Source organism: Loxodonta africana, chromosome 12 (genome assembly GCF_030014295.1).
Source record: "Loxodonta africana isolate mLoxAfr1 chromosome 12, mLoxAfr1.hap2, whole genome shotgun sequence".
Lineage (NCBI taxonomy): Eukaryota > Metazoa > Chordata > Mammalia > Proboscidea > Elephantidae > Loxodonta > Loxodonta africana.
The window spans coordinates 19,905,056-19,977,144 of NC_087353.1; positions in this window are offsets into that span (position 1 = coordinate 19,905,056).

The following is a 72,089-nucleotide window of genomic DNA, read 5'->3' on the forward strand; positions in this document are numbered from 1 at the left end:
CAAGGAGAGGCTGGTGGGTTTGAACTGCCAACCTTTCGGTTAGCAGCCGAGCTCTTAACCACTGTGCCACCAGGGCTGCAGCAAGGGTTTACTGCCCCTTAGTATGCACTGTGTGGGACCCCGGGATGCAGAGACGGATGGGACACAGCCCCCTCCAGCTGCTCATAGACTCTGTGAGAAGGTTCCAGCACAGTGATGCTGGCGAGGAGAAAGAGCAGAGGGAAGAGGCTGAGACACCAGCCCTGCCCTGCCTTGCCTGCCTTCAGGGACTCGGCGGGGCTCCCTGCAGGGTTTTTGCCTTTCGCATTAGGCCCACATCAATAGAACAAGTAATTTCAGGTTTGGCTGAGAAGAATGTGCTCAATCAGCCAGCGTCTACCATTTCCCTGTGATGACTGTATTTGCTTTCACAGCAGATGCCCTGAATCAGGGGCCAGCTCTGTGAGCTCCCACTCCGGGGGTCAGGGGCCAACCTTTCCTTTCTCCCACAGGAGTTCAGCTGTCAGAACCAGTGAATCAGTCCCCATGGTGGGCCCTGTCACCCTCAACCTGCACGTCCTGTGAGGATGGAGGCTGGGCAAGTTACCTCTGCACTGGCTTCCCTCTGCAGAGTGGCGATCAATCAGGATGATGATGGTGAAGAAGAAGACAATGCCTTGGAGGTGCACAGCCCTTGAGAGTTTACACAGCTTGTTCACAACTGATACCTCATGTTATCTTCTCAGCCACCTTGGGGGGTTCAAAGATTAGCCCTGTTTTCCAGTGAGGCTCAGAGAGGGTCAAGAAATGCATCACCATGAAAAAAATTGCAAGTGGATGGTGGTGATGGTTGCGCAACATGGTGACTGTAATTCGTGTCACTGAATTGTACACGTGAAAATGGTTGAAGTGTCAACTGTTTTGTGATATTTATTTCCCCACAATAAAAATTTTAAAAAGAGAGAGAGAGAAATGCATCACCCCATTGGTCAGCAATACAAACAACAATCCAAGCCCAATATGACTGTTACCAGTCCAGAGTTCACCTGTCTACAGTGGAATTTAGGGATTTTGTGGTTCGATGATGTTCACTTTGTATTCTATATAATGGGAACAAAAGAGCGATAGTGGAAGTTGCCAACTGTGAAGGGCTGTCTGTATTGGATAAAGGGTCAGTGTTGGCATGATTGGTGTTCCTGAGTGGTGTAAACAGCTAATACACTTGGCTGTTAACCAAGAGGTTGGAGGTTTGAGTCCACCCAGAGGCACCTGAGAAGAAAGGCCTGGTGATCTACTTCCAAAAACTCAGCCATTGAAAACCCTATGGTGCACAGGTCTGCTCTGACACATGGGGCCACCATGAGTCAGAATCAACCCAAGAGCAACTGTTTTTTTTGGTTGGCGTGATTATTTCTTGCCTTCAGTCAACTCGCTCCATCTCTGCCTCAGAGGGGCAAATTTGGATCCTATGAGTCATCCTTTGAACACAAGGAAATGGGGCATATGAACAAAATGATGGGTCAAGTCACATTGGTTAAAAAGGGATGAAAATGAGTGATTCCTTCTGAAATACAATCAAGCTAGTTTCAAGTAGAAGCCAATATCGCAGAGGGGGGCTGATCGAAGTTAATGGTGGGAAACACTGATTGAGACTGTCTTGGGAATGAGGCCGGGATGAAACGAGTGTTAACAAGCATGTGGCTGACGGAGGGGGGACTGGTGCTGGGCCCTGCCTGCATTATCCTAGAGGGCTGGGGTCAGCAGAGCTGATGACTGTGTTTGCACAGAGAGCATGACAAAGATCTGGAGCCATTTCAGAAATTCTTTCTGCTTCCAAGAATTAAGCTAAGTATGACTAAGAGAGTTGTATTCAGTCAAGCCTGAGATAAATCCCACGGGTAGAGTGAGCAGTAAAGGTGTTGTTAAAGGTTCAGGAATAAAGAGCCCTGGGAGAAATGAGAGTTAAGCTAACCTAAAGGTAAGTGGTTCAAACCCACCAGCCCCTCCGTGGAAGAAAGATGTGGCAGTCTGCTTCTGTAGAGATTAAACCAACCAAATCAAACCCAACTCATAGTGACCCTATAGGACAGAGTAGAACTGCCCTATAGTGTTTCCAAAGATTACAGCCTTGGAAATCCTATGGGGCAGTCCTACTCTGTCCTATAGGGTCACGATGAGTCGGAACTGACACCATGACAAGGTGTTTGGTTTTGTTTGGGCAAACGGGCTTCCTAGTGTGACCGACCAGGACCCTTCTCTGTCTTCTGAGGAACAATCTCTCACTCTCTCACAGTCCGTAAGTTCTGTTCTGGTCTGACCCCACCTTTCTCCCTGCTGAGGAACCATCCCCTCTGTACTTCAGAGGTGGTATGCAACCAGGTCTAGCCAACTAGAGCCCACGGTCCCTTGGGTCAGGGGTGGTGGTTGTTGTCATTAATTACCGTTGAGTCGATTCTGACTCATGGTGACCCCAAGTGGGCAGAGTAGAACTGCTCCACAGGGTTTCCAAGGCTGTGACCTTTTGGAAGCAGATCACCAGGCTTGTCTTCTGAGGTGCCTCTGGGTGGGTTTGAGCACCTAACCATTTGCTCCACCCAGGGACACCTTTGTCAGGGGTAGACAGGGACCCAATTCAGATGGCCCTCCCCTTGGCTGGGGCTACTGGGAACAAGGCATGTTTCTTCCCTGGAGTTGTTGAGAGATTTGAATGAGAGGCTGGAGATGGCAGCAGACACACTTGCTACCACATAGGTTGCCTGCCTAAGAATAAACGCAACTCCAGAAAAACAGACCAAGTGAAACCAACCCAGTGATGTCATTTGAGACCCTGGATCCAGCTATGTCTGAATCTGTCTGTCCTCCAGACTTCCTAGTGTCACCAGCCAATAAATTCTCTTTTCTAGATGAAGCTGAGTTTCTGTCATTAGCAACCAAAAGCATTCCAACTAAAAATACGCTAGGTATTTTAACTTCTTTAAATCCAGTGCTAAATTATGTATTGCTGTCTTAAATATAATCATTAGTGATTAGCAATAATTTATCCTCAGGTCTTTTAATAAAATGTTCTGTTTCATAGAAACCCCTAATTGGATGGAAAAGCATTTAATAAAGGTTGCCTTGGTTAAACATGCCTAGGGGAAGCCTGGCTTGTAGATAAGGCGGCTTAGGCCAACACCTCCTCCCTCATAGTGATCGAAGATCTAGTTCCTGTGAGTAAATAATCTTTCCTTTGGGTGGCTGGCCTCATAAGCCCCAACCTATGAATTGATGTTGGCAAACAAGGTAGCAAGAACCATCTAAGCGCCTACAATGCACCCAGCAACATGCGGGCTCACTGGCCTAGATAGTCCCAATCCACAGGGGGTGAGAGAAGGCAGTGCAGCGACATCTCAACCTCTCCCAGGGGTCAGGGACCCTGCCGGGCCCCTCAGTTTCATTAGGTCTTTTCATCTGCAAAAGCTAGGCTATCGAGGGGGTTTTATTATTCCCGACTTGTTTCCGGGACCCCGAGGCTCAGACTCCATGAATATCTTCAGCTAGTCAGTTGCAAGGCAAAAGAACAGTTAACAAGCTTAGCTGTTAACTGAAAGGCTGAAGGTTTGAGTCCACCCAGAGGTGCCTCGGAAGGAAGGCCTGATGATCTACTTCTGAAAAATCAGCGATTGACAACCCTATGGAGCACAGTTCTACTCTGACACACATGGGGTTGCCATGAGTTGGAACGGACTCAAAGGCAACTGGTTTTGGTCAGTTGCAAAGTAGGGATTTGAACCCTAGTCTCCCTGCCTTGCTTCATGGTGCCATGTGCATAATCGATGGAAGGTTAAAGGGGCACCATCATCTCTTCTGATCCTCATGACTTCCCTGGAGGGAGCAGAAAGGAGATTACTGTCTTTAGCCCAGAGACGGGCAAACAGGAAGAGGGAGTCAGGTGCCATGTTTGGGAGGCTTAGGAAGTCCCTGGGACTCAAGTCTCCCTAAGCCCCTAAGCTTGACATGACCTGGCCACCCAGGAAATGTATCAGGAAGTGGTAGGTAGAGAGACAGGGCCAGGTGAGGAAAGGCTGCCTGGATGGAGACACGCTGCACCCCCCTCCCCCAGGCGCGGGCACACACAATGTGCTTTCAAAGCAGCTGAGTGGCTGGCATGAATGCTTAGCCCATTAGGAAAAAGTAATAACTGGGCTGCCGCTCCCCTGGCCTTTCCTGCTGTCATCATCATGGAGCACTAATGACACCTTCCCGAGCTGCCCCTTTGGATAGGAAAACAGTGTCTTCCCAGCTGCTGCACTGCGAGCGCAGAGCACGGGAATGCTTTCAGTAGGGGGAGGCTGTGACCTCTGGGACATTCGGATGCTCATTAGGCAGGCATCCATGCAAAATGGGCTGCCAGGCTGGGGTAGCCCCTCCCTCCCTAGGAGTTGTCAGGCAGTAAGGACTCTGCATTCAAGGCTCATTTGTACCCCAAGTAAACTAGCCAAGGGGGCGGGACACTTTAAGGGAGGCAGAGACCTCTCTCTCTGATGAAGTGGGGCTAAAATGACCTCTCTACAGACTTGCTCCTCAAACAGCAGCCCAGTCTCGCAGCAGCACCAATGGGAAGTCATTAGAAATGCAGAGTCCCAGACTCCACCCCAGACCTGAATCAGAAAGTGCATTTCAACCAGTGCTACACGTTGGGAAGCCACCCACCATAGGGCCTGTGAGAATCCGGTGAGACTACCAGTGTGAAACCACTCTGTAAACCATGGGTGTCCTGGGTATCTGGGAGGAGTGATGATTAGCAATTATCTTAGAAGCAACCCTCTGAGGGTTCATTTTATAGATGAGCTAGCTGAGGCCCAGAGAGGTTAAATGATATGCCCCAGATCCCACAGCAGAGGGGGTAGCTGAAAATCCTTTGGACTCCCAGGCCAGGGCTCTTCCCACCACCCCAAGTCAGCCCCCTCCTCGGGAACAGACTGGGGACCACCATCCAGTGAGCTTTCCCTGCACTCCAGACCCTTGGCTAAGGATTTTACATGCATGGGCTAAGCTCAGCTGCACAACACTGTGGACAGGTGTCATCGTCAGCCCCCATTTTACAGATGGGAAAATGAGTTCAGAGATGTCAAATGACCTGCCCAGCTGGGAAGTGGCTGAGTGAGAGTCAAACCCAGGCCTGGCTGATTCCAAGTCTTGATGGGATGTTCCATGGAAAAAACATGTGGGGGCACGGTTGATTTCCTTCCTCAGTCCCTGACTGGTGGACTGTCTTGAGATTAAGCCTGTGAGTGAAGGGTCAGAGCAAGAAGAGGCAGCAACTGGGCTCAGAGAGGGGAGGACCACGCTAGGCTTTGAAAATGGCACAACCTCTCAGGCCTCTTGACAGCTGCCAACAGCATCCTGGGAGCTGGAGGCTGCCAGGCAGAGGGAGAAAAGCCAGAGTGAAGTCTCTCTCAGCCTCCTTCCTCCCCCCTACCCCACTTCTCTTCTCTTTCCTCTTCCTTCCTCTCCCCTCCTTCTAGAAACATTTCCTTTGTATTCACTGTGTGCCCAGCTCTGTGCCAAGTGCCCTGGGTACAGAGATGATTTCTGCCTTGAGGTCCCCTCTTGATGCCATGGCACACAGTCACTGTGACTGTCTTAGTCATCTAGAGCTGCTATAACAGAGATGCCACAAGGTGCTTGTCGTCTGTCTTCTCTTGCTCTAGGAGCTTCTCCATGCGAGAACCTCAGGTCCACAGGACATGCTCTGCTCCCAGCACTGCTGTCTCAGTGGTATGAGGTCCCCACTCTCTGCTTGTTTCCTTTTCCTTTTATCTCTTGTAAGATAAAAGGTGGTGCAGGCCATATCCCAGGGAAACTCCCTTTACATTGCATCAGGGATGTGACCTTAGTAAGGGTGTTACAATCCCACCCTAATCTTCTTTAACGTAATGTTACAATCACAAAATGGAGGACAACCACACAATACTGGGAATCACGGCCTAACCAAGTTGACACATATTTTTGGGGACACAATTCAACAGTAACACTATGAGAGGCTCCGGCATCTGAAGGTTGCTGTGGAGAAGGAGAGGGATTCTGGTCTGGGGGAAAGAGCCCTGACCGCAAACCAGGCAAGGACCGGGGTACATCAGAGCTGCCCACACTAGTCAGATCAGCAACTAGTTAGACCTCTGTCTAACCCCAAAGATGGTTTTTCCACTAAAGAGGAAAAACCAGTAATGTTGGCTAGACAAATAGTGTTTAAAATCCAAATTAAGGTATAAATTAAAAATATGTATATATTTTCCCTAGCTTTTAATTTCCAGAGTGGATACCCACTGAATGCTGGGTCCTTTCATGAACCCTGGTGGCATGGTGGCTAAGAGCTTGGCTGCTAACCAAAAGGTCAGCAGTTCAAATCCACCAACCACTCCTTGGAAAACCTGTGGGGCAGTTCAATTCGACTCGACAGCAGCGGGTTTGGTTTTGGGTTCCATGTGCCAGAGAATGTGGCCAGGCGCTCACATAAACGGGGCTTCATTCAATTCTCACAACCTAGAGGTAGGGGGAGGTGGGGGGTAGGTATCGATACTCTGATTAACAAAGAAGGAGATCAGACACAGAAAGGTTGACTTGGGCAAGTTTACCAATATTAGATGAGAGTCCAGATCTGGGCCTGGGCCTGTCTGACCCCAGAGCTTAGTGGCCCCACTGTCCCACCCTGTCCCCCCAGGGCCCTTGGGCAGTGTTAGCTTCCTGCAGTCCGCTCACAGTAAGTGCCCTTCATCAAAGACGAGAGAGTGAACAAGGATGCTTGAATGTTCCATCATCTCTTCCTGAGGTGCCCTGGGGGCCTGTCCAATTTGATTTCATTGAATTCTATTCTCTTTGCCTTACAGTGCGCATTAAAAAGAGTTTTTTTTTAAGTTAATTTTGCTGGTTTTGGAATGTGAGTGTTTTTATCAGGCAGATTCTGGACGGCCCATTTTCCTGAAGACGCCATCTAACCCTGGTCCCCAGGAGCCAGCAGCTGGGCCCTCTCCCTGATGTCCATCTCTTTCCTTTCTAAAGTCCTCCCTGCTGCTGCCTGCTGTTGCTTAGTTCCAAGGCTGAATCCCCCTTTGCTCCCCTGCCCCAGCTCCTGTGGCATTGCCAGGAGGCCCTGGGCTGAGCCACCATCCCTTCCCACCTGGAGGCCTGCTCCCAGCCCCCGACCTGGCCCTGTTCTGGGGTTTCCCCTAGCCACAGCTCCACCTGTACAAGGAAGGCCTTATCATCTTCACAGCCAGGGACCCGGAGTGGAGCCCAAGCTTGTTTGTCTTTGGGCTACCCCACTAGGCATCCCCAACCTCTGAAGGTTGGGGAACCTTTAAACCTTGGAAGATGGGCTCGAAATCCAGGTGGGCTGCTCCCAAGCCTGAATTCACGGCTGTCATCTGTGCCTTTGGAATACACAGCCGGGTGACATTACGTACGGCCCTGAAATTTGTAAGGCTTCTAAAAACCATTTCAACTGTAACCCAGAAGCTTCTGAAATATTAAAATCTCTTTAGTTCCTTAAGCTTCTCCAGGGCTGCAGAATCCAGTGACCTCCTCTGATTTTGCAAGTTATGTTTAGACCAGGGTTTTTTACCTCCCCTTTGCAGGGTGAGCCAGGGCTGGGTGAAGTTGCCTCTCCCCGCAGAGGTGTAGCAAGGAGGCAGGGGGACATTTGACCCAGGTGCAAGTACAAAGGGGCGCCGAGTTCGGCCAGTGAATCATACTACTCCTCTCCTTCCCCCATCAACAAGGGGTAGGGAGGCAGGTCACAAACTTAAAGATTGCCCCTGGGCGCCCCTTACCCTCACTAGGCCTCTCTCCCCCATCTCCATCACCTGCCCTTCCTCCTCGGCCTACTGCCCTGTCCCCAATGCCCACTGAGGACTCACCAGGCCCTCTGCTTATCCACCCTCACTGCTCACACAGGCTGCAACCCCCTGACCAGGCAGTAACGACAGTAGCAGTGACTCCCACAGCAGGCAGAGCTCTGATTCCTCTGGACCTTCATTACTGGACCTTCATTTTGCCCAGGGTCCCCTGACCAGGGATTTCTGCCTTGAGATTTTACAAGTTACAGAAAATAAGTGTTTCAGCTAGCTATTGCCGTGTAAGAAATCACCCCCCAAAACTTAGTGGCTTAAAACAAAAACCATCATTGTATTATCTCTCATGGTTTTGATGGCTCATAAATTTGGGAAGGTTCAGCTGGAGGGTTCTAACTCGAGTTATCTCATGTGGTTGCAGTCAGACAGTGCCTAGATCAGAATAGCAGGTGGCTGAAGAGCTGGGGGCTGACCAGGCATTTCTCTCTTTTTATCTAGTTTCAGTGCCTCTCCATGTAGTCTCTCCTCATAGGCTAGATTGGATTTCCGTACAAGATGGCAGCCTCAGGGCCGTCCAACTGCTTATATGGTGGCTGAAGGCTGAAGAGCAAACATTCCAGCAGGCAAAGCAGAGGTTATATAGCCTTTTTATGACTTAACCTTAGAAGTCACATGGTATCATTTGTGCCATACTGCATTGGTGGGAATAGTCAGAAAAGCCTCCCAGTTTCAAGCGGAAGAGGCAGAGACCCCACCTCTTGATGGGAGGAGCGTCAAAGTCACATTGTAAGAGGACTGTGTAGAATGGGAAATATTATTGTGGATATCTTTGTAAAGACAATTGGCCACACCAAATAATACTTAGGTGTGTGCTGTGGGCCTCAGAATGTATATGGCTTAGCTTCTATCAGCTTCTTAAAAAGGATTTAACACTTAACAAATATTTGTGGAAGGAAGGAAAGTGGGGAGGAAGGCAGGAAGAAGAAAGAACGAAGAAATCTATAAGGTCAAAAGGAACATGTAACAAACATTTTCGTGTTTGTGGGATGAGCCCACCCTCTCCCATAGCCCTTCATGGGGTCTCCAGACGATCTTACCAAGCTCAGCCTCATCATGGACACAGCGTTCCCCTGGAATCTCCTCACTTAAGCTTCTAAACCCAACTAGGTCATCCTGGCCTCTAAGAAGCTTTCCTTGACACTCTGGTCAGTGCCCTAAAAGCCCTCTCTCTGTCTTTCCCTGTCACAGACCTTACTCTGCTTTTCTGGAATCCCTAATTTAGGAACATTTTGAGGGCAAGGACCGTGACTTCTGGCATCTCTGCAACCAGCCCCAATGTCCAGCATGGGACCAAGCTCCTTGTAGATCTCCTCCTCTTTTGTCCCCTTCCATGGCTGAGACCTTCCTGGGAGCCATCTCTGAGATTCCAGGACATGCCCTGAGGACCTGGGGGATGCAGAGATGGAGCACTGACCAGTCCAGTGGGCAGGGTCATGGCATGTGACAGGAGTGATGGCTAGTGGCACGCAGAGAGGCCTTGGAACATCACAGCCCTGGGAGGAAAAGAACCTCGCAGGTCCTCTATCACTGCACTGGGGTGAGGTGACCTTGGGTGACCTTGGTCATGACACTGACTTCAGGTTCTCTGTTTTCCCAACTGCAAAGTATGGCATTAGATGGAATATCTCTAAGGATCCTGCCAGCTCTGACCCTCAAAGACTCTCTGGTTTCTTATTTAACCATGGCTGAGAAATAAACAGAACATAAGCCTTTGCCCAGCCAAGAAACCAAAAAAACAAACTCATTGCCATCAAGTTGATTCTGACTCATAACGACCCTATAGGGCAGAGTAGAACTGCCCCACAGGGTTTCCAAACTTGGCTGGTGGATTTGAACTGCCGACCTTTTGGTTAGCAACCAGGACTCAACCACTGCACCAAAAGGGCTCTGCACAGCCAAGATAGAGAGTGAAAATCCAGGCCCCAAGGGTCTACTTGTAGGAGAGCCCCTTAGGCATTTGAACTCCCAGAAACAGAAGACAATGTTAAAAACATTTACTATATCATTATCATGAAGCATTGTGAGATCACAAATTTAATTCTCTGTGCTTAAATGAACAAAGAAAACACAGTTTCCTTATTTCCTACAAGTGATCTAATTGTCTTTCTGAGCAAAAACCCTGCTGGGTTAGGGAAATAAATTTTAAACTTTCCAATGAACAAAATTTCCATCTCATCTAAACACTCCTTTTCAGGTAAATGCTTGTCATTTTAGAGTTCTACCTTGGACCCTTCTCCTCCCCAAGATGGCAGATGGCTACGTGGGGGAGCTCATGGCTCATTGTGGAGTCCTTGGGGGGTGCATATATTTAATGTGCTAGGCTGCTTCTAATCGAAAGTTTGGAGGTTCGAGTCCACCCAGAGGCACCTCAGAAGAAAGACTGGGCAATCTGCTTCTGAAAAATCAGCCATTGAAAACCCTATGGAGCGCAGTTCTACTCTGACACACATGGGGTCACCATGAGTCAGGATTGACTTGATGGCAACTGGTAATGCTCTTTGTACTTTTTCTTCTGCATCTGTGCTGTCTCTGTGAGAATGTTGTCCTGAGTGGGCCTCAGCTAGCATTTCCTGCTGGGAGCTGAGGCTCCTGAATTTCTGCTGTGTTTCCCCTAAGCTTGGTCAGGCTCTCCCGTCCTCCTTGCTGCCCTGGTCCTCTCTCAGCCATCCCTAGCACCACACAGCTCATAGGGTCTAGTGGGACTCCTGACTGGGGTGCCTCAACCTGCTGTCCTCAGCCACTGGGTCACTTTCCCCTGCCTTGATGATCCTCCCAGGAAGCTCACCAGCACCAGCATCAGCACCAGCACCAGCACCTACCACCTGATGGGCCCTTGGGAACTTCTGGATACCCCCGAAGAATCACAGGAGCCAGGGTAGGCTCTGACTAAACTTGGGCCTTCCCTCTGCCACACCATGGCCTGTTGCTGCTTTGCTCTGATACTGCCACCCTGCATTGTTGTTGTGGGCCTATTGGTGGGGTGCCTTGTGAACCACCTCCCCCAGAGGCCCACTTAGCAGCTCTGTTATTGACCTTACCTCTAACCCAAACAGAGGTTGCTCTGCTTCTCCTGTCTCATCTCTTTCTCTTTTTCTCCTTTTTCCTGAGTAGGTACCCACTCTTCCCTGGTCCCCCGGGGCTATTATGGTGGAATATGATTTATTAGGGAGAGTAATGAAAAAACACTCTAATATTTTCAAAATATTATCCCCATTTACCCAAATAATGCATGTTTGTCATAGAAAAAGGAACCCTGGTGGTACAGAGGTAAAGAGCTATAGCTGGTCACCAAAAGGTTGGCAGTTCAAATCCACTAGCCACTCCTTGGAAATTCTATGGAGTTCTGCTCTGTCCTAAAGGGTCACTATGGGTTGGAATTGACTTGACAGCAATGGATTTGGGTTATCAAAGAAAAATTAGAAAACAGGAGTGAGCAAAATTTAAGAAGACTTAAAAAAAAATCAGCAGTAATCCCACTACCCAGAGAAAACCCGCTGTCACTGTCTGAGTGTAAAACTCTAGATAAATTTTCTAGGCACTCATCTATATAAATATCTAATCACTTTAAGGTGAAAGTGTCTGTTTTCCGTGTCAACAAATATATATCCACATTATTATTCTTTAAGCCAAAAACCAAACTCGTTGCCGTCAAGCCCATTCTGACTCATAACAACCCTATTGGAGAGAGTAGAACTGCCCCATAGGGCTTCCAGGGATTGGCTGGTGGGTTCAAACTGCCGACCTTTTGGTTGGCAGCCGTAGCAGGCTATGGCTCTTAACCACTGCACCACCATTATCTGCACCACCATTATTCTCACTACCATGGTGAGATAATCCCATTTTTTAACTAATCTCCTGTTGTCGGGTTGGACTCTTTGGTAGTTTCCTAATTTTCACTAGCTTAAAAAGTGTGTAATAAACATCATTTCTTTATCTTATCTTTCAGTTCACAGGAGCTGGTTTTCCTTTAGGATAAATTTCTGGAAATTTCCCTTAGAATAAATTCCTTACTCAAAGGGCACCTTTGTTTCCCCTTATACGTATTATCATGTAGTCCTCCAAGGAGTTTCTCCCTCCCCACCGCTACAGTTTAGGAGACTGAGGGTTGGTGAGTGAGTGCTGGGTGAGGGCCACTTCAAAATTCCAAAGTCAGGAGTTACCTGGCCACTTGACTATTTCAGCACCAAAGTCAACTAAGGAGAGTGTTGGTCAATTTCATCCAAAACAGTTAAGATTTTAAAGGTTTCCAAGCTTGCAAGAATAGCTACTCAAACGCTCTGGAGTCTTCTGGGGGCTGAGGTTTTGTGGGTGTCAAAGTGTGCCAACCCCCAGAAGGCTGCTAATGAGTGAGGAAGAACGTAAGCAGGCAGGTGCAGGAGGCCAGGGGACTTTGCCTGAAACAGGACATCCAGTTCCACCAGCTTCCTGAGCATTGTGCAAGAGAGGTTGGCACCTGTTTCTGCCTTGGGGCCCAGGCGTTGGAGAGAATGGAAGAAATCTCAGACAAAATAGGCTGTGAGTCAGAATCGACTCGATTGCACTGGGTTTGGTTTTTTTTTTGTGCAGTGTGAGTTCCAGCACAAGATGGCTTTCCCTGACAGGCCACTTAACCTCTGGCCTCGACACCCTCCTGGGGTAAGCATCACTGGGGCTGGGGAACAGAGAAGATGGAGAGAATGAGAAGGCAAATAAACGAGGTGCGTTTGGTGGGTGTCTTGCCCTGATGCTAGGCGGCTTTCTCTTTCCTCTCACTCTCAAGCCTCTGCAACACTGTTCAAGCTCTTTCACCATGGAGCTTTTTTTTTTTTTTTTTTTAAACTTTTTGTTGAAGTATAACATAACCAAACTAAACCAAACCCACTGCCATCGAGTCAATTTCGGCCCATAGCTACCCTAAGGACAGAGTAGAACTGCCCCATAGGGCTTCCAAGGCTGTAAATCTTTACGGAAGCAGACTGCCACATCTTTCCCCTGCAGAGTGGCTGGTGGGTTCGAATCGCCGACCTTTCTATTAGTAGCTGGGTGCTTAACCACTGTGCAACCATGGCTCCTTGAAGTATGACATACTTACAGAAAACCCCATGAATCATGAGTACACAAGTAACCACTCTCCTCGCATCTAGTGTATTAGCTTAGTTTTGTCTTTTTTTTTTTTTAAGTTAAATGGAATTACGGAGTATATATTTTTTCTATGTATGTATCTATTCTGTCTGGCTTTCTTTCACTTATTATTGTGTGTGTGAGCATCACCCATACTGTTGGGTATAGTTGAAGTTCACCCATTCTCATTGCTGTCTAGTATTCCATTGTATGACTACGCTATTGTTTATTTATCTGTTTTGCTGTTAATGGGGAATACTGACTTACACAGTGCTGGAAGATGAGCCCCCTAGGTTGGAAACATCGCAACAGCCACAACAGTAGACTCAAACATACAGATGATGGATCGTGAGGATGGCCAGGACCAGGCAACATTTCATGCAGTTGAATGGGATCGCCATGAGCTAGAGCCAACACAATGGCAACTAACGACAACAACTGTTGATAGACATTTGAGTTGTTTTGCCTTTTGAGAATGCAAATAGTGCTGCTGAAAACATTCCAGTACATATTTTTAGCACATGAACGTACACATTTCTGTTTGGTATAAACATAGGAGCTTGGTGGGGCATTGTTGTTGTTCATTGCCGACGAGTGGATCCTGACTCATGGCAACCCCATGTGTTACAGAGTGGAACTACTCCATAAGGTGTTTCTGGCCATAATCTCAACAGAAGCAGGTTGCCAGACCTTTTCTTCCATGGTACCACTGTGTGGGCTTGAACTGCCAACGGTTAAGTTAGCGGTTAAGTGCAAACCATTTGCACCACCTAGGAACCTTTGCACGGCATAACCCATTGCTGTCAAGTTGGTTCTGATTCATGGCAACCCCATGTGTGAAAGAATAGAACTGAGTTGTATACAATTTTCGTGGCTTGTAATCTTTTTTTTTCCTTTTAATTGTGCTTTAGATGAAGGTTTACAGAGAGAACGAGTTTCTCATTAAACAATTAATACACATATTGTTTCATGACATTGGTTGCCAACCTCATGACATGTCAACTGTCTCCCCTTCTTGACCTCGGGTTTCCCATTACCAGTTTTTCTGTCCTCTTCTGCCTTCTTATCCTTGTCCCTGGGCTGATGTGCCCATTTAGTCTTGTTTTATTTTATGGGCCTGTCCAATCTTTGGCTGAAAGATGACCTCAGGAGTGACTTCATTACTGAGGTAAAAGTGTGTTTGGGGACCATACTCGCCGGGTTTCTCCTGTCTATCAGATCAGTAAGTCTGGTCTTTTTTTATGAGTTAGAATTTTGTTCTACATTTTTCTCCAGCTCTGTCCAGGACCCTCTACCGTGATCCTTGTGAGAGCAGTCGGTGGTGGTAGCCGGGCACCATCTAGTTGTGGTAGCTGTGGTGCATTAGTCCTTTGGACTAATCTTCCCTCGTGTCTTTGATTTTCTTCATTCTCCCTTGCTCCAGATGGGGTGGGATCACTGGGATATCTTAGAGGGCCACTCACAAGCTTTGAAGACCCCAGATGCTATTCATCAAAGTAGGATATAGAACAGTTTCCTTATAAACTATATTATGCCAATTGAGCTAGATGTCCCCTGAGATCCTGGCCCCCAGCCCTCAATGGCTTTTAATCTTTATGGAAGCAGACTGCCAAGCCTTTCTTCTGTGGCATCAGGTTCAAACTGCCAACCTTTTGGTTAGCAGCCGAGAGCAAATGGTTTGCGCTACCGAGAGACCTGCTAGGGCATAAGGTAGGCATATATTTAGTTTTTCTTCATATAGTTTTCCTAAGTGATTATACCAATTCTATGAGTCAAAGTTCAATTAAAGATGCAGAACCATTAACAGGTATATATGTGTATAAAGGGACTCATTACAGTGATTTAACCTTAAACAGTTGTGGGAGCTGGTTAAACAGTGTCTGTGTTGTCTTCATGTCTGATGCTGGAGCTGAAAGTGTGTAGGGCAGGCAATAGTGGAGATGGAGGTAAAATGGAGAAAGCAAGGACAGGCTAGAACCCATGAGCTTGGGCTAGAATCCTGAGGCAGGACTAGAACCTGTGTCAGTTTCTCCAGCCTCCATCTTTGATGATGTGAATGAGCTGCAGGGGAAAGCAGCATCCTTTGTCATGGAGCTAAGGAAGCACCTGGCCTAGGGGTGCTGAAGGAACAGCTTCAGGCAAAGGTGGGGCAGCTGTAGGCTCAGCTCCTGCCCATCACCAACGAGGGGAGCCAGCAGATCTGTGACAATGTACGTGAGCAGTACCCACACCTGGTGACCTGCCACTGGACTTCCAAGCCTGAGGACGTAGGTTCTGTCTTGGTCCCATCACTAACTCCTGTATGACCTTGACCGAATCTCTCACTCTTCCAAGACTCGGTTTCCCCACAAGTAAAGGAAGTGCAAACAGTGCCTGCTCCCTCACAGGTTTCTTGGGAGAATTAAATAGGGCTATGAGTAGAAAGAAGTCCCTGGGTGGTGCCCACAGTTAATGTGTTTCCTGCTGACCCAAAAGTTGGAGGTTTGCATCTACTCTGAGGTGCTCTGAAGAAAGGCCTGGTGCTCTGCTTCCCAAAAAGCAGCATTGAAAACCCCATGACGGAGTTCTACTCTGACATATATGAGGTTGCCATGAGTTGGAACCAACTTGATGGTAACTGGTTTATAGTGGGTGAAAAACCATTTAGCAGACTTCTAAGTGCTGTTCAAGTGGGGTGACATGATGGTAGGGGCCCTTATGGAGGGTCCCAATGCTCTAGTTTCTGAGAAACTGTCACCTCATGGCGCCCTCTGTATCAGTGCGCAGACTGGGGGAGAGCTCAGGGCACAGACTGCAGGGACGGAGGGACCCTGGAATCATAAAGGCCTCACGAAGAATCAACCGCCCACCCAGTACAGAGAATTTGGTCCACACATGACTGAGGCTCTGGTCCTCAGAGTCTGTGCAGCTCAGCTGGTCACTGTGTGACAACATGAGAGTCAGCCTCTCTTCGCTCACTGATTATATTCTTTCAGGACCAGCAAGCACTTCTACCAACATCTCAACCCCCAGTATGGCTGTCAAGGTGGAAGCTGGCTAATATCAGCCATAGGTGAGCCAGTGACGGAAGGGATGCCATGAGTCCTGCCTGAGAGAAATGCTCTTCCACATTCTGACAGAGTTCCATGTGCCTCCCATCTGGGCCCTGAGTATCACAGACAGCTAATATAATGCAGAAAACAGCAAAACCCTACGGGTCATAAGGACTTTTTTCTTTGAAGATTCAAAAGTCACTTATGGCTCTTGAAGGATCCAAAACAAAACAAAAGAAACCAAACCCGTTGCCGTCGAGTCTATTCTGACTCATGGCAACTCCATGTATTAGAGTAGAACAGCTCCATAGGGTTTTCTTGACCAAAATCTTTATGGAAGCAGATTGACAGGCCTTTCTTCTGTGCTGCTATTGAGTGGATTCGAACCACCAACCGTTTGCTTAGTAGCCAAGAGCAAACCATTTGCATCACCCAGAGACCTTGCAGGATCAAGGGAGATTAACCCCTGTCATCCTTCTGGGACTGTGGCAGAAGCCCCAGCAGTTGTGGGAGAGCAAGCAGACCAGCCACTGGGCCAAGCTCCGAGACCATGCTTGTTTCACCATCCTCCACCTCGACCCATAGAAGCTGGGGAGAAATCCCCACTATTCAACTCCAGGGCTGGGGGCCTCTGTGTAAACAGGGCTCCCTGCTGTCAAGGGTCCTGGGAATAAACAACCTTTTCCGGGGTGGGAGGTAGGTGGAGAATTTACTTTCTGAGGTGATGAGGGAGTGGAGATTTTGACTGGAGATTAATAATTGTTAGAATGGGCATGATGGGGGCACCTGACTTCCCTTTAACCTTTTTACCAGTTCTGACACCAGCCGTTCTCCCATGGCACCCTCTACTTCTCTGCTAGGTTTGATAATTCGTTGCAATGACCACACAGAGCTCACAGACTGTACTCACAGTTATAGGGCTTGTTAGGAAAGTGATAGGTTACAATTCAGGATCGGTTCTTCAGTCAGGGGAAGCCTCCTGCCCAAAGGCACTCAGTTCTCTTGCTCCATTTCTCTACAGCTGCTTCTCGTTGTCTCCCACTGTCTCCAGTGTTATAGCTCTTTCTGTCTCCTGGGTCCAGGAGGTTCTCAGCACAGGGGCCCCAGGACCAAAGGACATCCTCTACTCCTATCTCTTCTTGGTGGTAGTGAGGTCCCCCCATCCGCATCTGGGCTCATTTTAAGCCCAGCAGGATGACAAAACTGACTAATCCCCTCGTTAGGGTTCTATACATCTTATTTGCATGGTCCTACCTGCACAAGGGTGCCATACACCTTATTTGCATTATTAGCAAGCTATCCAATCCCCTTGACGAGCCATAAGCACCTCATTTGCATAGTCTCACCCTGTCATTTGGTAGGAGTTACAAGACTTTGTCTAGAAAGGCCATGTAAAAATGGTCCATTGTACCATAATAATTAACAGTTGTCACAATCAAAACAGAAACTGTAGGAGAGAAAGTCTGGAATGCCCAAGGCTCAGTTTCTCTGTGTCTCCCCAGCGAACCCAACAGTGTGACCTTTCAGTGAGGGGCGGTTCCTCCCTCCCTGGGCCCAATCCTAGATCTGAGAAGGCTCTGGGGCTATATCCTGGGGACACAGCTCTCTGTGGTCCTTTGGAGCAGACAGTAGTTCCAAACATATCTACACACTAGAATCACCTGTAGAGCTTCAAAAAATACACCCCCCCTCCCCCGCCCCTAGAGATGGCAATATGATTGGTCTGGGGTGTGGCCTGGGCGTTGGAATTTTTCAAAGATCCCCAGGTCATGGTCCCTCAGAGAAGCAGAACCATATATGTACATATGTATGTATATTAAGAAGTTCGTTATAGAGATCTGATATTATGCAATCGTGGAAGCTGGTTAAGCAGTCGTCGTAAGGCTGTTGTGTCTGATGCTGGAGCTTAAATTTCACAGGATGAGCAGGTGAGAAGGGAAGGCGGATGAGAGGTAGAAGAGAGCAAGAATAAGCTGGAACCCTCGGGCATGAGCTGGAGCCCATGAGGATGGCCTGAAACCTGAATCAGTTCTTGTTGCCTCTAACATTGTGGCATTTACAGAAGCTGAGCCCTTCATCACGACCTAGCCCAAGAGTCAGAGATGCTGAAAGAAGACCTAGGGCAAGGTGGAGCAGTTGCAGGCACAATAAGGATTTTCAGAGATCCAAAACCAAACCCGTTGCCATCAAGTCAATTCCGACTCATAACAAACCCCGTAGGACAGAGTAGAGCTGCCCCATAGACTTTCGAAGGAGTGCCTGGTGGATTCAAAGTGCTGACCTTTTGATTAACAGCTGAGCTCTTAGCCACTATACCACCAGGGCTCCATCAGAAGACCAGGGCCCTCCAATCTCACATAGGAATCTCTCTGTGGTCCCCAACTATACACATTGGGAAATGTAGTTTGTCTTAGTTGAGCTGACACATTACAAGGCCATCACACGTACAGACAAGTTGGAGAGCTGATAGACCTTCTGCCATGAGCCTACAGGAGCCAGAGATATACACTTGTGGGTGCTCTCCAAACCAAAAGCCAAACCAAACTTGCTGCCGTTGAGTCAACTCCAGCTTACAGTGACCCTATAAGACAGAGTAGAACTTCCCCATAGGGTCTCTAAGGAGTGGTTGGTGGATTCGAACTGCTGACCTTTTGATTAGCAGATGAACTCTTAATCACTGTGCCACCAGGGCTTCCCCAGGTTGCTGTATCTCCACCTCAATCCATCCTGCATTCGTTTGTTCATTCATTGATTCAGCAACATATTAGTTGAGCCGGGACCTGGGGACACAGGTGGAGGAACACACAGTTACTATCTCTAAGGCGCTCATAGTCTTGTGAGAAAACCCTCTGGCCAGTAAGGGGAGATTATGGAGTCAGCCTGACTCCAAAGCTGGTGCTCACTGGGGCACTGCATGAGGAGCCTCACCCTACACTCTGGCCCCTCCCCTCGCCCCAGGGCCAGTCCAACCAGGAGACACTCAAGGAAAGGTCCTTCCCTCTGTCTTAGGCTGAGTTCTCCAGAGAAGCAAAATCAGTAAAACATGTAAATATCTATATAGAGAGATTTATATCAAGGAAATGACTCATGTGGTTGTAGAGGCTGGAACATCCCAAGTCCATGGGTCAGGCTGGAGGCCTCTCCAGATTCACATAGCTGCTGGGGTTGGTGAGCCCAAGATTGGTAGATCAGGCAGCAGGGCTCTTGCTCATAGGCTCCAAAGACCGACGAACAAGATGGCAGGTAGCCTGCCACCCAGCTCGAGTGCTGAGAACCAGAGATCAGGAGCCTGCTACAGGATTCAGAGCAAGCAAAAGCCTGTGATCCTTGCCAGAGAGTCCATCTATGTTGAATAAAGGCCACACCCCCAAAGAAACTCCCTTTCAACTGATTGGCTACTCACGGCAGATCCCATCATGGAGGTGGTCTCATGGAATCATCATATGACTGCCAAACTACATCATAGCTGCCAGTCCACTGAGAATCACAGTCCAGCCAAGTTGACACACAACCTTAAATGATCACACTTTCCGACAATTTCCCACCTGATGATGGGACCAGGTGTAGAATGAGGGTTTCTTCCAGACCATGGAAGTTAGGTCTCCACCTAACTTCTTGCTCCCTGCCAGGGATCTTCAGTTGTACCAGGAGTTTCAGCCATCACATATAGGTGGGTTGGGGAAGGCAAAGACCAGACAATGTACTCTTTACAGCTGCTTTCTGGTCAGAGTGTAGATTCAGGGTCCTTTGAGAACCTCAGCCCTTCCTACCATGCTTCATGTCAGGGAATAACATCCCATCCCGTTTGCTACCACTTTGTTTGCCAAGAGTATGTGGATAGGTGTTGGCTTAAACCCTGTCATGACAATGGAAACCTTAAAAGCAATCCCATGATTGGTGTGGGCACTGGTGATTCAGTGGTGAAATTCTCGGCTTCCATGTGGGAGACCCGGGTTCCATTGACTAGTGTGCTTTATGCGTGGTCACCACCTGTCTGTGAATGGACGCTTGTGCGTTGCTATGATGCTGAATAGCTTTAAGTGGAGCTTCCTTAAGACTAAGACTGACTAGAAAGAAAGCCCTGCTTCTGAAAATCAGCCGATAAATCACGATGTATCACAACAGTCAGATCTACAACCAATCATGAGGATGGTGCAGGACCAGGCAGCATTTTGTTTCATTGCTCCACAGTAGAGGGGACTTAAGCCTCTGCTGGGAGGTTGGAAATTAAACGGTCTTTACGTCTCCTGGAATCCATCCTGCGATTCTAGATTCTGCTACTCACAAGTCCACAAGCGATGAGTTGTAAGACATGACTTCATGCCTATGGTAGGCAGGATAGCCCCTCAAAGACATCACATCCAAACTCTGGAACCTGTAAATATGTTATCTTACATGGAAAAATGAATTTTGCAGATGTGATTAAATTAAGGATGTTGAGAGAGGAAGATAGATGATCCTGGATTATTCAGATGGGCCCAATGTAATCACAAGGGTCCTTGTAAGAGGAAGACAGGGATATCAGAGTCAGAGAAGGAGAGGTGACGACAGGGGCCAAAGTGAAGCAGGGCCACAAGCCAAGAATGAGGGCAGTCTCTAGAAGAGGCAAGGAATTGGATTCTCTCTAAAGCTTCCAAAAGGAACGCAACCCTGTCAACTCATTTTAGACTTCTGACCTCCAGAATTGAAAGAAAAAATATTGATGTTGTCGTAAATTACCCAGTTTGTGTAACTTGTTACAGCCACCATAGGAAACTAATACAGTGTCCATGATACCAAGGGCTCAGTGGTGTCACTAGGGAGGGGGTGCAGGGAGTGTGGACTGCACCAGGTGGCACTGTCAGAGGGGGTGACACCAAAACGACTGTCCATAAAAATATCCCTGCAGTTATAACAACAAAAACGTTTTTCGTAAGCCCAGCTTACATGTATCAATACATCTACAAAGCTAAAAATCTTTGCTAATTTACTTTTTGAACCTTCTAACGCACTCTGGCCAGAGCTGTCATTATTACCCAATTACAGCGATGCTTCACTTCATGTGGTTTCGTCTGCATGTGCTGCAAGCAGGAGCTATTGTTTTCTTTGCTGCTGGTGTTTTTGTAGTCGCTGTTTTTTCAAATTTTCTGGGGCTTTAGCTACAGTGTTGTGGCAATTAATATTTGTGAACCTATATCAACAACTTTTTTGAGAATGAAGTAGAAATGAAAAAGAAAAGGAGCGATATACAAGAATTATAATTTACGAGTAACATTAGTACAAAAATCATTGCTAAGTGTCTTAAGTCATCTAGTACTGCTATAGCAGAAATACCACAAGTGGATGGTTTTAACAAAGAGAAATTTATTCTCTCACAGTCTCGAAGGCTAGAAGTCTGAATTCAGGGTGCCAGCTGCAGGGGAAGTCTTTCTCTGTTGGCTCTGGGGGAAGGTGCTTGTCATCAAACTTCATTGGTTGAGGAGGTTCTCAGAGCAGGAACCCTGGGTCCAAAGGGTACGCTCTGCTCCTGGCACTACTTTCTTGGTGGTATGAGGTCTTCCTTTCTCTCTGCTTGCTTCTCTCTTTTACATCTCAGAAGAGATTGACTCAAAATACAACCTAATCTTGTAGATTGAGTCCTGTCTCATTAACATAGCTGCCATTAACTGCACTTCATTCACATTGTAGACGTAGGATTTATAACACGTAGGAAAATCGCATCAGATGCCAAAATGGTGGACAATCACACAATATTGGGAATCATGGCCTAGCCAAGTTGACCCACATTCTTGGGGGCACAGTTCAAACCAAGACACTAAGGATTCTGTATGATCTGGTATGGGAGGAGGTCCATGGAGGGGGGGAGTGACACAATGAGTTGCCACAGGGTGACACGGACCCTAGTGATATCACTGAAAGGGTCTCTCTTGGATCTGGAGAAGCAGAGCCCTGAGGAAGCTCTATGTATTTAACCCCCAATTCGATTGTGATTGAGTTTTTCTGTGTGATTGGGGGCAAGCTGCTTCCTCCCTCTCTACCTCAGTCGTCTCATCTGTGGATGAGGGAGTTGAACCAGGTCCATAATGCTCCGATTCTGGATTCCCAGACCCACAAAGCCTCTGTCCTCCAGCCTACTGGAAGACTCACCAAGACTTGCCAATTTCATTTTGTGCCAAGAAAGGACATGCGCACACACAAAAGCAGCCACCATCTACTCTCAGCATCTGTTCATCAAAGAAGGGACATTGTTATGTATCTCAGCACAAAGGCCAGTCCTTTAAATTGGATACTCTCTGCTTTATGAAAAACTCCTCACAAACATTTTTATCGTTGTTGTGGCAGACCACGGAAAACGGAGCCAGCCATGCACCCCAGCCCTGGGCTGGTGTTTGGACCCTCACTCTCCCTGCTTCTTTCACAGAGCAGGACTCCTAGTTCAAGGCTCATAATGGCATTTGCCCAGCCAGACTCAACTCTTATTTTTTTTCTTGCCTCCATTGGTAGAGATCTCTGCCTGTTGAGTCCCCCTTGCTCTCAGGTTCCTAGTTGTGAAGTACAGTCAGGGTCACTAATTTTAATAAATAAAAAACCATCCCAAAACGTTTTCCTGACCATGGGGGAGGAAAAGGAGCTGAAGACATAGGGCCTCTATGCTGGGATTTTGCTACCATGTCCTCTGCTAGCCTGTGAGTCTGGAGGTATTGTTGGAAAAAAGCTCCCAGAATTTAGCTGCTTTGTTTCCTTAAATTCTTCCCCTCAGGCTTGCCTTCTCACCTATCCCTGAGCACCAAGTCACTGCTTGGTACGTCATTGGCTGTGCTAAGTTCTTCCATTCGTTTTGAGCTGAGGACAATTTGCCTCTAAATTAAATGACCCCATACTGTGGGCCCTCCTTCCCTTCTTCCATTGTCAGGACAGCTTTTACTTTCTGTCTCCCTTTTGGAAAAGTTGTTTTTAATTGGATCTGGCCTAGGAAATCAGATAACAAGGTTTGTTAAACCTCCATAAATTAATAAGGAGGCCGTGAGTAAAGACCAGATTGGTTCTCCGGGAAGCCAGGTGCTTCAGCTTCAGGGTACAGACTTTGTGACTTCTTGTTTTCACAGCTTTGACGCTGCCCTTTGAGTTCTCTGTTACATTCCAAACAGGCGAGGTCATGGTCTAAGTGCCCTCTGGGTAATGAGATAGACGGCTAGAGCCAGAGCTATAGGCTCCTGGGAACCAGTATTAAATATGGGGAAATTTTGTAAGCTGACTGTTTCAACCTGTGGTGGCTTAACATAGGCCGTGGTGGGAGTATTTACACTGCTGGAATCTGAAAATACTCTAAATCAGGTGCCTGACCCCATTTACAGTTAAGGGCTTCCTATATATATATATATATATATATATATATATATATATATATATAAAAACCCAGGGGGCCTTCTTAAATGCCGCTGGGTGGACTTCAGTTCTGCCTGCACATTGGAGTCACCCGGGGAAATTTTCATCATCAGATGCCTGGGTCCCACCACAAACCAGCTAAGTCAAAACCTCAGGGAGTAGGGCCTGGCCATTGGTATATACATATTTTTTTGTTGTTAAAAACATACACCAATTCAACAGTTTTTACATGTACAATTCAGAGACATTGCTTACATTCTTTGAGTTTTACAGCCATTCTCACCCCCCTTTCCAAGCTGTTGCTCCTCCATTAACATAAACTCACAGCCCCCTAAGCTTCCTATCTAACCTTTGAGTTGCTGTTGTCAATTTAATCGAACATAGATAAATGTTTAAAAGAGCAAAATATTCAAGGCAGACATTCTTTACTAAGTAAGCTAAATTATTGGTTTAAAAAAGACTTTAGGGTATAGTCTTCATTTAAGGCTTGAAGATTATCTCAGGGCAATAGTTTCAGGGGTTCATCCAGCATTCGTGGCTCCAGAAAGTTTAGATTCCATGAGAATATGAATTAGTTTTTTTTTTTTTAATTCCCTAGGTGATTTTAATGTGCAGCCAAGAGTAGATCCATGGTTCAGCTCCAGCCCAGGCCGCTCTGCTCACTGCCCAAGGCAGGGCTGCGGGGTCTGTTTGAGGTGGTGGGAAGTAGATTCTTCTTAATTAAAGACAACTTATTTATGCCACAGGTCTGCATCTGATCCTCAGTCTGGTTATTTACCCAAGACTTAACTGGGCTATTTATCTCCCTCGTCAATAAAAAGCACCATGGAAACTCTGACATCAGGGAAGGGTGCTCATGCATGCCTTTCCCAGGAAGCACGAAACACCTTGTTTATTAGAGTGCTTGGTGACCTCGATTGAGTCTCGCCCCTCTGTGGGCATCTCTCCTCATTTGTAAACGAAGGGACTGGGCTGAGAGACAAGAAGGCCCCTCCAGCTTAGTCACATGAAGACCACTCAGGCTGAAAGCACACAGTCTTTTTTTCTTTTAAACAGAAAGATCCAGAGAGGGGAAGCAATCAGCCTGGGATCTCACAGGTAGTGGGAAGCGAGCTGGACCTTTAACCACATGCAGGCTCTAGGTTCCCTGTCTTCACATTGGCTCTGCAAAAAATCCCCAAGACTGTAACTCCGCTGACCGAGGGACAGTCTGAGCAGGAAGGAAGGGAGGTGGGGTGGAAAGCTCTGGAGGATCAAAGCAGAGGCTCCAGGAGTCCACCAGTGCTCTGTAAACCCAGCCCATAATTTCAGGCTGCTAAGAAGGGGAAGAGTGGCGAAAGAGCTCTGATGCATCATCTCATTAGCAGCAGCCTCAAGGGTCTAAGTGAGGCCAGCACCACCATGATCCCAGGGTTGGCCATTCACCCCTCCTCTTTGGAATGACCTGATTGTGGAAGCCCTGATTAAGGCATAGGACCTTGCTGGGGAAACCGAGGCCCAATCTCCAACTGGCAATCATGGTGCTACTGGATCTCTTCCGCCTAGAAAAGAGCTGTATCCACAATAACATCAAGGTCGACCCTTCTTCCATCTTCTTGACTCTGGAATCATTCAAAGCTCTATGAGAGAAGTCATTGCTGGACTCCAGTGAGGATGCCTGCTTGGTGGTTATGTCATGCTGTCTGCCTGAGTGCCATGCGTCTTACCCCTCCTCCATGAAGCACTGACTGACCAGTCCAGCCACGGCCCTTACACCTTCTTAGATCCCTCAGTGCTTACTGACTGTTCTGGCACCTTCTGTTCTGCTACATTCCATATGGAATTGTACTCCCAGTGTTTCGGGTTTTCCTAGGACTAGGCACCACAGAAGGGCTGTTTGGTATAACCTCCCCACCACCAGTTCAGGCAGCATGGAGAAAGGGTAATTGGGTGGGCTGTGGGGTCACACAGACTCATGTTCAAAGTGACTGCACTTATGGCCATGTGAGCCTCTTGTTATTCATCTACAGAGTAGATGATACCTCTCTCTAGGACAGACTGCAAACCGTTTTCACATCCATTTCCTAGTCTTCCTGGGTACGCTTCCCAGCCTCCCTTGTGGTTTAGTGTGGTCATGTGAGCGAGCTCCAGCCAATGAAATGTCAGTGGAAATGATGTATACATTTTCTGCATCAAGGATTTTAAGAAGTAGGGGTGCCCCCTCCAAGCTCTGTCTTCCTTCTGCCAGCTCAATGCAGATGCAGTCAAGGCGCTTGTGGCTGGCAGAGCCCCAACATGGAAGGAGCCTGGGCCTCTGAATCCCTGAATATAGGATAGCTCTTGCTCAAGTTCCTCAAGACCAGGAACATTCACCTTGACTGGGTGTGAGTGAGAAATAAGCCTCTATTACTGTGGAGCTGGTGTATATTTTGGGCCTATTTGTTATAGCAGCTAGATTTATCCTTAATTATAATAGAGTTCGCTCACAGTGTTCTTGGGAAAATGACACAAAGTACATGAAAGGGCCTCGCACAGTGCCTGGAGCATTGAAGGAAATGAACAAAAAACCCATTGCCATTGAGTCAATTCTGACTCATAGTGACCCTATAGGACAGAGTAGAACTGCCCCATACAGTTTCCAAGGAGCGCCTGGTGGATTTGAATTGCCGACCTTTTGGTTAGCAGCCATAGCTCTTAACCAGTATGCCACCAGGGTTTCCTTTGAAGGAAAGGGGTGCTAAATAAATGTTAGTTTATTTATTTCCTGATTAATATAAATTGCACCTAAGCATGTGGATAGATAACGCCTCACACCTTTTTTGTAGTGCTGGATTGAACCCATAGTTTATTCTATAATTGCTATAAGCCTAGCCTTTGCTGGGAATCTAGTCTTTAAGGTGCCCCTACCAGATGTTTTGTGTTTGCAAAGCTGCACCAGTCAAAGCACTTTTGATTGCAAGAGACAGAAATCCATTTTAAACTGGCTTAAGCAACATAAATAACTGAGTGATTGAATTAAGCAAATACATAGTTATTTATTGGCTCATAATGGGTTGTTCAGGTAGGGCTGTATCCAGGGTCTCAGATGATGCATCAGCGCTCTCTGTCCACCTCTTCCATCAGCTTCCCTCTGGTGTAGTTTAGTCTGCAAAGAGGTTCTCATGTGAGGTGGGCAAGACGGTCCCCAGCAGTCTTCCAATTACACCCTCCCCACTTAGCAGAGAACATCTCTTGCCCAAATGTTGCAGTTTTAGAGTGGGGAGCAATAACTACCATGCCTTTTTCTTCCCATGTTTGGAATCAGCTGAGAGATAGACGCAGGGGGTTAGAGAGATGAAGACGAAACACCACTCTTACGAATGGTAAAGCCAGCTGGGAAATGTGGCTGCAGACAGACTCACCTGCTGGGTCACTGGCGCTGCTAGATACGCACAGCCCACCCCTGTGGGCAGGCGGCTGTCGGTTCAGAGTGTAGATGTTTGAAGACAGCCTGGCCAGCACACTCGCCCCTTCTGAGGAACTTGAACTCACCATCAGAGAGTTTGCTTTACCTTCCCTCCTCCCCTCCGTGTGTCTCTGTTTCATACCACCAATTGCCATGGAGTCGACTCTGACTCTTGGTGACCGTGTGTGTCAGAGTGGAGCTGTGCTCCATAGGGTTTTCAATGGCTGATTTTTCGGGAGTAGATCACCAGGCCTTTCTTCCTGGTGATCTACTCCTGAACCTCCAGCCTTTCTTTTAGCAGCCGAGTGTGTTAACTGCTTGCACCACCCAGGCACTCCTTTATATATCATGAACCAAAAAAACCGAACCCATCGCCGTCAAGTCAATTCCAACTCACAGCGACCCTACAGAATAGAGTAGAACTGCCCCATAGGGTTTCCAAGCAGTGGCTGGTGGATTTGAACTGCTGACCTTTTGGTTAGCAGCCAAACTCTTAACCACTGCACCACCAGGGCTCCTATATATCATAAGGATATTTAAATTTTGAATATCATACATTTGGCCACAGAGATTGAGGCTCTGTCCCTGTTGTCAGGAGGCAGTTTCACCTACAGAGGCCCCTAAACCAGAAATATCTTCTAATTCCTATCTCACAGGCTAGCCAGGTGGAAACCATACCATAAGAGAAGACGCTGAGGGAATTGAGGATGTTTTAGGCTCCTTGGAAACCCTATGGGGCAGTTCTACTCTGTGTTGTAGGGTTGCTATGAGTCAGAATCGACTTGATGGCAGTGGGTTTGGTTGCTTTGGTTAGGCTGCTGAAGGGATGTGTGAGGAGGGTCTGAGAGTGGTCTTCAGGTCTCTGAAGGGCACAGACTGTTTCTGTGCGTTGTAATGTCCTAGAAGAGAGCACTGAAAACAGGTATAAGAAAGTCAGTTTCAGCTTAAACTGAAGAAGCACTTTTTGTAAATCAGAGCACTCCAGTGTTGGGACAGCTGCCTGGGAGGCAGGACCAGATTACTCAATTAGCAAGATATGCACGGGTTTACTTGTACATACTTATTAATCTGTAGTGAACAATTTCACCTATTTTTCACCACATCTTCATTCACTGCAGATTAGTAAGTAAACACAAGTAAGCCCATGCATACCTTGCTTACTAAGTAATCGGCCACTGCTTGGAGGAAGTGAGTTGGGAACCGTGGGATCAAATCTGGGCAGGCCAATAAACCTCTCCCAGGCCCAGTTTTTTCATCTGTAGAGAGGGGTAATAAAGCCTTCCTGGTGGGGAGATCAAGTGGGGGTAATTGATAAGGTGCTGTGCAAACAGTAACAAGCTAAACAAATATTGTCATAATCTGCCCAGGAAGCTGAGGAGCAAAGGATGAGGGAGGTGCAGGCTCAAGGTATTGAGGGGCAGGGGCTAATGGTGGGGGGTGGAGGGGTGGAGTCAAGGCCTTTGAGCCCAAGAAGGAGTGTTCTGGCCTTCAAGCTGAGGGGTGCTGATGGGACGCAGTGACTGGCGCCTGCTGCCCACACTGTTGGCTAGAGCTCTGTAGAGGCCTCCACTGAGTGTCTTGGGATTCCTGCAAAATGAGGAGCCTTCTGGAGTTTACTCTCAATGGGCAGATACAGAAATTAAACAACGGACTTAATCAATTGAGGAAAGGTAATCAGCACCGGGGGGGAAGAAAAGTAAAAGAATAAAAAGGGTTGTGTGTGTGTGGTGGGGAAGGAAAAATTGCTGTATTAAATATGGCAGTCAGGGCAGGCCTAATTGACAGTTCTGAGGGAGAGTTGGAATCCAAAGCTGCCTGTTGGAGCTGGTACTACCTGTCCTAGGGAGCATGGAAAGCCCCTGCTCAGAGCTTGTGGCTCCTTTTATAGCAAGCTGAGGTCAGAAGCCACTTGGAAGAGGCAGAATCTATTAAGGTGATGTGGGTGGGAGATGGGTCAGAGGTATAGAAGGGTCAAGGCCGAAGCTGCACCAATAGATAAAACATCTGAAAGATCAGATCTTTATGCCCCTTAGCAAGGTGACCCAGCAAAGAGCTCTCTGCAGCTCTTGTCCTTGAGAGACACCCTGAATCGGAGCCTCTATGTTCATGCTCACCCACCAGCAGAGCAATGGTGACAGAGCAGGGGGGAGCCCAGGGAGCACCCAGGAGTGCCAGGTGGCAAATGCAGAATGGGCCTCCTAGGGCCCTGTGGTTCCTGGATGGAGGGGCATGGTGAAAGGCGAGCCTGGAGAGAGAGAGGGGAAAGGAGCACCACAGGACCAAGTCTGGTAGGGCTTCTCTTGGACTGTGCAAGGGGCAGGCAGAGCCACTGCCTCTCCCGCCCTGCCTCACTATGTGGAAAATCCATTTGGCTCTTCAGAAAAGAACTTATTTCGATGTCATAGTGGTTTTGCAGGATTGGTGGGGCAGCAGCTGGGGAAGAAGGAGGACTTATCTGTCCATAGTCCTCTTTCAGGCTGAAGAGATGCATCACCCTTCCTCGAAGACTACAAGGTGGAACCGCGGGCGTTATCAGCAGAAGTGTGGAAGCCTACAAACCGGCAGTAGCTTGGAGGGCCCCAGGCTCAAGGGAGACAGACCCTGAGATCCCTGGCTGCCCCCACAGTGGCTAGTGAGCCACAGCCATCTAGGCAGAAACTGGGTCATCCCAGGTCACCCAAGAAGGTGTGGATTCAATTTACAAAGACAAACGTCTTAGCACAAAAAAGTTAGTGGAAAAATGAAATTGTCGACAACACACACAAAAAGGCATCAAAATGACAGCACTAAACACATTCTTATCTATAATTACACTGAATGTAAATGGACTAAATGCACCAATAAAGAGACAGAGAGTCTCAGACTGGATAAAGAAACACGATCTGTCTATATGCTGCCTACAAGAGACACACCTTAGACTTAGAGACACAAACAAACTAAAACTCAAAGGATAGAAGAAAAATATATCAAGCAAACAACAATCAAAAAAGAGCAGGAGCAGCAATATTAATTTCTGACAAAATAGACTTCAAAGTTAAATCCACCGCAAAGGATAAAGAAGGACACTACATAATGATTAAAGGGACAATTGACAAGGAAGATATAACCATATTAAATATTTATGCACCCAATGACAGGGCTGCAAGATACATAAAACAAACTTTAACAGAACTGAAAAGTGAGATAGACACCTCCACAATTATAGTAGAAAACTTCAACACACCACTTTCGGAGGAGGATAGGACTTCCAGTAAGAAGCACAGTAGAGACACGGAAGACATAATTGCTACAATCAACCAACTTGGCCTCACAGACCTATACAGAACGCTCCACCCAACAGCTGCAAAGTATACTTTTTTTCTAGTGCACATGGAACATTCTCTAGAATAGATCACATGTTAGGTCATAAAATAAACCTTTGCAGAATCCAAAACATCAAAATATTACAAAGCATCTTCTCAGACCACAAGGCCATAAAAGGGGAAATCAATAACAGAAAAATCAGGGAAAAGAAATCAAATACTTGGAAACTGAACAATACTCTGCTCAAAAAAGACTGGGTTATAGAAGATGTTAAGGAGGGAATAAAGAAATGCATAGAATGCAACGAGAATGAAAACACTTCCTATCAAAACCTCTGGGACACAGCAAAAGCAGTGCTCAGAGGCCAATTTATATCGATAAATGCACAGATACAAAAAGAACAAAGAGCCCAAATCAGAGAACTGTCCCTACAACTTGAGCAAATAGAAAGTGAGCAACGAAAGAATCCATCAGGCACCAGAAGAAAACAAATAATAAAAATTAGAACTGAACTAAATGAAATAGAGAACAGAAAAACAATTGAAAGAATTAACAAAGCCGAAAGCTGGTTCTTTGAAAAAATTGACAAAATTGATAAACCATTGGCCAGACTGACTAAAGAAATACAGGAAAGGAAACAAATAACCCGAATAAGAGACGAGATGGGCCATATCACAACAGACCCAACTGAAATTAAAAGAATCATATCAGATTATTACGAAAAATTGTACTGTAACAAATTTGCAAACCTAGAAGAAATGGATGAATTCCTAGAAAAACACTACCTACCTAAACTAACACAATCAGAAGTAGAACAACTAAATAGACCCATAACAAAAAAAGAGATTGATAAGGTAATCAAAAAACTCCCAGCAAAAAAAAAAGCCCCGGCCCGGATGGCTTCACTGCAGAGTTGTAGCAAACTTTCAGAGAAGAGTTAACACCACTACTACTAAAGCTATTTCAAAGCATCGAAAATGATGGAATACTACCTAACTCATTCTATGAAGCCACCATATCCCTGATACCAAAACCAGGTAAAGACACCACAAAAAAAGAAAATTACAGACCTATATCCCTCATGAACATAGATGCAAAAATCCTCAACAAAATTCTAGCCAATAGAATTCAACAACATATCAAAAAAAGAATCCACCACGACCAAGTGGGATTTATACCAGGTATTTTTTTTTTATGCAAGGTTGGTTTAATATTAGAAAAACCATTAATGTAACCCACCATATAAATAAAACAAAAGACAAAAACCACACAATCTTATCAATTGATGCAGAAAAGGCATTTGACAAAGTCCAACACCCATTTATGATAAAAACTCTCAGCAAAATAGGAACTGAAGGAAAATTCCTCAACATAATAAAGGGCATCTAGCCAACAGCCAACATCACTCTAAACGGAGAGAGCTGGAAAGCATTTCCCTTGAGAACGGGAACCAGACAAGGATGCCCTTTATCACTGCTCTTATTCAACATTGTGCTAGAGGTCCTAGCCAGAGCAATTAGGCTAGACAAAGAAATAAAGGGCATCCAGATTGGCAAGTAAGAAGTAAAATTATCTCTATTTGCAGATGACATGATCTTATACACAGAAAACCTTAAGGAATCTTCCAGAAAACTACTGAAACTAATAGAAGAGTTCGGCAGAGTCTCAGGTTACAAGACAAACATACAAAAATCAGCTGGATTCCTCTACATCAACAAAAAGAACATCGAAGAGGAAATCACCAAATCCATACCATTCACAGTAGCTCCCAAGAAGATAAAATATTTAGGAATGAATCTTACCAAAGATATAAAAGACCTATACAAATAAAACTACGAAGTACTAGTGCAAGAAACCAAAAGGGACCTCATAAGTGGAAAAACATACCTGGCTCACGGATAGAAAGACTTAACATAGTAAAAATGTCTATTCTACCAAAAGCCATCTATACATGCAATGCACTTCCGATCCAAATTCCAATGACATTTTTTAAAGTGATGGAGAAACAAATCATCAACTTCGTATGGAAGGGAAAGAAGCCCCGGATAAGTAAAGCATTACTGAAAAGAAGAAGAAATTGGGAGGCCTCACTCTACCTGATTTTAGAACCTATTATACAGCCACAGTAGTCAAAACAGCCTGGTACTGGTACAACAACAGGCACATAGACCAGTGGAACAGAATTGAGAACCCAGATATAAATCCATCCACATATGAGCAGCTAATATTTGACAAAGGCCCAGTGTCAGTTAATTGGGGAAAAGATAGTCTTTTTAACAAATGGTGCTGGCATAACTGGATATCCGTTTGCAAAAAAATGAAACAGGACACATACCTCACACCATGCACAAAAACTAACTCCAAGTGGATCAAAGACTTAAACATAAAGACTAAGACGATAAAGATCATGGAAGAAAAAATAGGGACAAAGTTAGGAGCCCTAATACAAGGCATAAATGGAATACAAAACATTACTAAAAATGACGAAGAGAAACCAGATAACTGGGAGCTCCTAAAAATCAAACACCTATGCTCATCTAAAGACTTCACCAAAAGAGTGAAAAGACCACCTACATATTGGGAAAAAATTTTCAGCTATGACATCTCTGACCAGCGCCTGATCTCTAAAATCTATATGATTCTGTTAAAACTCAACCACAAAAAGACAACCCAATCAAAAAGTGGGCAAAGGATACGAACACGCACTTCACTAAAGAAGGTATTCAGGCGGCTAACAGACACATGAGAAAATGCTCTCGATCATTAGCCATTAGAGAAATGCAAATTAAAACTACGATGAGATTCCATCTCACTCCAACAAGGTTGGCATTAATCCAAAAAACACAAAATAATACATGTTGGAGAGGCTGTGGAGAGATTGGAACTCTTATACACTGCTGGTGGGAATGTAAAATGGTACAACCACTTTGGAAATCTATCTGGCGTTTTCTTAAAAAGTCAGAAATAGAACTATCATACAACCCAGAAATCCCACTCCTCGGAATATACCCTAGAGAAATAAGAGCCTTCACACAAACAGATATATGCACACCCATGTTTATTGCAGCTCTGTTTACAATAGCAAAAAGCTGGAAGCAACCAAGGTGTCCATCAACGGATGAATGGTTACATAAATTACGGTACATTCACACAACGGAATACTACCCATCAATAAAGAACAGTGACGAATCTGTGAAACATTTCATAACATGGAGGAACCTGGAAGGCATTATGCTGAGTGAAATTAGTCAGATGCAAAAGGACAAATACTGTATAAGACCACTATTATAAGTTCTTGAGAAATAGTATAAACTGAGAAGAACACATTCTTCTGTGGTTACGAGAAGGGGGAGGGAGGAAGGATGGGAGAGGGTTATTTACTGATTAGTTAGTAGATAAGAACTACTTTAGGTGAAGGGAAGGACAATACTCAATACAGGCAAGGTCAGCTCAACTGGACTGGACCAAAAGCAAAGAAGTTTCCAGGATAAACTGAATGCTTCGAAGGTCAGCGGAGCAAGAGCGGGGGCTTGGGGACTATGGCTTCAGGGAACTTCTAAGTCAATTGGCATAATAAACTCTATCATGAAAACATTCTGCAACCCACTTTGAAGTGTGGCATCTGGGGTCTTAAATGCTAAAAAGCGGCCATCTAAGATGCATCAATTGGTCTCAACCCACCTGGATCGAAGGAGAAAGAAGAACACCAAGGTCACACGATAACTATGAGCCCGAGACAGAAAGGGCCACATGAACTAGAGACTTACATCATCCTGAGACCAGAAGAACTAGATGGTGCCTGGCCACAACCGATGACTGCCCTGACAGGGAACACAACAGAGAACTCCTGAGGGAGCAGGAGAACAGTGAGATGCAGACTCCAAATTCTCATAAAAAGACCAGGCTTAATGGTCTGACTGAGACTAGAAGAATCCTGGCGGTCATGGTCCCCAAACCTTCTGTTGGCCCAGGACAGGAACCATTCCCGAAGATTACTCCTCAGACATGCAAGGGACTGGACAATGGGCTGGAGAGAGATGCTGATGAAGAGTGAGCTACTTGCATCAGGTGGACACTTGAGACTGTATTGGCATCTCCTGTCTGGAGGGGAGATAGGAGGGTAGAGAGGGTTAGAAACTGGCAAAACGGTCACGAAAGGAGAGACTGGAAGAAGGGAGCGGGCTGACTCATTAGGGGGAGAGTAAATGGGAGTATGTAGCAAGGTGTATAAGCTTATATGTGACAGACTTACTTGATTTGTAAACTTTCACTTAAAGCACAATAAAAATTATTTAAAAAAAAAAAAGAAGGTGTGGATTGTCCAACCCAGCCAGCAGGGGCTGCTGACTTCATTTTACCATACTCTCTGGAATCCCAAATTCGTTTGGGCTTCCCCCTGACTGCTTCCTGTCAGCTGAGCTCTAGGCCAGACCCTCCCTACTTTCCTGGAACATGCTAGAAAGAGGCTGTGGGGTATAGAACCAGGAACACTGGGCCAAAGTCAGGTAGAAAAGGGTTTCCATCCCCATTTGACCCCGGAGGTGGGGATTTAACTTTGGGGACTTTAGTTTCCTCATCTGAAAATGGAGAACATAATACTTTCTCTCAGTTTTGTTTTGTTGTTAGGTATAGTCAAGTCAATTTTGGCTCATAGACCCCACGTGACAGAGTAGAGCTGCCCCATAGGGTTTCCTAGGCTGGAATCTTTACAGGAGCAGATCACCAGGTCTTTCTCCCATGGAGCCACTGGTGGATTTGAACCACTGACCTTTCGGTTAGCAGCCAAGCGCTTGACCGTTGCACCACCAAGGCTCCTTCCTTCTCTTAAGGTGAGGATTGAATGTGACAGTAAATAAGACGTTTAGCTCAGCGCCTGGCTTGTAGGATTGCCAGCGATGCGAGATGGGGGGATTAAGCCTTGAGCCAGGCTGCCAGGGTCTGGATCGTGGTCCCAGCTCTGCCATTAACTGTGAGACTACAGGCAAGTCTTGACCTCTTTGGGAGTGAATTGGGTGGTGCAAAGTCAGTTTTATCCAACAGGCTTGTTAGAAATGTCACAAGAGGTGACAGATGGAAAGATGTCCCCCAGGTAAACACGAGGCATTACTGAGCATGTCAACTCTGGGCTGCCTGTCAGAATTTTCTGAGGGCTCCTCACTAGCTTACTGTCCACAAAAATGTCCCAGGATTGATCTCGGGACCATCCCTGAAGGGATGGGAAAATCACCCCAAAACCACATTCCAATTATCCCCATCCTAAGGAAATCTGATCATGAGGCACATGGAAGTGGTATCTGACTTCTGGGTAATGCTCAACATTGTACAAAGTAAAGTCACATCAGTTCTCTCAGCTCACCCTCTGACAACTCTCTGAGTTAAGTATTATTGTACCCATTTCACAAATGAGATGATTGAGGTTCAGAGAGATTAAGTGTCATCCTCAGAGCCCCACAACTGGTAAATGATAGAGCTAGAGCTGAAACCCAGGTCTGTTTAGACAAGGTGACTACACATCCCCGTTGGCCTTAGACAGTTCTAGATTATGTCTGCTAGTCAGTAACCAGTTGCTGCCCAGTCAAATCTGGCTCATGGCGACACCATGTATGTCAGAGTAGAACTGTGCTCTATAGGATTTTCAGCGGCTGGTTTTTTGGAAGTAGATTACCAGGCCTTTCTTCCAAGGCACCTTTGGGTGGATTTGAACCAGCAACCTTTTGGTTAGTAGCTGAGCACTTAAGCACTGGCTCCGCCCCAGGACAATGATTCACAGCACCCTCTTTTACTCTCAAAGCTGCCATGTCTGAATGTGAAATGATATGGTCTCAAACTAAATCCACTGCGGTTTCTGCTACATCTCAGCTTACTTGAAGGGGTTCAGCCTAAACAGGGGACCACAGGAATCCTGGAGAACTGGGGATGGGGAGGGGGATGAAGAGTGCCTGTTCCTAGGCAACCAACCTACCCCTGCCCCTCTGCCTAGAGTTGATATTTCTTAGAGTTTGATATTTCCCATTGTTTCTCAGCACCAGCTGGCTGACTTTTCTCCCCACCCTCCTCCGCATCCATCATCCCTCTTCTCTTCCATCCTTTCCAGGGGCTCCCTGCAGCTTTGGCCACCTGCTTCCCCACAGCTACCAGGAGTGAGCGACCTCAGGAGATGGCCCTCACTGGGTGTTCTCCAGGGACAGCGCTGACTAAAGATATAGATAGACGAATTGGTCCTGTCCCACCACCCCATCCCTCACCACTGGGAGACCCATCTTCATCCAGACAGAGAGCTCTAGGACCCCCACCAAAGTCAGCCAGACACCTCTAGTCACCATTCCCCTCCCACCGTTCCAGCCATGGCCATGGTACAAATAGCACTAATGAACCATCTGATGGGGTGTTCTATATCCAGGCGGTGCTGGGGAAAGGAGGAAGGGAGCCCCCCCAAATTGCAGCCCATGCTTGTTGATGGTGTGGTAGAGCCTGAAACCCGATTTTTTTGTGGAACGTGGGCCCTGAACCCAAATGGAATAATGCTCACAAACATCTGAAGGGTCTTGCGAAATACATGGCTTCTCAGCTGAGCTCAGGTAACCAGCTAACATGAGAGCAGGTGAGTCATGCTGTGGTTCTGGGATGGATCCCCTGGGAGTGTTCTGGAAAAGTACAAAGTCATTACTTACAGGGCAGCGTTAAGCTGGCTTTCTTTGACATTGTTTGTTGGTTGGGCTGCTGCTGCTGCATACATTTCTGCAGATGTCTCCAGTGGGTGACATTTATCAGATCAAGTGCTTTCTAGTTTTATTCCCCAAATGCATAGACAACTGTCTTTGTAGATAATGTTGCCAGTGCAGCGTAGTGATCTGATTGGAGAAGATGCGATATCTCCTACCAGCAGAGGATCCATCTTTTCAACCCAGGATAGGGAAAGGAGCAGAGAGAGTGCTGGGGAATCTGCATGATGTAAAAGCAAGATAAGTCCAGCCTCCATCACCTCTCTCTATTTCTAAAGGTGGTGGCAGTGTTGGTGGTGGGTGGGGTGGGAGTAGAGGGCTCCATCCCTGTTGATATGGCGCACAGATGCTATGAAAACATCAAGGCCTTCCCTTGACTTCCTACAACCCATTCCTGTGGCTTAGGGCTGAGTGGGAGGAGTTAGAATGTGTGGACAGCAGCTTGCCCTTGGATAAAGAGATGTCCAATCTTCTCAGCTGAAGAAGCCCTTGCCGTGCGCTAGTCACCGATGTGTCCGCAGCAGCATGGGGAGCAGTCGGCCCTGTGACCCCACTCCGAGCTCATCCTCCCTTTAGCCATCTGTTTGAGGAAGAATTTGCCAAAGGGAATATGCTGGAGCCAGCTTGCTGCCCTCCTCAACTCTGGGAACATTGCCTTAATGATCACAATAATTATATTTATTGAGCTCTTACTATGTGTCACGTCCTGTGCCAAGATTTTATAAGCATCATCCCACTTACCCCTGAGAGGTAGATTTTGTTTTCCTTCTATTTTACAGGAAAGGATACTTAGTGTGTCCTTGCCCAAGGTCACCCATCTGGCATTGGGCAGCGCTGGGTCATCCTCCACCCTCAGCGCCAAGCTCTTGGCCTTGATGACTCTGCCTGCTCTTCCACTGTGTTCACATGAAGTCGCAGTGGATGACCTCCCCTTGGCTGGGCTCTTCCCAGAGCTGACCCTGCCTCTCAGGAGCTCTGACATGCTGAGGAAGCACTTGGTTGACTTCTGAAGGCAACTGGGATCTCTCGGGTGAGGAGATAAGCCTGGCTGAGACTTGACTATGCAAATAACTCACTGTTGACCTTGGGGAAGCCACCTCCCCTCTCTTACAGACTCCATTGGAAGGGGATGGAGAGGTTGAGATGGTTTCTAGGCTCTTCCTGGTTTCCATTCACACATCTGCAGGGTCTTCTAATATCCTGAGAGGGGGCAGGAGGGTAGTCCTTTGAATAAAAACCTTTCCTTCAGGACACCCACTAAATAACAACAAAGGCAGTGCTCTACCATTTACATAACACTTTGTGATTGACAAAGCGTGTCCACACAAATCCTCTTACTGATTGGCTACTCCTGAATTGTGCCCTCTAAGGTCAACAGGAAGTATAGTAATACCTGAATAACAGGCAGGGTGATGAGGACCAGACGTAAGAGCCAGGAGCTGTGCCCACTGCTCCTACCCGATTTGCTAGAGGCGAGCTGAAAGGAGAGCTCTTTTTTTGGACCTCTGTATGAATATAGGCACCCTGGTGGTACAGCAGTTAAGCACTCAGCTGTTAACCAAAAGGTCAGTGGTTCAAACCCATCAGCCACTCTGTGGGAGAAAGATATGGCAGTCTGCTTCCATAAAGATTTACAGCCTTGGAACCCCTGTGGGGGCAGTTCTGCTCTGTCCTATAGGGTCTCCATGAGTCAGAATCTACTCAATGGCAGTGTTTTTTTTTTTTTTTTTAATGAGCACAGATTTGAATAAAGTTATAGAATCTCAGATGTATGAGGTCATCTAATTCCATTCCCTCTGCTGGTAAGAAAACTGAGGCTCAGAGTGGGTTTGTGACTTGCCCAGAGTCATGCAGAATTGGTGGTAGACCTGTCCAGACTGTTCTGCCATTTTGGATGAGTCTGTACTATATCATACATATATCTGTGGCTGAGTCAGGAATGGTGGTTTGACTTAGCTTTAGCAGAAACAGCGGAAATTTGGCCATGTCTTTCTGGTCCTGATCCTCTCACAGTGTTCCCTTTGCAGGGCCCTCCGGTCAGTGTTGATGTCTCTTTCCACCGTGATCATCCTTCCACCACTGACTTCTTTGTTGACTTTGTTTCCTCTAAAGCAGCACTTGGCTTCCTCCTTTAATCTTGCACCCAAGTGAAGTCTGAATGTCTGGCTTTCTTGGGGATGCTTTCTCAGTTCCTTTCTGTGGCTCATCTTGCACAGGAAGGTCAAAGGACCAATCAGAAGCTTGCTGCTAGTCAGACACTAAAGAACACAGGGATTCCTTTGGCAGGCCCACCACCCAGGCTTTGGGTCCAGGTCTTCCTACAGTCCCCCTGCCTGGGGATACCATTTGTTGGATGGGTGTTGTGGGTTGAATTGTGACCCCCCAGAAGTTATACTGAAGTCCTAACCCTTATACCTGTAAATGTGTCCTTGCTTGGAAAAATAGGGTTTTTCTTTGCAGATGTTATCAGTTAAATTAGCAATGTCATACGGGAGTAGGATGGGTCCTAACCCTAATCCCTTCTGAGTGGTCTCTTTAAAAAGGGAGCCACACACAAGAGGAAGACAGATGCCATGTGAAGATACATCTCCAAGCCAAGGAATGCCAACAGACACCTGGGGGTACAGAAGCTGAAAGAGACGAGGAAGGATCTACCCCTAGAACCAGCAGAGAGAGAACATAGCCCTGCCGACACCCTGAGTTTGGACTTTCGGCCTCCAGAATTGTGAGAAAATAAATTTCTGTGCTTTAAAGCCACCCACTTTGTGCTATTTTGTGATGGCAGTTTTAGCAAACAAAGAAAATGGGGGAGCCAGTTGATGAGACATCTTCATCCTAATAATGAGTTGTCCTCATTAAGTCCCCTTTCTCCACAGGCTCACCTCTGTCCACGGTTTTCAGGTGACTCAAGCAATAGGGGGTTTCTTGCTTGGGGTCTCTTCAGAGGCCTGCTGTGTTGGGTGCGTGTAGATGGGCTTCTTCACCACACCCCCCCACCCCCAAATGCACAGGTAGCATTTCCACACCTACTTAATTCTCTTTCAAATGGAGGGGTAAAAATAGCAAAAGAAAAGGTCCCAGAAGCTCTGAAAGGCTTTCACAGGCTCTGAGCAATTAGGTGGCTGTGCCGTGGGAAGTGGCCAGAAATGCTGGGAGGAGGTTACTCAGGGAAGCAAAGTCACGGCAGAATTTTCCATTATGCCGTACTCCTGAAAATGGTGTGTGTCCGTGTGTAAGGGGGTTCCTCGGGAGAGGTTCAGGCTGACCCTCTGAAGGTGCCCTAGGGGAGTGATGGTGATGGCCCCTCTCCCCGAAGGAAGAAACACAAGCTGTTCTCTCTGAATACCCCATGCCAAGCTGTCTTTGGGAGTCATTCTGAGTTTCCCTCCATTTTCTTCAGTGTGAATCCCCTAATGGCCCATTGTGTGCCCTGCCCTTGCTTGGGGAGGCCAGGGGCAACATCGGCCCTGATCACATTGCTGGTGGTAAGAAGGACAAGCACTACCCACCTCAGACTTAACACTCTTGCCATTGAGTTAACTCTGACTCATGGAGACCTTATAGGACAGAGTAGAACCACCCCATAGGTTTTCCAAGGAGCAGCTGGTGGGTTCGAACTGCTGACCTTCTGGTTAGCAGCCGAGCTCTTAACCACTGCACCACCAGAGCTCCAACTCAGAGTTATCGAGTGACTACTGTGTGCTAGTCACCAGGCCAAGTGTGAATGGGAGACAGAGGTCATTAACATACCCTGTCCTTGAGGATCCCTGACTTTATTGGGAGGAAATGGCTCAAAGGAGGCAGAAAGCCTGCCTTTTAGGAGCAACTCTCATTGGGCATCTTGAGACCCATATGCAGGCCATTGGCCTCTTCCCCAGTAGCTTCCTGGCTCCCAGTTTCAACAATGACAGCTGCAGAGACTGGGGGAGCTCCTGGCTCAACTGAGGACATGCACACGTCCACACACACACTCTGTTCTTTCACCTCTGCAGCAAGAAATGCCAACGTACACAGAGTAGCACAGGCCAGGAAAGCCTGCAGGACCTTCAGTAAGTTTCTTAACTTCTCTGAGCCTTAAGTCCTCATCTGTTACCATCTCCTAGTGACCTACTCCAAAATATCACAGCTTCTGAAAGCCCTGTCGGAGCTCTACTCTGACATATGTGGGGTCGCCATGAGTTGCAGTCAACTTGACTGCAACTGGGATTTTAAAAAAAATTTGTTTGTTTTCCTATCGCATATACCAGGGAGCCCCGGTAGTGCAGTGGTTAAGAGCTTGGCTGCTAACCAAAATGTCAGCAGTTCGAATCCACCAGCTACTCCTTGGAAACCCCATGGGGCAGTTCTACTTTGCTATGAGTTGCTATGAGTCCAAATCAACTTCTTGACAGCCACAGGTATCTCATACACACGACAGAGACACACACACTGACATTTATCCATGCACGTACACATACACTCACACGCATTAAAAAATCCATGTTAAGGAAATAAAGGGCTCAGCAGGGGTCAAGGTTTTTGCAGGGAAGCCTTGGGAAAGAGGACAGTGATTCAAAAACACATGGGGCCTGCATCAGCATTTGCAGATAGAGAGAGAGCTGAGGGGCAGCGGGGGCCTGTGGCTGGGACCAGGGGGAATCTGTGGCTGGGGGCAAGGAGGGCCTGTGGCTGGGGGCAGGGGAACCTGTGGCTGGGGGCAGGGGGAACCTGTGGCTGGGGGCAGGGGGAACCTGTGGCTGGTGGCAGAGGGGACCTGAAGAGAGTGGGCTTTGAGCCCCTTTCTGCCCTATAAGGAACTGTTAGAATAAAGCTGAAGCTATGTGGATGTAAGCTCTTATTCCATTTCCAACTTGTTTGCCCCTGTCCCCTAAGCTACCTTAGAGCGCCACCATCCCTCTGTGTCCAAGTAAGGGGAACCAGGTCTGGAGGGAGGAGTAAACAGTGGTGCCATGAGGCATTAGGGGAATAAGTTTAAGAAGAGCTCAGCCAGGGCTGGCACCTACAGGTGCTTGTGAATGTCCGTGCCCTTCCTGTGGAGGGCTCGGCCCTTCTGCCCCTCGGAACAGCCTCCTCCTTCTCTGGGCCAGGGAGTGAAAGCTGTCTCTTCATGGCTGTGCCCTGCTTCCCCAGGAAACACGGCCCCAGCAGAGAGCACTCCCTACACCCAGCATGGGCTGAAGGGTGGACTGGCCACAAGCCTCTCCAGACTGAGATCCTGAACCCAGAGTGTTTCCTAGGAAACGGCCACCACCTTCCTCTTAAATGTCTCCAGTAAGTGAAAGCCCCAGTCCGGTGATGGCAGTTTCATTTTCCAGAGCCCTCGACTTGGAGATTAATCATTATTTGCAAACATTGCCTGCTTTCTGGCACATGGCAGGGTGTGAACCACTGCTGCCGGCAAACAGGAGGGGCGAGGCAGGCCTGGGAGCCATGGGCAGATGCCACAGGGACGGGTACTCACCACCCTGAGGCGGAGAGCGTAGGATCGCTGATGTGCAGACCCCAAGCAGGTTGCCCACTGGCCACTAATGGTGCCACGGAAAAGTGTCAGGATGGGGGTGAGGCAAGTAGGTGTCAGGGTGCAAAATTTAAGGAGGCACTCACTCTCAAGCACTGACCCTGCACTTACATGAGCCTGAGATTGACTGCCTCCTTATATTTTGCACCCTGACCCCCTGCTTTCCTCACCCTCATCCTGGCCCTGCCACCTAGTACAGGGATGGTCACCTGGGGAGTTTGGGGATCAAGGCCCCCCTGAAGCTTTGGTACTTTGAGTTGGTTAACCCTCAAGGCCACATGGAAAGGTAGGGTTCATGAAGGGGGATTTAGCTGGGGAGCCCTGTTTATAGCGAAGAAACCCAGATTCAAGGCTAAATTGGCCACTTTTAAAACTAGTTCACTCAAAACTCTCTCTCACCATGACCATTCACCTGAAATTCACCCCTTCTGCATTTACTAGGTGGCCGATTCCTTTTGGTACAGGAGATTTTTTTAAAACCAGGTCAGCCAAGGGCACTTCTGACTTGACTTTGTATTTCTAACAAATGCTCAAATCGATGTACAGCTTTTGACCAACGATAGATCAGATCCACGCCTGTGCTGTTGAATACATCGGCCAATAATTTCTATCTATTGCCCTGCTCTATCCCGAGCAGCCATAGAGCTGGAGGAAAATAAAGAGGGTTGCTAAGTATCCTGATGATTAAATGAAGGTATTTAAAGCTTTCGAGCAGCCATCTAAGATACAACTACTGGTCTCTTCCTGTCTGGAGCAAAAGAGAGAGAAAATAACCAAAGACTCAGGGAGCAATTAGTCCAAAGGACTAGTGGACCACGCGAACCACATCCTGCATGACTCCGAGACCAGAAGAACTAGATGGTGCTTGACTACAACTACTGACCTCCTTGACTGGGATCACAACAGAGGGTCGTAGACAGAGTTGGATAAAAATATAGAACAAAAAAATCAAATTTACAAAAAAGACAAGACTTATTGGGCTGGCAGAGACTGAAGGAACCCCCCAGACTATGACCCTAAGACATCCTTCTGATTGGGAACTGAAGCCATGCCTGGAGACCAACTTCCAGCCAAACAATAGACAAGCCCATAAAATAAACAATAACACCCAAAAGGAACGTGTTCCTTAGAACAATCACAAGGGTAGTATTTGCCCAAAAGCAAAGATAAGAAGGCAGGAAGGGGTACAAAATCCCAGCAAAAGGAAATGGGGAACCCAGGGTGAAAATGGGGAGAATGGGGAGAGTGCTGATACAACGCAACCAATGTCTTGGGGTACTTTATGTACAAACTATCGTATGGGAATCTAATTTGTTCTGTAAACTTTCACAATAAAATAAATAAATAAACAAATCAAGGTATTTACTTTGCTGTGAATGTGGGGGTGGCAGATTCTGTGTATGGAGTGACTCCGCTTAGTTTTTTGTTCTCCTTGACTCTGAATCATGGGACTCAGTTTCAGTTTCTAGCTGAATCTTGATTTGGTTATGAAATTGCTCTCTGGGCCTCAGTTTCCCCAACTGTAAATGAGAAGGTTGAAGAAGAGACCACTAAGGTCTCTTGTAGTTCTGGGGTCCATATCTAATAAATTTGGAACCTTTCTGAAGGAATTCGGGCCAGCATTAGCCCACTCGCAAGAGCTGGGATTCCACGTGGTGGGTTGGCTGAGCAATTTCTTTGCCAGGTGTATAACTTCCTCCACAGCCCCTACCCTAATCCAGAGACTGCCTGAGGCATTCTTTTATTCCTCTTCTCTGGAAAGGTGGCTGTAGAGAAAGAAGGCTGCCCCAAGAAACTGCATTTGACCTTCTCTAAAATTCGGTTCCAAATCCCAAGGGGCAATTGAAATGAGGATGAAAATGAGAAAACATGATGAGGGCATTGGAGGAGGTTAAAAATATGTGTATATATTAATGGAAACAATGAAAACGAGGACTTTGACCAGCAAAGAAAGCACTAGCGTGACCGTCATTATTTTAGTTGCAGAATCAGAGTGCTGGGTCTAGACGAGCTTTAAGGAGCACCTCCTTCCTTCAAGTCACTTTCTTTACAGACAGGAAAACTGAGGCCCATGGAGGGGCAGTGACTTGTCGAAGCCCACAGCACAAAGTAACACCAGCTCCAGGACATTATTTGGGTACAATGACCCCCTCTAGGAACTTCCTCTTGTCCAGGAAGTCAACACTTATGAAGGACCCTCGGAGTCCCTGGCCAAACCCATCACTGTTCAATGAAGGAACTGGGCTCCAGAGAGGAGAAGGGATGGAGTTCAGTCTCCTCACCTCTCTCACGCACTGTTGAGGCTTATGTGAGGTGATGTTATAAAGGGCTTATTCCAATATCTAGTATATAAAAAAAAAAAGTATATAATAGGTGCCTAATAAACCTCTGTTACTATTTTCATTATTAATATTGATCAGTAGAGTGACGTGAGAATAATGTTTGCAGGAAATTATTTCTCCTCCAGTAGATAGAGTAGGAAGAGAAAAGCTGGGCAAGGCCTGGAATGTGGGGAAACGAGACCACAGTGGGAGATACTGTGGGGGAGGAAGGGCAGGGTGTGAGAGCAGCTGACTGTGGGAGAGGGGAGGGTAAGGGAAGCGGAGATGCATAGACACCATGCAAGAACAGAAATAAAACTAACCTTTTACTGAACACCTACTAGCTGCCAGACACTATGGTTGGACTTTCACTTATGTTGTCTCATTCACTGCTCATGAAAGTCCTGGAGGATTGGCACTATTATCCATTTTACAGGCAAGGAAGTGGGGTCTGGGGCTTCCAGTTCAAGCCAGCTCTCTCTTTAAGGCTGTGCAGAACACAATGCGGTTTCTCTGGTATCAGAGGTCCCAGGTCAGTGGCCTAGCATCTGGTGTCATCTGGTGAGCCTCCTCCCTCGCTCTCCCCTGCCATATCACCCTCAGCAGCCTCCCTGTGCTCCTGAGACTGGACCTGAAACACTGACCCTACTCCTCCCATATTCTACTTCTCAGCCCATTTTATTTTTAAAAAAATATTTTGTTGTGTTTTTGGTGAAAGTTTACATAGCAAATTCGGTTCCCATTTAACAATTTCTATACACACTGTTCAGTGACATTTGTTACATTTTTCACAATGTGTCAACATTCTCATTATTTCCATTCTGGTTGTTCCATTTCCTTTAATCTAGCTTCCCTCCCCCTCCCCCTCCCCCCTTCACTTTCAAGAGTTTGAGTTTTGTTCTACAGTTTTCTCTCATTCTATCTAGGACCATCTATTGTGTCCCTGGTCAGAACAGTTGGTAGTGGTAGCCAGGCACCAGCTAGTTTTTCTGGTCTCAGGATAGATGAGGATATGGCTTGTGTGGGGTATTAGTCCTGTAGAGTAGTTTCTTCTTTGAGTCTTTGGTTTCCTTCTTTTTCTTTTGCTCCAGACAAGTAGAGACCAGTAGTCATATTTTAGATGGCATCTCAGCTCATTTTTGATCTTGCTGCCTTCTGATCTTTGTGATTTGTTTTCCTACCAAAGGCCTTGCCCCTCAAGTTGAGGCTTGGTGCCTCTGACTTCAGGCTTTCACCTCCTGCTTTGTCCATAAAACCTCACCTAAGCCACCCCTTCTCCAGAAGCCTGTATACGGGCAAAGGTGTTGGTAAGCGGTGCCCCTGTTGGGTCCACTGGGTCCTAAGAATGAGGCTGGAAGTCAGGTGCCTTGGATAAGTCAGCTCCCTCTTGGCCTCAGTTTCCTTATCTGTGAAATGAGTTGGTTCAGCTGTCTAGCCCGTTAGAGACATCCCAGCCACAAAACAAGCCCATGACTCTCTCCCTGGCAGATTCTTCAAGGCCCTCACTCAAGCTCTGATTCCACCTACTGGGGCCAAACAAGATAGAAAAGGGAAAACTTGACCCTGCCCCCTCATAACCAAATATAGAGAGCAATCAGCAGGGAAATGGAGTGGAGTGGAAAGAAGCCTCAGTCAGCCCTGAGCACCAGCCCAGCAGTGGGGGAGCACCCAGGAGCGGTGATACACTGTGCCTTCCTCTCCTGGCTCAGACCCACCCAGAAAGCCTAGCTCCACAGCAGCCCATTCTGGGGGGGAGGGCAAGGAGGTCAGGGAAATGGAAGGGAAAAGAGGAGAAGGAAGAAAAATGGTGTGAGGGGGAGGCAGGAGAGACTCTCTTCCCCTTTCTGGGCTCCAGGTTACTCATCTGTACACTCTGGAGGTATATTGGGGTGAAAAAACCCCAACATGAACTGACTTAAACAATAAAGGTATATTTGCTGTTATTCTGTATGTGTCCCTGTTTGAAACATTTCATAACACAAAAATGAATGTTGCCAGAACAATCGGGCAAGAAAAAAGAAATAAAAGACATCCAAATAGGAAACAAAAAAGTAAGATTATCTCTATTCACAGATGACATGATCTTATACGTAGAAAACCATAAAGAATCCACACAAAAAAATTGTTAGACTAATAAATACATTCAACAAAGTTTTAGGATACAAAATTAACACAAAAAATTAGTTGTATTTCTCAAAACAAACTGAAAAGGAAATTAATAAAGCAATTCCATTTACAATAGCATCAAAAGAATAAAATAAAAATACTTGGATCAAGTTTAACCAAGGAAGCACAAGACACGTATACAAAAAACTACAAAACGTTACTGAAAGAAATTAAAGAAGATCTAAATAAATGGAAAGACATCCTGTGTTCGTGAATTGGAAGATGTAATATTCCTAACATGACAATACCTCTCAAAGTGATCTACAGATTCAATGCAATTCCTATTAAATTCCAATGGAGTTTTTTTCAGAAATATAAAAACCTTTCCTAAAATTCAAATAAATTCAAGGGACCCCAAATAGCCAAAACTATCTTGCCACAGCAGAACAAATTTGGAAGATCCACACTTCCCATTTTCAAAACTTATTACAAAGTTACAATAATCAAAACAGCGTGGTGCTGACATAAGGACAGACATACAGACCAATGGAATAAAACTGAGAGTCCATAAATAAACTGGCACATACATAGTCAATTGATTTTTGACAAGAGTGCAAAAACCATGCAATGGGGAAAGAACAGTCTATTCAACCAAAAGTGCCAGGACAACTGGATCTTCATATACAAAAGAATCATACTGAATCTTTAATGTCATATACAAAAATTAACTCAAAATGGACTAAAGACCCAAATTTAAGAGCTAAAACTATAAAACTCCTATAAAAAAAAATAGGGGCAATTCTAAAATAATTTTGGATTTGGCAATGGCTTTTAAATATGACACCAAAAGCACAGGCAACAACAGGAACAACCACAAAAGAACAAATTAGACTTCATCAAAATTAAAAACCTTTGTAGTACTTTTGTTCTACCTCCTAGTTTGTTGCATAGTGTCTGGAGTCTTAAAAGCTTGCAAGTGGACATTCAAAGTACAACAATTGGTCTCTATTCACCTGGTGCAACAATGCAAAGAGAGCCAGGAATAGGAGGAGGAAATGGAATGTGTGGCTAATTGCCTCCATGAACAACTGCCTCTTTGCCATGAGACCAGAAGAGCTCGATGATGCCTGGCTACCACTACTGAAGTTTTTAATCAAAGATTTTATATAAGAATCCTAATCAAAGGGTAGAAAATGTAGAACACAATTTAAAATTCTCATGGAATCAAGATTTTCTGGAGCCACGGAGGCTGGATGAACCCCTGAAACTATTGCCCCGAGATAATCTTTAAATCTTAAACCAAAAATATCCCCTGAAGTCTTCTTAATACCAAACAACACTTTAGCGTAACTGATGAAAGACTGTCTACCTTGAGTATTATGTTTCTTTAAGATCTATCTATCTGGGATCAAACTGACAACAGCAATTTCAAAGATTAGATAGGAAACTTAAGGGGCAGTAGGTGTATGTTAATGGGGGAGGAGTAACTCAGAAAAGGAGAGAGAGAATGATAGCACAGCTTGAAGAATGTAATTAATGCCACTGAAATGTACATGTAGACACCTGAATTGGTATACGTTGTTATTGTGTATATTCTCAACAGTAACAAAAGTAGATTTAAAAAAAACTTTGTGCATCAAAGAAGACTACCAAGAGAGTAAAAAGACAACCTACAGAATGGGAGAAGATATTTACTAATCATATATCTGGTAAGGATTTAATATCCAAAATATACAAAGAACCCCCAGAAATCAACAACAAAACAAAAAATAAAGGACTTCAATGGACATTTCTCCAAAGCAGATATACAAATGACTAATATGCACAAGAAAGGAAGTTCAATATCATTAGCCATTAGGGAAATACAAGTTAAAAATGAGAAAACCAGAATGAGAAACCACTTCACACACACTAGGATGGCTATTATAAAAGCAAAGAAAGAAACAAACAGAAAATAGCAAATGTTGGTGAGAATGTGGAGAAATTGGAACACTCGTGCATTGATGGAGGGAACGTAAAATGGTACAGCTGCTATGGAAAACAGTTCGGCGGTTCTTCAAAAAAGTTATACATATATGACGTAGCGATTCCACTCCTAGGTATATACCTGAAAGAATTGAAAATTGGGACTCAAACAGACACTTGTACACCAGTGTACCTTGTGGCACTATTCACAATAACCGAAAGGTGAAGACAACCCAATTGTCCATCAACTGCTGAATGAATAAACAAAATGTGGTGTATATATACTTCGTATAAAAGGAACAAAGCACTGATACATGCTACAACGTGGATGAACCTTGAAAATATTAAAAAACAAAAAACAAAACCCATTGCCTTCAAGTTGATTTCGACTCATAACGATGCTATAGGACAGAGTAGAACTGCCCCATAGGGTTTCCAAGGAGCAGCCGGTGGATTCCAACTGCCAACCTTTTGGTCAGCAGTCCAATGCATAACCACTGTGCCACTAGGGCTCCATTTAAGAACATTGTTGTTGTTGTTAGGTGCCATCGAGTTGTTTCTGACTCATAGCGACCCTATGCAGAACAGAATGAAACATTGCCAGGTCCTGTGCCATCCCCACAATTGTTGCTATGCTCGAGCTCACCGTTCTAACCACTGTGTCAATCCACCTTGTTGAGAGTCTTTTTCTTTTCCGCTGACCCTGTACTTTATCAAGCAAGATGTCCTTCTCCAGAGATTGATCCCTTCTGACAACATGTAAGATGCAGTCTTTCCATCCTTGCTCCTAAGGAGCATTCTGGTTGCTCTTCTTTCAAGACAGATTCGTTCATTCTTCTGACAGTCCAAGGTATATTCAATATTCTTTGCCAATGCCACAATTCAAAGGCATCAATTCTGCTTTGGTCTTCCTTATTCATTGTCCAGCTTTCACATGCATATGATGAGATTGAAAATACCACGGCTTGGGTCAGGTACACCTTAGTCTTCAAGGTGACATCTTTGCTTTCCAACACTTTAGAGAGGTCTTTTGCAGCAGATTTCCCCAGTGCAATGTGTCTTGTGATTTCTTGACTGCTGCTTCCATGGGTGTTAATTGTGGATCCAAGTAAAATGAAGTCCTTGACAACTTCAATCTTTTCTCCATTTATCATAATGTTGCTTATTGGTCCAGTTGTAAGAATTTTTGTTTCCTTTATGTTGAGGTGCAACCCGTACTGAAAGCTGTGGTCTCTGATATTCATTAGTAAGTGCTTCAAGTCCTCTTCACTTTCAGCAAGCAAGGTTGTGTCATCTGCACAACGCAGGTTGTTAGTGAGTCTTCCTCCAACCCTGAAGACCCATTCTTCTTCATATAGTCCATCTTCTCAGATTATTTGCTCAGTATACAGATTGAATAGGTATGGTGAAAGGATACAACCCTGATGCACACCTTTCCTGACTTTAAGCCATGCAGTATCCCCTTGTTCTGTCCGAACAACTGCCTCTTAATCTATGTAAACATTCCTCATGAGCACAATTAAGTGTTCTGGAATTCCCATTCTTTGCAGTGTTATCCATAGTTTGTTATGATCCACACAGTCGAATGCCTTTGCATAGTCAATAAAACACAGGTAAACATCCTTCTGGTAGTCTCTGCTTTCAGCCAGGATCCATCTGACATCAGCAATAATATCCCTGGTTCCACGTCCTCTTCTGAAACCAGCCTGAATTTCTGGCAGTTCACGGTCAATACACTGTTGCAGCTGTTTCTGAATGATCTTCAGCAAAATTTTGCTTGCATGTGGTATTAATGATATTGTTCTATAATTTCTGCATTTGGTTGGATCACCCTTCTTGGGAATAGGCATAAGTATGGATCTCTTCCAGTCAGTTGGCCAGGAAGCTGTCTTCCGTATTTCTTGGCATAGATGAGTGAGCACCTCCAGCGCTGCATCTGCTTGTTGAAATATCTCAGTTGATACTCTGTCAGTTCCTGGAGCCCTGTTTTTTGCCAATGCCTTCAGAGCAGCTTGGACTTCTTTCAGTACCATCAGTTCCTGATGATGTACTACCTCTTGAAATGGTTGAACATTGCCTAATTCTTTTTGATACAATGACTGTGTATATTCCTTCCATTTTCTTTTGATGCTTCCTGCTTCATTTAATATTTTCCCCATAGAATCCTTCACCATTGCAATTCGAGGCTTGAATTTTTTCTTCAGTTCTTTCAGCTTGAGAAACGCCAAGTGTGTTCTTCCCTTTTGGTTTTCTATCTCCAGCTCTTTGCACATGTCATTATAACACTTCACTTTGTCTTCTTGAGCCACTCTTTGAAATCTTCTGTTCAGTTCTTTTACTTCATTACTTCTTCCTTTTGCTTTAGCTGCTCAACGTTCATGAGCAAGTTTCAGAGTCTCCTTTGACATCCACCTTGGTCTTTTCTTTCTTTTCTGTCCTTTCAATGACCTCTTGCTTTCTTCATGTATGATATGTCATTCCACAACTCGTCTGGTCTTCGGTCACTAGTGTTCAGTGCTTCAAATCTATTATTGAGATGGTCTCTAAATTCAGGTGGGATATACTCAAGGTCATATTTTGGCTCTTGTGGACTGGCTCTGATTTTCTTCAGTTTCAGCTTCAACTTGCATAAGAGCAATTGATGGTCTGTTCCACAGTTGGCCCTTGGCCTTGCTCTGACTGATGATATTGAGCTTTTCCATCGTCTCTTTCCACAGATGTAATCAATTTGATTCCTGTGTGTTCCATCTGACGAGGCCCGTGTGTATAGTCTCCGTTTATGTTGGTGAAAGAAGGTATTTGCAATGAAGAAGCCATTGGTCTTGCAAAATTCTATCATCTGATCTCCGGCATTGTTTCCATCACCAAGGCCACATTTTCCAACTACCAATCCTTCTTCTTTGTTTCCAACTTCTGCATTCCAATCACCAGTAATTATCAATGCATTCTGATTGCATGCTTGATCAATTTTAGACTGCAGCAGCTGATAAAAATCTTCTATTTCTTCATCTTTGGCCTTAATGGTTGATGGGTAAATTTGAATAATAGTCATATTAACTGGTCTTCCTTGTAGGCATATGGATATTATTCTATCACTGACAGCGTTGTACTTCAGGATAGATCTTGAAAGGTTCTTTTTGATGATGAATGCAACACCATTCCTCTTCAAGTTGTCATTCCCAGCATAGTAGACTATATAATTTAGAACATTAGGCTATGTAAAATAAGACACAAAAGGACAAATATTGTATAATTCCATTTAAATGAAATCTCTAGAATAGGCAAATAAGTAGAGACAGGAAGTAGATTAGAAGTTACCAGGGGCTGGAGGAGGGAGCAATGTGGAGTAATTGCTTAATAGGCACAGAGTTTCTGTTTGGGGTGATGAAAAACTTCTGGAAATAAACAGTGATGACAGCTGTACAACGCAGTGAATGTACTTAATGCCATTGAATTATATACTTGAAAGTGGTTAAGATGGAAAGTTTTGTTATATATATTTTGCCACAGTAAAGTTAAAAAAAAGAATATTACAAGGAAGAATTGCTTTGTAGAACAATTAAGGGATTCCCATAACTGAAAAGCCCAGGTGTGGCAATTTTCAAGTGTGGTTTGAGGGGTGGTAGCTCCTTGTCTCTGCAGTTCCCTGAGCCCTGCCTCCTCTGTGTACTGGCTTTGTTCTCAGCTGGCAAAGGATGGCTTCTCTCAGCTAAGGGGACTAATGCTTCCTCACTCACTTTTTTGAGAGACGAGGCTTCTCCAACAACACTGAATTCAGGACAGGGCCCTCATGAAAGGTATCACACAGTCCTAGGACAGCCCTGCCTCTCTGTACGAAAAGACGCTGACAAAAGCAGGGCTGGTCTCCCAAGTCCCAGGTTTTCCTCCTTGGCTCTGTGAAATCACAGAAAGTGCTTGTCCTACCAGCTCCCTAGGGGAGATGGTCATCGCTGCTGATGACGCCAGAGTTTGGCCACTCCTGTGTGCACAAACCCAAGGAGCCCTGGTGATGCAGTGATTAAGCAGCTTGGCTACTACCCAAAAGGTCAGCAGTTGGAACCCACCAGCTGCTCCTCGGGGGAAAGATGTGGCCATCTGCTTCTGTAAAGATTATAGCCTTAGAAACCCTATGGGGCAGTTTTACTTTGTCCTATAAGGTGGCTGTGAGTCAGAATCAACTCCATGGCAGTGGGTTTATAGGTTTGTACAGGGCACTTAAAGACCTGTTCTCTCAGCTATGACCTGGGGAGAGTGACTGACAACCAGAGCTACTGGCGAGACACTCAGTCCATTCACTGGTCCTGCAGAGATAGAGCCTCTGTTGGACACCAAACATCACACTAGGCATTTGGGAAAGGTAGAAGTAAAGCAGGCCCCAGAGCCAAGAGTCCCAGTGGAAAAAGACAAGCTCACATAGAACAGTGACCCAAGGAAGCCTGAATAGAGAGGATGCGCTGAGTGCTCTGGGGGTCCAGAAGAGGGAGGCCACTAGGGGGGCAGAGGAGGGCTTCCCAGAGGAGGTGCATCGGGCATCCTATCCCTAATATCTGACCCTACCAACGAACCTGTAACACAGGCAGCATGGAGATTACTAAACCCGTTAGGTTCAGAGAGGTTGTGTGACTTTCACAAGACCACACAGGCATAAGACAGCAGAGCTAATATAGTAAGGAGGTAATGTCATGTTGTGTTTCTTGCCCCAGAGCCTGGAACCCCATGCAGCAGAAACATGGGCATGACACTTGATTCTTCCCACTCTTTCAGCACCTCCCTTCCCATGCAATCAATCACGAATTCATGCCAGGTCCACTGCCTAAACCTCACTCAAAATGGTCCACCTCATTCCATCTAATCCATTACCCTAGTCCAGACCACTGACCTGTCCCACTTGGATTAGTGCCAAATGTCCCAAATGGCCTACCGACTTCCACTCTTGCCTGGCTGGCTACAATCCATTACTCACCCAGCAGCCTGTGTGATATTTCAGAATCCTAAATTAAACCAGGTGTCTTCTCTGCTTAAAACTCTCCTATGCCTTCACTCATGGTTAAAACCCAAACTCCTTACAATGTCTTGCAAAAATCCACATGGCTTGACCCTGCCTGCCTCTCCAACTTCATCTCCTATCACACTCCCAGTCTTCTTGCAGTTCCCTGGATACCCAAAGTTTGCCTCTCCCTTTGGGCCTCTGCACTAGCTGGTCCCTCTGACTTTTACGTGCCTTCCTCTGATCTTCACATGGCTGGTTTTTCCTGTCACTCAGGTCTCAGCTTCAATGTTTCCTCTGTGGAGAAGCCCTCCCTGACCGGAGCCATAGATCTAGAATGTAAAGGAAGTCCATGTACCCCCACCCTGTGCTCCCCCAATGTTAACATCTTATACAACTATAGCAGAATATCAAAACCAAGAGATTGGCATTGGCACAATCCTGGAGCTTCTTTAGATTTTATCAGGTATACATGCACTCGTCTGTGTATGTGTGTACGTGTGTGTGTATGGTCCTGTGCAATTTTATCACATGTGTGGCCTTATGTAACCACCCCCAGAATCAAGATACTCAACTTTGTGTTAATCCTTTTATAACTACACTCATCCTCTTTCTCCCGTCAATACCCTGTGACTAACACTAATCTGTTTTCCATCTCTATACTTATGTTATTTCACAAATGTTACATAAATGGCATCTTGCAGTACATATCCTTTGGATATATAAAAAGTAGTTCTATATACGTGTCTACCACCTTTCTGTCAGTTTGTCATACTGTGGTGGCTTGTGTGTTGCTATGAGGTTGGACACTATGTCACTGGTATTCCACATATCAGCAGGGTCACCGATGGTGGACAGGTTTCAGCAGAGCTTCCAGACTGTACTAGGAAGAAAGGCCTGGTGATCTACTTCCAGAAACTAGCCAGTGAAAACTCTGTATATTCTGGATGCAGGTCCCTCATTAGACATACGATTCGAGAATGTGTTCTCCCATTCTGTGCATTATCTTTTTCATTTTCTTGATGGTGTCCTTTGAAACACAGAAGTTTTTAATTTTGACAAAGTCAAATTTACCTGTTTTTTTCTTTTGTTATTTGTGAATTTGGTGTTACATCCAAGAAACTGTTACCAATCTCAAGGTCATGAAGGTTTATGCCTATGTTTTTTTCTAAGAATTTTATAGTTTTATCTCTTATATTTGAGCTTATGATCCATTTTGAGTTAATTTTTGTATATGGTGTGATGTAGGGATCCTACTTCATTCTTTGCATGTGTATATTCAGTTGTCCCAGCACCATTCGTTGAAAAGACTATTCTTTCCCCATTGAATTATCTTTGTACCCTTGTCAAAAATCAATTGACCATAAACGTGAAGGTTTATTTCTGTACCCTCAATTCTATCCATTGAGCTATATGTCTACCCTTACACCAGTACCACACTGTATTGACTACTATAGCTTGTAGCAAGTTTTGAAATTGGAAAGTGTGAGTCTTCCAACTTTGTTGTTCTTCTTTTGCAAGATTGTTTTGGTTATCCCAGGTCCCTTACATTTCCATACGAATTTTAAAAGATCAGCTTTTCAGTATCTGCAAAACAACCAGTTGAAATTTTGATAGCGATTGGACTGAATCTGTAGATCAATTTGGAGAGTATTGCCATCTTAACAATATCATGATCCATGATCATGGGACATCTTTCCATTTACTTAGACCAAAATCCCCTGTTGTTGGATGGATTCTGACTCATAGTGACCCTATAGGACAGAGTAGAACTGCCCTATAGGGTTTCCAAGGAGCGCTGATGGATTTGAAATGCCGACCTTTTGGTTAGCAGCCGTAACTCTTAACCACTACGCCACCAGGGTTTCCAAAACCAAACCCGTTGCCATCAAGTTGATATAGGACAGAGTAGAACTGTCCACAAGGTTTCCAAAGAGTGGCGGTTGGATTCAAACGTCCAATCTTTTGGGTAGCAGCTGAGTTCTTAACCACTGCACCACCAGGGCTCCTATACCATTTACTTAGGTCTTCTTTAATTTCTTTCAACAATGTTTAATAGTTTTGAGAGTATAAGTCTATACTTATTTGGTTAAATGTTATCTATTCAGATTTTCAATATCTTTTTGAGTCAGTTTTAGTAGTTGTGCATAGTAAGTTTTTAAAGAGTTGCTAGAGTGAAGATAATAGAGGAGATCAGCTAGAAGGGAAAGAGGTGTTATCCAGAGAGTGGGACATTTCAAGTCAAGATTTCAGATGAAGTGCAGTTATTGGTGCGTGTGTGTGTGTGTGTGTGTGTGTGTGTGTGTGTGTAGAGCAACCCTATAGGACAGAACAGAACTGCCCTATAGGATTTCCAAGGCTGCAATCTTTATGAAAGCAGACTGCCACATCTTCTTGTGGATTTGAACCACCTACCTTTCGGTTAGCAGCCAAGCAGTTAACCACCGTGCTACCAGGGCTCCTTTTCATGCATATATTTTAGAATCATATATATGTATGTGTATATATATATATATGTGTGTGTGTGTGTGTGTATAAAACCAAAAAACCAAACCCAGTGCCGTCAAGTCAATTCTTACTCGTAGCGACCCTACAGGACAGAGTAGAACTGCCCCATAGAGTTTCCAAGGAGCACCTGGTAGATTTGAACTGCCAACCTTTTGGTTAGCAGCTGTAGCACTTAAACACTACACCACCAGGGTTTCAATAAATATATATATATGTATATGTATATATATATATTCCATATCAAGTAATGGGGGGAGGGCAGGACAGCTCCCCCCTCCAGCTCTGCCTTTACTCACTTCTATTATGGCACCAACGACCCGTCCAACACAGAGTAATCAATCTCACCCACTTAAGAGTAGGCTCAGGGCTACTTAAGGTTAAGTGGCAACTCTTCCACATTTGCAAAGGTGACCAGCTCTGCCAGTTTAGGGAGACCCTGCAGCTCCCAGATGGTCTTTGTTTTCCTGTTTATTTTTAATTTTTTTTTTCCCTACAGATGTTTACTAGGGACCTGTTTTGTGCTACGCTTGATGGCCTAAACAAATAAACTAGATCCTTAGGGACTGTGAAGGCAATAAACAGGGCAAAGTGATGGAGAGCAAACAAGGTCGGGGTGGGGGAGCCTCAAGATTTCTAGGTAAGGTGAGTCAGGGTCGACCTCCCAAGAAGGTGACATTTGAGAGAGAAATAAAGCCATTGAGTGCAATTCAGGAAGACTGACAAGAGCACAGGAAAGGACTCAACGGGATTTAGGAAGGGAATGAGGCCACAGCTGATACCGAGGGCAGAGGGTGTGAGGGTCAAATGGGTGCAGTCACGTTGGGCAGGGCCTCTGCTTGTGGTAAAACCTCATTTTATCCCAGTACCAAGAAATGCTATTATAAGGTAGGGTGAGAGTTTCTTTCAAAAGATCCCTCTGGCTGTTGTGGGTGGAAATTATTTGGGACATTGGGGTAAGAATGGAAGCAAGGAGCCCAGGCTAGGCCCTACTGCTTTAGTCCTGAAGAGAGATAACAGGGCTTGGTCTGGAGAGGTCCTGAGGGAGGCAGAGAGAAGGGGGAAGATTTGAGATCTGGTATACAGAGAGAACCAAAAGGAATGATATGCTTGGAGGTGAGGGAAAAGAGAGGAGGCCTTCATTCATAATGGCCAGGGTTTTGCTTGAGCAAATGTCACTGGGTCCTGAGTTATTTCCAAACCCCGCCAAGAGAATGCAAAACCAAAACCAAACCCGTTGCCTGGTGGTGGATTCGACTCATGGCGACCCTAAAGGACAGAGATGAATTGCCCCATAGGGTTTCCAAGGAGTGGCTGGTGGATTAGGACTGCTGACCTCTTTGTTAGCTGCTGTAGTTCTTTAACCACTGCACCAGCAGGGCTCCGTGAGAATGCAAGGTGGGTGCTAGTACCTATCTCTGTGTTCTGGAGAAGACAGTCAGTGAGGGCCAGCGCTGCACTGGAACTCGGCTCCTGGGGACTCCAAACCTTCTCTCCTTTGGACCACTGAGGATGTAAATGTCCCCCAGGGAAGCGGGGCCACTCTTGGTAACCAGCAAACCAAACATCTTTTGAGCCTCTGTGCTCTTTTCCGTAATCATCACTCCACCTTCAGTCTTGCTCCCTCTTACCATGAGTCTGGGGTCCTGAGCAGCTCTCAAATCAACACCCCTGAAGGGGCCTCTCTTCTGTGGTGACCGCACACACCTGCCCACAGGTGCCAGCACTTTACATATTTGAATTGATCAGAGCAGCCTCTAGTTTCTCATTCAGCTCCTGCTCAGCAAGGGACGTAGGTCGTGGTCCCTAAGGTCTGGTTAGCACTGGGCTGTACATGCCAGGAGGGTGCACAGGTATTGTCTGGCCCTGAGCTTGTTCTCTGGAGGGGCAGCGGGGGGAGCAGATCAGACCCGCCTCATGCTCCCTGCCACCCCCAGTCCTGGCCATGCGGACTCAGGGGCCTCCAGGATCGTTTTTCTCCACCCTTAATTGGCAGGTTGTCTGGCCAAGTGCGAGGGGATGAGTCACCGGCAGGGCAGGTAGCTGAGTGCCATCCATCAGCCCTCCCTAACCTGGTGAGCGGGAGGGGAGCATCTTTCGCCAAACAGAAAGGAGATGCTGGAACCAGCTCTGTTCCCTACAACAATTCTCCAGCAGGGAGCTGTCTGCTGGGCTCTGCATAGGTGGATCCGTGTTGGGTGGGTGTGAGTGTCTGTGTGCCTGGTGAGAGAGCAGGATGGGAGGCTCTGCCTGTTGTTGTCTGGTGCCGTGGGGGCAGTTCTGACTCATAGCGACCCCTACGTAAAATGGAACAATGCACTGCCCTGTCCTGCACCATCCTCACAATAGTTATGCTTCAGCCCATCGTAGCTACTGTGTCAATCCATCTTATTAAGGGTCTTCCTCTTTTTCACTGACCCTGTGCTTTACCAAGCACGATGTCCTTCTCCAGGGACTGATCACTCCTGACAACACGTCCAAAGTAAGTAAGATGCAGTTTCGCCATCCTAGCGTCTAAGGAGCATTCTGGTTGTACTTCTTCTAAGACAGATTTGTTCATTCTCTTGGCAGTCCATGGTATATTCAATATTCTTTGCCAATGCCACAATTGCATCAATTGATGCATGGACCCCTTGCATCAATTCTTCTTCGGTCTTCCTTATTCATTGTCCAGCTTTCACATGCATATGAGGTGATTGAAAACACCATGGCTTGGGTCAGGCACTTCTTGGTCTTCAAGGTAACATTTTTGCTCTTCAACACTTTAAAGGGGTCTTTTGCAGCAGATTTCCCCAGTGCAATGTGTCTTTTGATTTCTTGACTGCTGCTTCCATGGATGTTAATTGTGGATCCATGTAAAATGAAATCCTTGAGAACTTCAATCTTTTCTCCGTTTATCATGATGTTGCTTATTGGTCCAGTTGTCAGGATTTTTGTTTTCTTTATATTGAAGTGTAAGCCCTACTGAAGGCTGTGGTCATTGATCTTCATCAGTAAATGCTTCAAGTTCTCTTCACTTTCAGCAAGAAAGGTTGCGTTATCTGCATAACGAGGGTTGTTAATGAGTCTTCCTCCAATCTTGATGCCCCATTCTTCTTCATAGTGTCCAGCTTCTCAGATTATTTCCTCAGTATACAGATTGAATAGGTATGGTGAACGGATACAACCCTGACATACACCTTTCCTGACTTTAAACCACGCAGTATCCCCTTGTTCTGTTCGAACCACTGACCTTGATCTGTGTACAGGTTCCTCATGAGCACAGTTAGGCCTTCTGAATTCCCATCCTTCACAATGTTATCCATAATTTGTTACGATCCACACAGTGGAATGCCTTTGCATAGTCAATAAAACACAGGTAAACACTCTTTTGGTATTCTCCCCTTTCAGCCAGGATCCATCTGACATCAGCAGTGATATCCTTTGTTTTACATCCTCTTCTGAATTCAGCTTGAATTTCTGGCAGTTCCATGTTGATATACTGCTGTAGCCTCTTATGAATGATCTTCAGCAAAATTTTACTTGCTTGCGATATTAATGATATTGTTTGATAATTTTCGCATTCAGTTGGATCACTTTTCTTAGGAATAAGCATAGATATGGATCTCTTCCAGTCAATTAGCCAGGTAGCTGTCTTCCAAAGTTCTTGGCGTAGACAAGTGAGCACTTCAGTGTTACATCTCTTTGTTGAAACATTTCAATTGGTATTCCGATTCCTGGAGCCTTGTTTTTTTTGCCAATTACCTTCAGTGCAGATTGGACCTCTTCCTTCAGCACCATCAGTTCCTGATCATATGTATGCTACCTCCTGAAATGATAGAACGTCGACCAGTTCTTTTTGGTCTAATGACTGTAGGTGTTCCTTCATGTTCCTGAATCATTTAATATTTTCCATATAGAATCCTTCAATGTTACAAATCCAGGCTTGAACTTTTTCTTCATTTCTTTCAGCTTGAGAAATGCCAAGCATGTTCTTCCCTTTTGGCTTTCTATCTCCAGGTCTTTGCATATGTCATTGTAATACTTTATCCTGTCTTCTCAAGCCATCCTTTGAAATCTTCTATTCAGTTCTTTTACTTCATCATTTCTTCCTTTTGCTTTAGCTACTCTTTGTTCAAGAGCAAGTTTAGAGTCTCTTCTGACATTCATTTTGGCCTTTTCTTTCTTTCCTGTCTTTTTAATGACCTCTTGCTTTCTTCCTTTACGATGTCCTTGATGTCATTCCACAACTTGTCTGGTCATTAGTGTTCAACGTGTCAAATTTATTCTTGAGATGGTATCCAAATTCAGGTGGGATATACTCAAGGTCATACTTTGGCTCTCATAGACTTGATCTAATTTTCTTCAGTTTCAATGTGAGCTTGCATATGAGCAATTGATGGTCTGTTCTGTAGTCGGCCCCTGGCCTTTTTTTAATTGATGATATTGAGCTTTTCCATTGTCTCTTTCCACAGATGTAATCAATTTGATTCCTGTTGGTGAGGTCCACGTGTATAGTCGCCATTTATGTTGGTGGAAAAAGGTATTTGCAATGAAGAAGTCGTTGGTCTTGTAAAATTCTATCATGCTATCTCTGGCATCATTTCTATCACAGTGCTTACCTTGCTTACCATCTGTGGTGAACAATTGCACATTGTTTTCAACACATCAAAGATTCTGCTTCTAGGTATGGCTGGTGCCTGTCTTCCTCCCAACTCCACAGCATCTTCCTACAGAATCAAATCCTTTTTTCAAATTTACAATCTCTGACAGAAGTGGATGACCCAGTAAGCAAAATAAGCACAACCTTACTTGTGCTTACTTACTAAACTGTAGTAAACAATTTCACGTGGGTTTTATTACATCTTTGATGCACATAGGGATCTTTGATGTGGTGAAACCCATGTGAAATTGTTCACTACAGATGATCTGGTAAGCAAGGTAAGCACTGTGTTTACCTTGCCTATTGGATAATCGGCCCCTGCTTGCAGGACGTTCCAGACCTGAGTTAGGATGAAACAATAAAGACTTCTCAGGGTCCAAATGAGATCCTGAGGGAAGGATCCTATGGCTTTGCCCAGGACACGGTGGAGGTATCTTTGGACCCTGGGGTAGGTGAACCGGTGGCAAGAGTGAAGCGGTGGGCTTGGGAGTGGAATATGCAGATACACCAACTTTTCTGCATCTGTATCTAGGACCCAAGGTCTCTGGATGGTGCAAATGATTTGCAGTGGTTAAGGGCTTAGCTGCTAACCAAAACGTGGGCAGTTCAAATCCACCAGCTGCTCCTTGGAAACCCTATGGGGCAGTTCTACTCTGTCCTATAGGGTCACTATGAGTCAGAATCAACTCAATGGCAACGTGTTTATTACCCGAAAGGTTGGCAGTTAAATCCACCCAGCAGTGCTGTGGATGAAAGGCCTGGTGATCTACTTTTACAAGATTACCTAGAAACCAAACCCAGTGCTGTCGAGTAGATTCCGATTCATAGCGACCCTATAGGACAGACTAGAACCGCCCCATAGAGTTTCCAAGGAGTACCTGGCGGATTTGAACTGCCCACCCTTTGGTTAGCAGCCATAGCACTTAACCACCGTGCCACCTGGGTTTACTTTATAAGATTACAGCCATTGAAAACTACTCTGACACACATGGGGCCTCCATGAGCCAGAATTGATGGCAACAGGTTTGGTTTTTAGTTTATCTTTGACCTGACTAGCTTGGATGCATCTTTACTCTGAGTTGGAAATCTGGCTGATGGGAGGCAGACGAACATGAAACAAAGGAAACCCAGGCTTGATGCAATGGAGGACTCTGAGAGCTGAAGGGAATATGGCAAAGGGGGAGGCAAGCCATGGGGATAACAGACCCATTGTGTGTGGCTCTTCTTGAGTTCATTGGGGTCTTCAACCCTCTACAGCCCTTTAATGGTTCCTGGTCACAGGATGTTCCTACCCCCTCTTTCTGTCCCCCAGGCTGACACATCCTCATTCCATTCAACCTTGGCCACTACAAACCAGCTTGGCCTACAGCTCTGTCTGTAGCAACTGCCGTGGACAATGACCTCTGCTCAGCTCCTGGCTCCCTTCTCCCCTCACGTGCCTCCCTTCTCAGATTCTTACCCTTTTGGATTTGTGCGTAGTTTCTGTCCCATGCACACCCTCGGACTTGACAACAGGATGGACCTCTCTGGTTTAAGATCCTTGGTTCTTCCCAAGGTCTGCCTACAGCTGTTGAATTTATCTTCTGCCCTTATAGGGCAGGGGCAATCTTAGTCTGGCCAGTGTCACAGGCATGTGGAGAAGTGTAGGAGACAACAACTATCCGGTCATGATGTTTGAAGCTGAAGGACAGAGTCAGAGCCAAGGTCAAATCTGGAACTGAGGTATCAGTCTGAGAACTCAGATGGAGAGCAGAAAACAAGGTGGGGACACCGGTGAGTCCAAGAAGCAGAGGTACCCATTAAGGAAGCAGGCTGGATAAGATTCTAGAAATGGAATGCTGGCACCTGTTGTAGTCTCATGAGATTCTAGGGCAGCCTGGACTTGGGGCCTCATGAAGAAGTAGAGGTGGACAGTACTGGCTGCTGGCCCTTCCTCTTCCTGGTTGCTCTTTCTGCCCCACCTGCCCCAGCTCTAGCTCCTGGTACTTATCCCAGGGGATCTGCTGCTCCTTGCCCCATTTCTCCATGCCATGGCCAAGAGGTGTCTTCCCAGTTTGGGGGGCAGAGCCACCATGGGGACCCGCAAGCCATGATGGCCAGCATTCTGAGATCTCAGACAAGACTTGCTTGCTTAGCACCTCTCCAGTGCTCTCATGGGAAAACGTGCTTGGTGGTAGCACAGTGCACAGCCAGACTCTCCCCAAACACATTTCTCCAATGGGTGAACGGAGCTCTGCCTTCCAAGGCGTGGAGTCCCCAGAGTCCACCACAGCTAACTGAATGGGCCATTACCGGGAATGAATATGGGGAAGGCTTTTTAATATGCAAAAAATGAGAGCAATCAATCCCAGAGGCACTGGAGTGGGGTGGCTGTGCTGCTGCCAGGTGCTCACTAGCCACGCATCCCCTAATTGGCCTGATTGCAGTAAGGCACCAGGGCTTGGCACTCTCTCTCCTCTTTGTCATTCCAAAGGCCCCGGGTGGAAACACTTTCTTCCTAGAATTTAGCTTTTATAATAATGTCATGCTGTGGGCTAATGAGTGACTTTGGCTCCGTAGCTGGGTTACCTAAGGGTGCCAGAGTCTGCAGTGTGTTTTCATCACAGGCTCAGACAGGCAAAACCAATATCAGACCTCTTCTGTCTCCATGCACAGGCTGGAAACTAGAACTTTCAGCATTGTCAGAGTTAGGGTCACCTCCCTCACCATCTCCTCCATCCACCCCTACTCCCAATGCCCTGGCACCATCCCTACACTCACCATTCCCAAATGGTGACCAATGTCTCCACCCATCATCCCTTTGTTATATCTTAGGTGGAAGGATTCTGGTTGACGCAAACGGTTTGCACTCGACTATCAATGGAAGGGTTGGCAGTCTGAACCCATCCAGTGGGGCCACAGAAGAAAGTCCTGGTGATCTGCTTCCATAAAGATCACAGCCAAGAAAACCTCAGGGAACTCAGCTCTACTCTGTAACACACGAGGTTGCCATGAGTCAGGACTGACTCGAGGACAACTGGTTTATATTTGTAGGGATGGCTATGTACTGCTTCCCCACCACCCTTACGTACCATATCACGTTGGGTGTGGCCCCTAGCAAAAAAAGCGCAAACAACAGTGGACAAGATACACCCAATGACACAGCATTATGGATGGAGTCTTATTAGGGTGCATAGTGTATGAGGGCGTCATGGGATGATTGTGTGCAAACCAAACCCCTTGCCGTTGAGTTGATTCCAACTCGTAGTGGCCCTATAGGACAGAGAGAGCTCCATGTGGTTTCCAAGGGGCGGCTGGCAGATTCAAACTGCCAACATTTTGGTTAGCAGCCTGAACTCTTAACCACTGAGCCACCAGGGCTTCTGATTGTGTGTGGAGAGAGGGAAAAGCAAAAACAAAACAAGCCCTGTCAAGGATTGAATTGTGTCCCCCAAAATATGTGTGATTGTCCACCATTTTGTGATCTGATGTGATTTTCCTATGTGTTGTAAATCCTACCTCTATGATGTTAATGAGGTGGGATCAGTGGCAGTTACGTTAATGAGGCAGGACTCAATCTATAAGATCAGGCTGTGTTTTAAATCAATCTCTTTAAAGATAGAAAAGAGAAGCAAGCGGGGAGACATGGGGACCTCATACCATTAAGAAAGAAGCACCGGGAATGGAGCTCATCCATTGGACCCAGGGTTCCTGTGAGGAGAATCCCCTAGTCCAGGGGATGATTGATGACGAGGGCCTTTCTCCAGAGGTTACAGAGAGAGAAAGCCTTCCCTTGGAGCTGATACCCTGAATTTGGACTTCTTGCCTACTAGACTGAGAGAATAAACTTGTTTGTTGAAGCCATTTACTTGTGGTATTTCTGTTATAGCAACACTAGATATAAAGACACCCACTGCTGTCGAGTTAATTCTGACTCACAGTGACCCTACAGGACAGAGTAGAACTCCCCTGTAGGGTTTCCAAGGCCATAAATCTCTATGGAAGCCGGCTGCCACATCTTTCTCCCTTGGAGTTGCTGGTGGGTTCCAAATGCTGACCTTTCAGTTAGCAGTCGATCAATTTAACCACTTCGCCACCAGGGCTTGTGAGAAGAGGGGGGGAACCAAACCCAGTGCAGTCCAGTCGATTCCAACTCATAGCAACTCTATAGGAGGGCACTAAATGAGCCTTGTTACCCAAGGGCCGAACAAAGCTGTAGTGATGGAAGTGGGGGAGGGAGAGGCGAGCTGGAGATCAAATTGTGCTGCCTACCCTTTCAATGATCATCCTGTTCTCACCCCCTTCTGGACCTAGCTTTTCATTGTTGTGCTTGCCTTTGTGAGCTTTCAAACGCCAAACAGAAATAGCCCAGGGTCTTACACGGTGTTTCCATACCAAGTGCTAGGGTCCCCAAACACCTAACAAGTGGGGGTTATTAGAAGCCTATGATGGTTGCTGCTGGTGCAAATAGCATGTTGGCATGAGATGAACTCCCTAACCTTTTACCGCCCACTGAAGGTCTCCAGAATGTTCACGCCAGAGGTAGGGAAGGATTTTAATTGCCTTTGTGTCCAGGAAGCTCTCAACTCTCATGCTACCTGGGACTGTCTTCTCTGTGGGCCTGGAATTGAGAGCTTGCTGCTGGAGGGGGATGAGTCTGTTCTGAAAAAGACTGAAACTAGATCTGGGAGATTGTTATTGCAATTACTGCCTCTGATGGTTTCATAATTGCAGGCAAGCGGGTTCATAGTTTGGAGAGAAGAAAAATAGTTTTTCGTGTCTGCTAAAAGCTTGGTTGACTGGGCTATATTCTTGGATTCAAAACTAGAACTTATTGGTCTCTGTTGAGTTTGTGTTGGCAAGTTTGTGTTGTTGAAGTGTGCCTACACGCAGCACTTGTGAATTGAGTCCCCTACTCTCCCTTTGGGTACCCTTCAAACTCTCTGTGGATTCCTCTTGGGGATACGGGCTGCCATTTGCTCTGTGCCCCACTCCCGACTTGCCACCTGCCAAACCAATTTCAAGATATGTTTTGAGGCATGCTCATTGCTGGTAGGAATGTACAATGATGCAGCCTCTGTGGAAAACAGTTCAGCAGTTCCTCAAAAAGTTGAACATAGAATTACCATGGGATCCAGCAGTTCTACTCCTAGGCATAGACCCCAGAGATCTGAAAGCAGGGATGCAGACAGATATTTGTACAGCAGCATTTATGGCGGCACTGTTGACAATGGCCAAAACCTGGAAACAAGTGTCCATCAACAGATGAATGGATAAACAAAATGTGGTATATCCATACAATGAAGTATTATTTAGCCATAAAGAGAAATGAAGTCCTGATCTGTGCTATGACATAGATGAATCTTGAAAACATTAGATGGAGTGAAATAAATCAGTCCCAAAATGACAAAGATTGTCTGATTCCATATGTATGGAATATCTAGAATAGACAAATGCATAGAGACAGGAAGTAGATTAGTGGTTACCAGGGGTTGGGAGGGGGAAGAATGGGGAAGTATTGCTTAAAACCCTTTCATATGCCTGGCAGTATATATATGACCATTTGTTTTTTCAGCCTCTGGGGTTTATTGGGAAACTGTTTTCCCACTGACGGTGCATGCTGCTGCAAGGCAGGGGCCTTTATGGCTGCTTGAAACCAAATAAATGGGCGTGTGCCACAAATTTCTGTTTTTACAGGGTATTATATGAGGTGTCTGAATTTTTGGTAGGAAAAATAAAAATTTTGAGAATTTTTATTTGGTACACATAGTTACCAACAGACCCTGGTGGGGAGTCTGGAGTATAATTAGTGCTACTTCATAAAAAAAAAAAAAAAAAAAACTACTAAATGCTTAAGGTAGGCTGGTGGAAGGGGGCAAGAAGAAAAAAATCCATAAAAAAAACCCAAAAAACAAACCCAGTGCCATCGAGTCGATTCTGACTCATAGCGACCCTATAGTGCTTACCAAAAATTCAAACACACTCAATGATTCAGCATGCTTCCATTAATGAAAACAAATGATAGCAACAAAAAATTCAAAGCAGAAAATAATTGGATCACGAATTAATGCGTACAGAGTCTCTGTTTAGGGTGATGCAAAAAGTTTTAGAAATAAATAGCGGTTCTGGAGAAAGGAAGGAAAGAAGAAAAGAAAATGGAAGGGAGGGAGGGAGGGAGGGAGGAAGAAAGGAAATCTGTCTTGCAGGTAATATAAGGACAAGTGCCTTCTTAATAAAAAGAATACCCAACCCCTAGGGGAGGCCCTGGAAAGAGAATCTCCATTCAAGGGAGGGGAGAGCGCTGGATCAAGAGATCCACGTTCGCTCAAGGCCTCCCCCTCACCATGGTGCCATCTCTACCGCGCTGATCTCAGGGAGTAACTGTGCTCTTGCGAAGCCTGGTGTGGACCTTTAGCTCTTCTGAACTAGGAGGCAGGCATTCAAGACCTTGGTTTCCTTATGAGGAACACCTCTCCATGCCCCCAGCCACCCCCTAGGGGTGGTAGAATTAGGCGAAGACCGTTTATACAAAGGGGCTTTGTAAACTGCAAAGCGTACAAGAAATAGGCTGTACTATCTAATAAAAAAAAGAGTCTGTTAAATCAGGTTGTATTAAACTGAGTTCAACTGAATCGAACTTCTTTATTCATGCAACAAATATTTGCACTACTGTGTGTGTGCCCTGGACTAGGTTGCCCAGGACTGAGGGGTTTTCCAGGACTTGAGACTTCCTGCAAAAAATCAGACAGTCCCAGTAAGCCAGATGGTTTGTTACCCTAGGCTAGACAGAGGTCTCTATCCTCATGAAGTTTCCATGGGGGGAGAAAGATGGGCTGGAAGAAATTAATCCTGGTTATCTACCACTAGTCTTCCTCTGTCAGCATCCCAGTTTCCCTCTTTTAAAATTACTGGTGAGACCCCTTCGGGAGCAAGGAAGAATGAAGAAAACTAAAGACACAAGGGAAAGATTAGTCCAAAGGACTAATGGACCACATCTATCACAGCCTCCACCAGACCGAGTCCAGTACAACCAGATGGTGCCTGGCTACCACCATTGAATCACAATAGAGGGTCCCTGACAGAGCTGGAGAAAAATGTAGAACAAAACTCTAACTCAAAAAGAAAGACCAGACTTGCTGGCCTGACAGAGACTGGAGAAACCCTGAGAGTATGGCCCCCGGACACCCTTTCAGCTCAGTAATGAGGTCACTCCCAAGGTTCACCTTTCAGCCAAAGATTGAACACGCCCATGGAACAAAACAAGACTAAAGATGGGCACCAGCTCTGGGGCAGGGACTGGAAGGCAGGAGGGAACAGGAAAGCTGGTAATAGGGAACCCAGGGTTCAGAAGGGAGAGTGTTGACTTGTGGCGTGGTTGTTAACCAATGTCGTACAATAATGTGTGTACTGTCTGATGAGAAACTAGTTTGTTCTGTAAACCTTCATTGAAAGTACAATAAAAAAGAAAAAAAAATTACTGGTGAGAGAAAGTTATCTACACCTTTTCCTTCTGAATTTCACCAGCCTTGTGGTCTGAGTGTGTGTGTGGAGGGGTGTTCCTAATATCAACACACACACACGCACACACAAACACACCGTATTAGCACAATGAACAGAACTTAAACAGTTAAATTGGTCACTGTTATGGATTGAATTATGTCCGCCCAAAATATGTGTTGTAAATCCTGACCCTTTCACCTGTGGTTGGAGCCTTGGTGGTACAGTGGTTAAGAGCTGGACTGCTAGCCAAAAGGTCAGCTGTTCGAATCCACCAGCCACTCCTTGGAAACCCTTTGGGACAGTTCTACTGTTCTGTAGAGTTGCTATGAGTTGGAATTGACTCTGCGCCAACCGGTTTTATCATTATTCAATGACTAGCAGGTGGCATGGTGATGAACCATTTACACATGGCTGAAATGAGAGACCTGGATGGCAATGGGTTTGGTTTGGTATACCTGTGATTACAGTCCCATTTAGGAATTGTTTTCCTTGTTATGTTAATGAGGCAGTATTAGTGTAGGGCGTGTCTTAAACCAAAGTCTTTTGAGATAAAAGAACAGATTAACAAATAAACGAACAAGCAAGCAGAGATGGGGGAGGATAAACACCAGGCCACATCTTATCACCAAGGAACCTAGGAACAGAAGCTGAAAAGTGACAAGGACCCTCCCCTAGAGCCTGCAGAAAGAGACTGCCTATCCCTAGAGTTGATGCCCTGAATTCAGGCTTCTACCCTTCTAAACTGTGAGAGAAAATACGTTTCTCTTTGTTAAAGCCACCGACTTGTGGTATTTCTGTTACAGCAGCACTAGATAACTAAGATAGCCAGTAATTTCTTTCTTTTTTTTTTTTTTAAACCACAGCCATTCAAACCTGTTGCTGTTGAATTGATTCTGACTCATAGTGACCCTATAGGACAGAGTAGAACTGCCCCATACGGTTTCCAGGGAGCGCCTGGTGGGTTTGAACTGTCAAACTTTTGGTTAGCAGCCGTGGCTCTTAACCACTACGCCACCAGGGTTCCCACAGCAGCAATTCTTATTTTTTTAAATCTGTTTCAGCTGGTGACTAAAGCCTAGATGTGCCATTCAAAGTTACGCAAACCTGTAAACCCAATGCAAACCCATGGATTAATTCGTTTCCAACCAAAATGCTTCAGAAACTGCTTAGTGAGATAGCAGCTCAAGCGAAATAATGCTAATGTTGTGTTAGGTGAGGTTATGGAGTTTGTCTGGAACCCTAGAATTCTCCTGACTGAGGCTGAGCCATCTTTAGTCTGGGTCTAGATGCAGGGGCCTGAGAGCCACAGCTTGCAGACCCCGTGGGAACCCTGTCACTGGCCAGTCTTTGCCCCTTGGCCTCGCCTCCTGCTGAGTTTCCTGCCTCAGTCTCCTTCACAACACACAAACTCAGCCTCACTTCATGGGTTTGCTGCCTTGACTGCCCCTATCCCAGGAGAGGTGGCTGGTGGAGAACCCAGGAGGATAGAGAGTTGTCTCTCCGGGTGTCAGAAGCCTGCCATCCCAGGAGAGTATGTAAGTCTCCGGGAGCTTGTGGCCAGGTGTACCGTTTTCTTTCTAGAGGGCGGAGTGAACAACTAACGTGTACTGGGCCTTCTGTGTTCCAGGTATAGGTGGGAAGATTCTTTACAATGTCATTTCATATGACACTCCCAGCAGCGCCCTGTGAAGGAGGCATTCTGAGCACCATTGTGTAGACGGGACAGAGACTCAGTGTGCTTAAGCCATTTCCCTAACGTTAGAAACCAGTTGCCGTGGAGTCAAGTAGAACTGTGCTCCATAGGATTTGCAATGGCTAGTTTTTCAGAAATAGATCTCCAGGCCTTTCTTCCAAGGTGCCTCTGAGTGGGCTAGAACCTCCAACCTTTTAGTTAGCAGCTGAGTGCTTTAACAGTGTGTAACACCCAGGGATTCCACAGCTAGTAATGATAAAGTCAGGATTTGAACCAGCTCTTTCTGGTTCACTGAGCCTGAGGCCGTCCTCAAATTTTGTAGCCTGAGCATGGCTGAGAAAGCCACAGAGGGCTGGAGGGATTCCTGAGGGCCTCCAGAGGGGCTTAATGACCTGAGGGAGGTACCAGGATCTCCCAGAATCCCCCTAAGTGCAGTGACCACTCCCCCCTCAGTTAATCTATCCCAGAGACATCACTTCTGAAGAAGCCCAGGGAAAACAAATGTGAGCCCTCATAGCTGCAGGGCACAACCACTGCCTAGAAGGATGATAAATGGCATTTCCTTTAGAGCACACCTTGACCCTCTGGCACCCAGGGATGGGGTGAGCAATATTGGGAAGGATGTTATTAAAACTCTTATTGCTCCGATTAAATTCCTCCAGGAACAAACAGCTTCCACCAGCCTGAGGAATCTGCAATTACAGCTCGCCAAATCATCACCTTTGGAGCAATTGTGCATTTCTGCAAAAGCCAGACAGGATGCTCTTCCTGGTGGGTTAATCTCCAAGCGCCTTGCTTTCCCTGTTGCCCAGTTTCTCAGTCTTCTCTCTTACTGGAGTTCCTTTTGCCATTTTCCACCATCCACCCTTGCCCTTGGACATTTTTGTTTCGTAGTGAAGCCTCGCTGAACAGCACTATGCGGAGAATGCAGGCTTTGGGTTTGTTAATCAAACACTGGATCGTCGTAGAAAACAAGCTGGACTGGAATGAGATCCAGCAGATCTGGGCTCGTGGCCTCTGCCCACACATGGCGGTGTGGGTTTTTCTAGATGGATTCTGAAAGCTCTGCAGCCTCTCTGTAGTAGAAACCTATGACTTTTCGGTTAAATCAGGCAACACCAGAGAATCCTTTGTTTGAACAATTGTGGCAAAGGCACCAGCATTTATGAAGCACAAGCCCTGTGCCAAGCACTGTGCTCTTCACTGGAGATACAGCAGTGAATTAAACCCAGCCATTGCCCTCGGGGAGCTCAGGATACAGGGGAGAAGAGAAATGTCTTAAGAGCTAGGAGGCTTTCAGTTGCATATGGAAGAAAAGGAATTGTCTTTGACTCATAGGACTGAAGAGTCCACAGTTTGGATTTAAAAAAAAAGCAAAAAACCAAACCCATTGCCGTCAAGTCGATCCTGACTTATAGTGACCCTATAGGACATTATAGGACAGAGTAGAACTGCCCCATAGAGTTTCCAAAGAGCGGTTGTTGGATTCTAACGGCAGATCTCTTGGTTAGCAGCCTGAGCTCTTAACCACTGCACCACCAGGGCTCCAGAGGTTGGATACAGGGGGTTAAATTATATTTTCTGGGCTTTCTCTGACTCCTCCAGGTCTCAGTTCTGCTCGTCTCTGTTGCTCTCTGTGTGTTAGCTTCATTCTCTCTTGCTTCAGACATGCTCTAGACTTACATGAAAGACAAGTGCTCCCAGCTGTAAGTCAAACCAGAGAGAAAAAAGAACCTTCTCTTTCAGCAGGCATGTAGTAAATCTCAGAAAAGAATTATCATAACAGCTTTTGCTCCTGAGTAAATCTCCACAAAATAGCTTAAGGGTCAGCTAGGGTTCGGCAGATCCAGGTTTGGCTCAGCTGGGCCTTCTTCTTCAATCTTCGCATGCAGCTGGGCTTGGCGGCCCTCTGAGGCTTGGACTCAGCCTTCTCCATATGTGTTCACTCTGGGGCCCAGGCTGAAGGGCAGCAGCTCCTTCAGGATAGATCATTTCATGGCAATAGCTAGGGTGCAAGAGCTCAAATGGAAACTCGCAAAGCCTAGGCTCCAAAACA